General features: G+C 34.6%; 2 protein-coding genes and 1 pseudogene across 2 annotated transcripts; all 3 read left to right on the forward strand.

Moving 5' to 3' along the window:
* The first annotated feature begins 4,863 nt into the window (after nt 1-4,863).
* LOC131044780 (alcohol dehydrogenase 3) lies at nt 4,864-9,702 on the forward strand. The gene is made up of 10 exons (XM_057978214.2): nt 4,864-5,078; nt 5,336-5,472; nt 5,557-5,603; nt 7,442-7,767; nt 7,853-7,935; nt 8,175-8,250; nt 8,500-8,561; nt 8,813-8,908; nt 9,121-9,282; nt 9,409-9,702. Exons 1-10 carry the CDS (start codon nt 5,039-5,041, stop codon nt 9,523-9,525), a joined length of 1,146 nt encoding a protein of 381 aa, XP_057834197.1. The 5' UTR covers nt 4,864-5,038; the 3' UTR covers nt 9,526-9,702.
* Nucleotides 9,703-13,955: 4,253 nt separating this feature from the next.
* Nucleotides 13,956-21,470, forward strand: LOC131044768 (alcohol dehydrogenase-like; annotated as a pseudogene).
* A 24,919-nt stretch (nt 21,471-46,389) lies between these two features.
* On the forward strand, nt 46,390-49,531 carry LOC131047188 (alcohol dehydrogenase). The gene is made up of 10 exons (XM_057981046.2): nt 46,390-46,630; nt 46,773-46,909; nt 47,001-47,047; nt 47,228-47,553; nt 47,640-47,722; nt 47,939-48,014; nt 48,372-48,433; nt 48,681-48,776; nt 48,932-49,093; nt 49,218-49,531. Exons 1-10 carry the CDS (start codon nt 46,591-46,593, stop codon nt 49,332-49,334), a joined length of 1,146 nt encoding a protein of 381 aa, XP_057837029.1. The 5' UTR covers nt 46,390-46,590; the 3' UTR covers nt 49,335-49,531.
* Nucleotides 49,532-72,089: the final 22,558 nt, after the last annotated feature.

Consider the following 72,089-nt stretch of genomic DNA (forward strand, 5'->3'; position numbering starts at 1 on the left):
AAATCAAACCTCCAGATCTGGATAGAGCTCAGAAAGAGCTTTCCGACGATATAAGGTTTTTGAAAAAATGCCTTCGTATGGCCAAGTTGCAGCCAAAAGTAAAACAAACCTCTCTTGTAATGCATAAAGAGGGTTTTTTTTTTGACAAATTTTCTTTGACGCATTCGCAAGTACAACCATACAGATTTTCGTGCCTCAAAAAATGTGCCAATAAAAAATCATGGTCCAGATGCCCTTGTCACCGAAATAGGTCAAATTATGTATCAAAATTCATGGAATCGACCTCTTGAATCCAACAATGAGATCCTTTTGGCACCAAAATATACCAAAAAATAAGCTACCCCCATAAATGAAAAAAAAACAAAACAATTGCACAAACCCCCGAATACATAGATTTGAAGAACAAGGCCCAAAATCTCTCATGAAGAGAACATGGGCATGCAGATCTGGAGCTTTGATACCATATTGGACTTGAGGAAAAATCAACTCTACAACTCCCAAAGATCACCTGCATGCAAACCTGCCACAAAAGGAGAGAAGCAAAAAAACTATGGAGGCTAGAATTCAGAGATCCAGAAAAGAGGAGTCATATTGATTGTGGAACAAGAATGCAATTCACTAATTACAATTGTTATGAAAATACAAAGAGAGAATCCTTATAAAAGGATACTAGAAACCCTAAAAGTGAAAACCCTAAAGAATTATAAGATTCCTAAGTTTAGCTTAAGCATAGAGTATAATAGACTAATAATTAAATAAATAATCATCAGCTAATAAAAGACTATTCTAACAATACATAATCTCAAAATTTAAACAAACGTAGCGTGTACACACTTTTTATAGTAAAAATAGCACACACGCATTGTTTATAATTAAGAGAGAGCATACACGCTTTTTACACCATAATTACCCCGTACATGCTTTTTATACCATAGGTACCTCGTACGCGCTTTTGATTGTTTGGGCTTGGAAATAGGCCTAGATGACAAAGCTATGGTTTGGAAGTTTGATTTCCCTCCATTTCCCTCCTTTTTAACGTGTTTTATTTTATCAACTTGGTTTCTCGACTTTGTCATCATCAGGTTTACACTTCATCAAGTGGGTATTTCTAAAATTGCCACCATATTTTCACCCATCTTCCGAGCTTTCTAACCATATAATTTTTTTAAATTTTGAACAATAACATATTAATATTGAATTTCTTTTACCAGTGTCTCCATAGTTCTCACAAACATAGGTGCACCATTATTTTAATAACTTTTGATATGCTTATCCAAATTTTAAAAAATTTATATATTATTGTAGTGCATTTGATTATTTACAATTTTAAAAAATAATAATTATATTTTCAATTTTTTTAGTGCAACTTATGCTTCGCACACGAACAGGTTCCTAATTTTTCCGGATGTGCTCGATTGGAAAAATCATAAAAAAACAAAATACTCAACAAAAAATTATAAAAAAATACATATCTTCTAGTGCCCACTCTTAGCTATCTTTCTGCCAAAGGATTTGTCAAAATACTAAATCTAACTATGACTTTTTTGATGCACACGTCAAACACTATGTTATGTTTTCTAGAAAAAATCAGGGTTTGTTTTTCGTGCGTGAAGGATTTGACCCCCTTAATATTATCCAATTTTGAAAAACTTTAGTAGTTTGGAAAAAAAGTAGATTCAGAGTACTACAATATTTTTTCTTTGATTATCTTCATATCTTGAGTGGATGACTTTCAAATTTTGCCTCCAAGTTCAGGGTCACTTGATTTCAGGAAAAAAGTGTCCACTTATACCCCCATTTTTGACCACCATCTTTGTGCACTTACCCTACCATGAAATTGTAATCTAGAGCTATTTATAAACATGCTCAATTTAAGAAAGTGGACTATATAATTAATGCCAAACAAAATGGTTGTTAGAGAAATGATTTAACCTAGTGCTTCTCTTGGGTTTTCTTTTCCAGAAATTAGTAGTTCTGTTACCATGAAATTGCAATCCAAAGCTATTTATAAACATGCTCAATTTAAGAAAGTGGGCTATACAATTGACGCCAAATGAAAGTTAGGGTAACATTGCACTCTATACTACATCCAAGCTAATCTATTAGCATACATGAACTCCTAATGCAACAAAAAAACTTACATTCCTCTTTACATGTTGTTTTCTAGAAGTCATAGTATTGTTTGAGCAAGGAGGCGTGTAGATGCTGTACGGATCCATTTGTCCCATTTTTGCATCACCTAATTCTAATGCCTTCTCACAAAGATGTGATGGGTGCACAAGAGATGAAAAGTCACATAAAAGATTAAGCTTTCGATAGGTGTTGTTAGATATCATCCCATGTGACCATATATACTCATAAATCCTTACATTTTAATGGAAATCGCACGTAAGTGCATTCCCAATTTGTAACAGTTAGAGGAAAAATGCAATTCTACTATCCCACAAACCTTTTTCTATTATATGATTGCTCTATAAATGTCAGTCGTCTATTCCAAAAGGCTATTTTCTTTTCATAAAAATGCACATATATTTGATGACTTAACTTGGGACCTTACCATGTACCCCTTTTAGGTTAATAACTGGGTTTTCTAGGATCTTGTTGCGTTTGTAGATAACATGAGCTAGTTGAGGAACATAATGCCCTAAAGAAAATATCATTACAAGACTATGTGAGGTCTTATTTACTTCTCTGTTTATAAAAATATGCACAATATCGCTTCCAATGAAGGACGTCTCTTCTAAATTCCATATTCAAGTCTAGACTCCAGAGAAACTTCACATTCTTAAGTGAATATATCCTTCCACTAAATCTCAGGATAGAAGGATCAAAGGTTGTGCCATTTATGGGTGGAAATCAGCTCAACCATATCAAATTAACATAAATTCTACAGCTAAAGTCAGAACATGCCCTAATATCTTGGAATGCAACACAAATGAGAAAAAAAGTATTAGTACCGAAACTTTCCATGTGTAGTTAAAAAGGGACCCCAAAAAAACAATCTTGTTCTTGTCTAGTTCTTTCCATATGATGCAAATCTGGACAAAGATTGTGCCTTCATACATCTATGCTCACAAATATTGAGCTCTCTCTCAAAAATATTCATATAGGCATATTCATGTTGCTATATACAACCCTACTTTTCAAAGAGATTTATGCCACCTTACAAGTGTGTATGTGCTAGAAAGATAAAATGTTTTAAGATACAACCAAGTTATTTTTAAGTTGTATGGGAGTACCTGTATGGGAATGATCAACTAATTTTTTTTTTCAATAGTAATTGATGGCAAACCTTGAATCCGAATGAAATCAAACCACACCTCACCGATTATATAAAAAATTATATCATTGGAAAATAACAATGTTGAAAGTATCAAATGATTGAGGCATACATATCTGAAACGTATCGATTGATCTTGATCTTGTGACCACTTTCTTGCTCCTCACATAGATTCCAAATAGAAAATAGGAGAAAATAGTCGACACCTATGATAAGGGAAAAATCACCCTGAAGCCCTAGTTACAAATAAACATGTGACACACAAAATCACAAGAGATTGTGCATAACACTAGAAAACACAACATCAAAAGATATTGTAGTCAAACCAAAAAGACATCTTACCTACAAAAGTTAAAACCATAGGTGCAAATAGCAGGAAACCTTTGAATATTGTTTTGTTCTCCAAAAACTAAACATAGTCGGTCCTCCGATAACACAAAGTAGTTAAAGACTCAAGTGCAGACAACATGAAACCTCTTAACAACCTTTTCTTCTTCGAATACTAAACACAATTCAAATATACCCAACACTTGAAAACCCAACTCCAGATAGCAGACCAACCAACGAAACCCAAATGTAGATAGAAAAAAGCCTTTGAAAACCTTCTTTGCAGAGCCATCAATGTTCAAGGCAAGTCAAGATGTTTACCATGTGCACAACCATCAATGTTCAACTCAAATGAATTAACTTCGCTGACAAATACGTAGAAGATGTACTACATACATCTTGCCAAAAATTAATACAATGTTAAATGAAAACCTTGCCAATTGAAAATTTTGTCGTCAACCAGAAACTACTTTTTTCCGATGGACTGCCAGAATTATCCGGGCTAAAAAGCCCGCATTGAAGCCTATTGACTTAAATATTGAAACCCCATACCTTACCTATCTCAATATTTGTCAATGCTATAAAAATTAAAAAACTTATATTTCAATCTTAACTATAACATTGAAGCACATGCCTTACCAACCAGAGCCAGAGTGTCTCTCTTTACATGTATTCCATTAGCCATACAAAACAAAACTTTTTAACAATCTAAACTATTTTACCCAAATATAGTTTACTCAAAATACAAGATGTGGTTACCAACTACCATAATAATTTTAATGGAGAGCATGTTAAACATAATTCTCTATCTCATCATATCAATTGAAATTAAATTCTTTATTAAATATAATAAAGATACAAACACTTCAAATTTGAAAATCAGCCTTACCCATCAACCAAATAATTTTCTATTCAAAGTTGTCCTTAAATACTACCTAATATAAAAGATATTAATATTTTAGTGCATCCTAAGAGCTAGATAGTGACCGCGTTAATCATCTTAGCGCTCAATTGCTTCAAAATCTATTTTACGGACGCCCCTTTCCACGGAATGCAAGTGGAAAATATCTATTGCCTGGAAAATATCTATTTCCTTTACAGCCGTCAATCAACTTAACCGCGCAAATTGGACACGGAACATTGAATGTAAGCACTATTCAGTGGGTTTAAACTGCCCATGGTTTCATGTCAAAACCGGAGCAAGCCAACGCATTTCCTGTAATAAACTGCTTCTACGGTTATTGTTTTATGTGTAGGTCATCGCATCCTGTCGGCGTTTCTCTTCGTGGCATCTCATTGTTTTTCTTCTCTCGACTTTGGGTACGGGCCCACCTACAAATCTCTGGCTTTTTAAGGAAACCCCTCTTCTCCCAAATCCAGTAACATTCCATTTGTGCACCCGAAAGCAATCGAAATCTAACGATCGCAAAAATGTCAATTCCTCTTCCAGGACAGATCCTCACATGCAAAGGTAAGTTTGGCCTTTCTTATGTAATCTTTTCTGTAGTTTTCCATTCTACAGCAGAGGTAAATTGGAATGTGGGTTGTTTTCATTGCTCTTATTTGCAGAGCAGTCTTTTCTGTAGTGTTTCATTCTACAGCAGAGGGAAATTGGAATGTGGGTGTCCTCATTTCATTGCTTTTCAGAGGCTGATCATGTTTGAAAAGTTGTTTTAAGGATTTTTCTGTTTAGAATAAGGCGATTTTGTCATCTGGGTTTGTGAACAGCTGCTGTGGCATGGAAGGCAGGGGAGCCCCTGAAGATTGAACAAATACAAGTGGCGCCGCCACAGGCATTGGAAGTCAGGATCAAAATCGCTTACACTTCCCTGTGTCGCACAGACCTTACTTTCTGGCAATCAAAGGTGTGTATAACTGGTACTATCAATACCAACAGAATGACATTTGTCTTTAATCGGACTCTCAATGCTGTTCCTTTTCTATTGCAGGGCCAAAATCCTCTTTTCCCGCGCATCTTTGGACATGAGGCAGCCGGGTATGTTCCCTTGCCTTTATATCTCGTATCGCTCAAAAATGTGAGAACTGAGGTCTCATTACCGTTTCGATACAATGTGTCTGGTAGTTGAATCTAGGATTCTAATATTTAATTAGAAATAGTGTAAATTAAGATCAGATTAATCCAGGTTATTTATTAAATAGACAGGATTAAAAAATGAAGGAAGAATGTCTGAGTAGAACTTGTAAGAAATAAGGTTTAACAAAAGTTTTACATCAAATTAGATAGAATGTAAAGATGACGGAGAATCCAATATCTGAGTAGAACTTGTAAGAAGAACCCAACATCTGAATATAACTTGTAAGAAATAAGGTCTAACAAAAGAGTACTCATTAATTAGATTGAGTGTGTAAATAAAATTTCTAATGAACCCAAATACCTAATACCCAAGCTCTGATTAATCAAGTTGTTCATTAAATTGTGAGAATGCATAAATGATACTGCTAATGAAGCTTAAGCCAAATACCTAATGAAGCTTAAGTCAAAGACCTAATACCCTCGAGAGTTGAGGCTGAAACCCTCGAGAGTTGAGGTCTGAACAATTTAATTTGTTCATTAATCTGATTGTATACATGAGGTTGCTAATGAAACTTAAGTACCTAATATCTTATTAGAAATTGTGAGAATTAAGATCAGATCTAAATCTATATTTTCAAATTAAATAGATTGTGCAAATGACTTTTCAAAGAATCCAGTATCTGATTAGAAAATGTGTATATATATATATATATTTTTAATTCTGTAAAAATTATAATATTATATTAATTTATATAAAAAATATCTAAAAATAATTTTTTTTAATAAATTTTAAATTATAAAAAATTTATCTAAACTAAATATTTATTTTAATTTTACATATTTTTAAATATAAATTATTGAATTAATTTCTTTAAATATTAAAAAACTATTTAAACTAATTATATATTTTAGTTTTAAAAATATTTACAGTTAATTATATTTCATTTAATAATTTTGAATTGAAAAAAAATAGATGAATTTTTTAATAACATAATTTGAAAAATTAGAAGGAAATTAATTTTTTAAATATGAAAAATCACTTAGAAAATTTGATTTTTAAAAAAAAATACAATAGGAAATTAATGAGAAAAATAGAATCTTAAAATAGTGATTTTTTATAAGTCTTGTTGTACGCAGATTTAATATTTTATTTTTATGAAGATGTCTTAGGAGATTACAAAAGATTTTTATAAGATAAATTGAAATCTTATTTTTGAAATAGGAGACTCTACTTTTTAGTTTTCAAATATGTTACCTTTTTTTTATGAAATGTAGAAGGTTTATAAGAAATTATTATTTGCTTCTCTAACTCTTAATTTGATGTTAAAAAAAATACAAAATCAAATTCAGAAACTCAAATCACACTGTAGGTAAAATATAGAAACCTAATGTCTAAAATTAAAACTATTATTTGGTTCAACATATTTTGTCCAAAAAAAAATGCATTTCACCCATATCAATGGGAAAACCTGTAATTCCATCACGTTTCGGGTAGCATAGAGGTTCAGCTTAGTACCTAATACTCAAGTACTCAATAACCAATTATAAAATTGGCAAATGAAGCTAATCTAACCCAAGTACCTAATACCCCATCCAAAATTGCGATACTTGAGGTCTGATCAATTTAGTTCCTCATCAAATTAAATATACTGTGCAAATGAAGCTAATCAAGCCCAATTACTAAAAACCCAATTTCACTTAAGTCTGGCCCAAATTGAGTAGTTCTAGTTCGATGAATCTGGATCAGTTAAACCGATTGAAAACTATTACTTACTGAATTTACCGATTGGCAATGGCAGAGTGGTGGAAAGTGTGGGAGAAGGAGTAACCGATCTGAAGCCGGGGGACCATGTTCTGCCTGTGTTTACAGGAGAGTGCGGAGAATGCAGGCACTGCAAATCAGAAGAGAGCAATATGTGTGATTTGTTAAGGATTAACACGGACAGAGGAGTTATGCTCAATGACGGGAAATCGAGATTCTCAATCGGTGGAGAACCGATTTATCACTTTGTGGGTACATCCTCATTCAGTCAATACACTGTAGCACACGTCGGCTCTGTAGCCAAAATAGACCCTGCAGCTCCCCTAAACAAAGTGTGCATTCTGAGTTGCGGTGTCTCGACAGGTACTATTGACATTAACTGGTCCGTCAGATTTGCTAAGGTTTTCAATCTTACTGTAGATGTACTGACAGTTTTGTGTTCAATCAGGGATGGGCGCTACATTAAATGTGGCCAAACCAAAGAAGGGTTCGACTGTGGCAGTATTTGGTCTCGGAGGAGTTGGACTTGCGGTGAGAATGACATTGATTTTGTATATTTTATTTTCTTTTGCTGTTATACAAAATACGGTTTTGGGAAAACTGTGTATAGATTTATATCATAGCTGTTGATCCTACTCTATGGCCCATCTCACCAAGAGTGACTCGAAACGGCTATGCTAAAAGATCTTTACACTTGTTTTCCCTAAGTTTTAGTTTTGATTAGGAACGATTGTGGAAGTCTGAAATTTAAAATTTGAGTGAATTTTCAGGCTGCTGAAGGAGCGAGAATTGCTGGAGCTTCCAGGATTATAGGCATTGATTTTAACTCTGCAAGATATGAGAAAGGTATTGAAGGGTACTTGACGCAGTTCTACTTGACCAATATGTTTGCAATTTATTATGAATCCCAAAAATATTGTTCTCAAATCTGCACAATTGATAACCTTCTCTGAAAGTTCCTTTTAGATTTTTAAGGTTTTGAAGCTTTCTACTCATCTTTTTGAACAGGTTATTGTTAGAGACATACAAGTTTCCACAATCCATCGTTGCTAATGGGTTCTTATTGTTAATTTTTTCTTTCTTGCTTCTTTGCAGCAAAAGAATTTGGAGTAACGGAATTTATAAACCCAAAAGATTATCAGAAACCTGTTCAACAGGTTTGTTAAACTTCCTTTTTCATGCTGTTTCTGTAACATAAAATTTGAGCTGTTTCGGCTTGTGGGGCTTAATTGATGAATACTTTTTTCTGTGTATCCTATTTCTTTTTTCAAAACTAGTTATTTTGAGAAAGAGATTTCTTCATTTGTAGGGTGTTATTGTCTGATACTTTTGCTTTTCCGGGGAGTTCATCCTTCTGTTATATTCAAACATCTAAAAGAAAGACTATTTTCTTGTTTTGTTTTTGCAGGTAATTGCAGACATAACTGATGGAGGAGTAGACTACAGTATCGAGTGCACAGGGAATATTAATGCAATGATTCAGGCATTCGAAGCTTGTCATGATGTATATGCCCGAACCTTCATTGTAGAAAACTATTTTTCATTTTGATAATTAATTTTTGGTATCATGTTATACAACCTACTGGTAACCTTGATGCACATAACCTACTTCCACTTAGATTTAAACTAAAAAGTTTTAGGTGTCTTCCACTTGAAAGAGGAGATTATATGTGCTAATGAAACTAACTGTGTCTTCATCTTTGTTTTGATTTGAAGGGGTGGGGTGTTGCTGTTTTAGTAGGAGTGCCTTATTCAGATGCAGTTTTCTCTACCAATCCTGTGAATTTTCTGAACGAGAAAACATTAAAAGGAACATTCTTTGGGAACTATAAGCCCAGGACAGATTTACCACGTCTGGTGCAGAAATATATGAAAAAGGTAAAAAAGCCTAATGGTTGTTTCTATGTGATTCTATAAATTTCTTCATTATTATGCCACAGACATCCTTTCATGTATTTCAAATTTCAAGTTACTGATACTAAATTAGTTTATATCCTTATGCAGGAGATCGAACTAGAGAAGTTCATTACTCACGAAATCCCTCTGTCTGATATCAACAAGGCATTTGATTACATGATGGAAGGAGAGGGCCTACGATGTATTATTAATATGGAAGATTAGACAGTGAGGAAAGTCTGAGCAGTGTGGAAGGTTTTGGTGCTGTATACTTCCAAAGTAGATTCTTGGAATTTATAGAACTGTGGATTGAAAAAAGTTCCGCTAGTGATCAGTACTTGCGAACGTTTAGCTTAGGCTTTATAATTATTCAATAAAAGATTCAGTTGTGTTACTCTGTTACATTCTCTCTTAATGTTTAGCCTAACTACTCATAAAGTAAATACTAAATAGGCTTGAGATGGGTTTTTTGGGATTATATTTCAGTTGTTACCAGCTGATAGTTTAGATCAAGTGAAGGGAATCTTGTTCTCACCATTTGTTAAAAGTAGTGCCGTATACTAAGAAATATTTAAATTAAGAATCATTTATTTTAAATTAAGTATTCTTCATTATGTCATGATTTATATCTTCATAAAATATTATCTGCTTCCAATAGATAGATTTACTTTTAAGAGCGTTATATTGTGGGTCCAGATTACAACAAAGAAAAGATCATTGTTAAAGCTCACATTGGAAGTGATCTAGAGCTATCTATGGCATCATGATGAACATTTCATAATTGAAGATCATTCATGGTCCCTAGACTTTCAAGGAACTCAATTGAACATTAAGAGCTACCAAAGGGCAAAATAAAACTAAGATCCCCAAAAGAAGATACCTATCATGATTTCCAAGAAGATACTACACGTGACCCAAAGTACTCTGACATGATTGTCACGAGCATAGTAAAATGCTGCAACATGAGTCATAGGGACACCATCCAACCATATTATTGTCTCACTACTACATTACTAATGCATCAAGAATGATTGGAAGACCATTAACATCAAGGTTTGTAAATTCAAGTCATCTAGTATTGGAAACCTTTGTACAACAAGACACTATAACACAGAAGATTTGTGAGTATAGTCACCTCACATCTAAGTCTTTTATGCAACATGTGGGTATAGGCAAATTGGAGATGATCATAGTTTAGGAATCCGTCAAGAACCATCATAGACATACTAATCTACAACTATCTTGGATAATTAAACAAAAATAGATCATAAGAATCATAATCTAAGAAGTAGCCTTCTTGCAAATCTACAAAACTATAGGTTTTGGTTAAATACACAAAAATATCAATGTTAGACAGGTTTTGGTTAAATATGTCAATGTTAGAGATATGCAAACCCATAAGTCTATAAACATTAAAACAATTAAACCAAAACAATGAACATAGCACATAAGAAAAAGGGATAAATCTTGAATAGAAAATTTTCAAAACTCATAGATCCAAAATATCATGAATTGGTACAATGTTAATGCAACCATTTATAAGGACCAAGAGGTTGTCCAAGAATTCTAGGCCACCAAAAGATTAATCACAAAACCATCACCATGCATATGCATACAAAAGAACTACGCTATTACAAGAGCTTCATGCTTTGTAATGGTGGTGGCCAAAAGCACATCAAAACATAGTTTAAATAAAAATCTCCTTTTTTTCTTTCATAACTAACCACATTTTATGTATTTAACAAAACATTGATATATTTCGTTTTATTAAATGATATTTTAAATTCTTATTTTTTTTCTCTCTAGGAGATTGATTTTAATTTTGAAATCTTACTTGAATGTGACCAAATTATGTAATCCAACATTAATACTCTTGAATTAGGTTGAATAAAAATTTAAACCATACATAACCATACTTTCACTCTTTTAGTTTATCAACAAAATAAATTAATTATTATTTTTGATAGAGGTAAACTTTGAAGCCTATTCAAGAATAAATAAGTGGATTGGAAGGGAAAACATGTAAAACTAAAAATATTTTTATCAACATCTAGATTTGATGATCATCAAATAAGACATTAAATAGTTGAAATCTAAATTTAAACCAAGCCATTATTAATAAATAAAATTCATTGCACAGTTAAGACAAACTTTAAGTTTAATTTTCATGTTTGGTTAGTAATGGATTATCTAGAAAGAAAAATACAAATGAAGGTGAGAAGGCTTTCAATTGACACACACATGTGACTAAAATATACTATCTTGCCAAAGAATTTTGAAATATACGTTTTGCATTTAAATCTTTAATACTAAAACAAAAATCAATTAAGACCCACTAATCAGGTGATCAACATATAACACGAAATAATACAAATTGATATAAGTTTTTATCTATAAGGAACCAATGTCAATCAAATATTAGAAGTAATTAAGAGAAGCTTGAAGTTCATTTTATTACAAAACACATATCAAATCAAGAAAAAAAAATCGAAAAAAGAGCTTTAGTGCCCAATAAAATTATAGAGGGACTAAAAGGCCAAGAAAATCTATAGATACCTTGGTTTTGATAATAAGGTACATTGTAGTCTAACACATTTGACAACCCTCCCATGCTTATGCACTATCATATTAGCTTGTATACTTCTCAAGTCACAAAGGAAACAATATAGGTTTAATTCTAACTTCTCCTTTTATTGATAGTAAAAATGCAATACTTACTTTTCTATACTTGTAAAAAAAACTTAGTCAATTAGAATTATTTGGTTTATATCATCTTAAAATTTAGTCAATTAGAATTATTTGGTTTATATCATCTTAAAATTTAGTCAATAGAATTACTTGGTTTATGTTTTAACCCTCCAACTTAAAATATTCAAAACTTACAAATCTCAATAATTAACTCTTTTTACATATATTCCACTATTACATAAGTTCATTTTGATTGAAATACAAATCTAAACTTTTATACAACACAAATCATTTGACCCAAACCAATTGTACTCAATATAAAATGTGCTTATCTACTTGCAATAACAACTTACACATTGACAAAACATAATTTTCACTTATGCTTCATCATATCAATTGCGAGTGGGAAAAGCCTAAATTTTTCCTCATCAATCAATTTTTTTATAATAGTTTTCTATTCAAGATTGTGTACAAATACTACAATAGAAAAAGACACCTCTCATAGTATCAATTAAAAGTGATGAAAACTTAAATAAATTCAATGATCGAGCTTACATATCTTATTGATGTAAATTTGTCTGTGATGTTGGAGCGACGCCTTTTTCCTCGAAATGCAAGGGGGAAAATAGTTAATTTGGTCTCCTTGGAGCGATCTATCGAACTTTCCCCTGTAACTTGGATACAAAACAGAGAATCTAAATTACCACTATTTCAATCATTTTATTGGAATCAAAACTGCTCAGGGATTCATATCAAAACCGGAGCAAGCCAACTCGTTTACTCTAATAAACTGTTTCTACAGTTATTATTTAATGTGCAGCGCATACATGCTGTCGGCCATTGTCGCTTTGGCATGTAATTGTTTTTCTTCTTTCTACTTTGAGTGGGAATCCACCTGCAAACCAGCGTCTTCTTAAGGAATCCTCTCTTTTCTCAAATTCATAACAATCTATTTGGTGCATTTGAGAGCAAAGGAAATCTAACGATTACAAAAATGTTAATTCCTCAGTCAGCAGCAGGACAGATCCTCACTAGCAAAGGTATGTTTGGCCTTTCTTGCTCTCATCTGTAGTTTTCCATGTGGGTGTCGTCATTTATTTTTCCCAGAGGCTGATCATGTTTGAAAGTTGTTTAAAGATTCATCTGTTTAAGTCGAGCAATTTTGCACTTGGGGTTTTGTGAGCAGCCGCTTTGGCATGGAAGGCAGGGGAGCCCCTGAAGATTGAACAAATACAAGTGGCGCCGCCACAGGCAAATGAAGTTAGGATCAAAATCGCTTACACTTCCTTGTGTCGCACAGACCTTACTTTCTGGCAATCCAAGGTATAACTGGTACTATCAATACCAACAAAGTGACATTTATCTTGAATCGAAATCTCAATGCTGTTCCTTTTCTATTGCAGGGCCAAAATCCTATTTTTCCGCGCATCTTTGGACATGAAGCAGCCGGGTGGGTTCCCTTTGCCTCTGTATCTCTCGTCTCTAAAATAACATATTTATTCACAAAATTAGATGCAATATGCAAATGAGGCTGGTGATCGAATTTTATAAGTAAGATCAGATTAATGCAGGTTACTTGTCTAATATCTGAATAGAAGTTGTAAGAAATAAGGTGTAAATTTTAAAAAATCATTTATACGGTATCTAATTGTGAAAAACATTTATAAATTTTAACATTTAATTGTTTCTACAAGTACATGAAACCGCCAGTTTCTTAAAATATTGGAAACTTTAATTTGAACATCGCATTCTGCTAAAACTCTTAAATCTTCAAATAGTACCTTCTGAGAAAATTTAGAAGTTTATATTATTGATTGCAACACTGTGTTAACATAAAAATACTGCTGAAAACAGAACAGCATTTCATCCATTTCAATGGGAAAAACTGCCATTCCATCACGTTTCGGTTAACACAGAGATTCAGCTAAGTACTCAATAATCAATTATAGAAGGTGCAAATGAGGCTAATGGAGCCCAAGTACTCAATACCCCATTACAACATTTGCAAATGAGGCTAATCTAACCCGAGTACACCCAATTCAAAATTGTGAGAGTTGAGGTCTGATCAATTTAGTTACTCATCAAATTGGATCGAATGTGCAAATGAAGCTAATCAAGCCCAATTACTGAATACCCAATTTCATCTGAAGTCTAATCCAGATAATGTAGGGATCAGTTAGGCCCATTCAAAACTATTACTTACTCAATTTACCAATCAACAATGGCAGAGTGGTGGAAAGTGTGGGAGAAGGAGTAACCGATCTGAAGCCGGGCGACCATGATCTGCCCGTGTTTACAGGGGAGTGTGGAGAATGCAGGCACTGCAAATCAGAAGAGAGCAATATGTGTGATTTGTTAAGGATTAAAACGGACAGAGGAGTTATGCTTAATGACGGCAAATCGAGGTTCTCTATCGGGGAGAACCGATTTATCACTTCCTGGGCACATCCTCATTCAGTCAATACACTGTGGCACACGTCGGCTCTGTTGCCAAAATAGACCCTGCAGCTCCTCTCAACAAAGTGTGCATTCTGAGTTGTGGTGTCTCCACAGGTACTATTGACATTAACTGAATCACCAGAATTGCCAAGTTTTTCAATCTTACTGTAGATATACTTACAGTTCTGTGTGAAATCAGGGATGGGTGCTACATTAAATGTGGCCAAACCAAAGAAGGGTTCGACTGTGGCAGTATTTGGTCTCGGAGGAGTTGGACTTGCGGTAAGAATAATATTGATTTGGGCAGTTTATTTTCTTTTGCTGTGATCCAAAATACAATTTTGGGAAAACTGTGTATAGATTTATAATAGCTGTTAATCCCACTCTATGGTCCATCTCACCAAGACTGACTTGAAACGGCTATGCTAAAAGATCTTTACACCTATTTTCCCCAAGTTTTGGTTTTTGATTAGTAAGGATTGTGGAAGCATGAAACTTAAAATTTGAGTGAATTTTCAGGCTGCTGAAGGAGCGAGAATTGCTGGAGCTTCCAGAATCATAGGCATTGATTTTAACTCTGCAAGATATGAGAAAGGTATTGAAGGGTACTTTGATGCAGCTCAACTTGACCAATATGTTTGCAATTTGTTATGAATGCAAAGAATATTGTTCTCAAATCTGCACAAGATAGCCTTCCCCTTTAGTGCAAGGTTGATCTGAAAGTTCCTTTTAGATTTTTAAAGTTTTGGAGCTTTCTTAGTCTCTAGTCATCTTCTGAACAGGTTATTATTAGAGACATACAAGTTTCCACAATCCATCATTGCTAATGGTTTCTTACTGTTAATTTTCGCTTTGTTACTTCTTTTTGTTGGAAGTTGAAGTCCAATGGACTCCTTCCCTGTTTGCCACCAAAACTCTTAGCTATTCACATTCTCTTTGCAAGCTCTTTAAGAGCTGATTGTAATTCATTTCTAAAGGTTATTTGCTGGAGCTGATTGCAGCTGTGTATGTGTAAACCTGATTGGTGAATAATAGAGTGATTCCCCTGCTTCAAGTGTGGATGTAGGCAATTGCCGAACCACGATAAATTTGTGTCTCATTGTTTGTGTTGTGTATTGTTAATTTTGTTTATCTGTTGTTTTCAATTCGATTTCTTCATCCTAACAATTGGTATCATAGCGAGGTTAGATCACTATTTAGATTTTGGTGTTTGAATTTCCAGAATCATGGAAGAATCGAAGATAGAGAAGTTCTCCGGTCAGAGCTTCGAATTATGGAAAGTGCAGATGGAGTCTTTGCTGATAAAGCAAGACCTTTCAATCGCGCTTGAAGGGAAATCAAAGAAACCAGCTGGGATGGGTGATGAAGATTTTGAAAAATTGGACAAGAAGGCGAGAGCGACAATCTTTCTCTCGTTGTCCAATAATGTTCTCTTCAATGTCACGGGTGATGCAACAACAAAAGATGTATGGGATAGACTCTCAGCCATGTATGAAATGGCTTCAACTGCAAATAAAGTTTTTATTATGAAGCGCTTGTACAAACTGAAAATGAAGGAAGGTTGTGCTATGGCAAACCACATCAATGAATTCAATACATTGATTAGTCAAGCGACTTCGGTGGGGATGACACAAGATGATGAAAGCAAGGCTGTTTTGTTATTATGTTCTTTACCAAGCAGCTGGGATGGTGTTGTAACAGCAGTTAGCACATCCATATCTGGTAAAAATAAGTTGGTTTTTAATGATGTAGCAGTTACTCTTCTCAGCGAGGATTTCAGAAGAAAGAATGATGAACCTTCATCCGGTGAAGCCTTAACGGTGGTCAGCACCGATAATAGAGGTAGAAGTCATAATAGAGGCATAAATAATTACCATAGACGTTCGAAATCAGCAAAGAGATCGAAGTCTAGAAACAGAAACGGTGAATGTTGGTTTTGTGGCAAAGCTGGTCATGTGAAAAAGGATTGCAGAAATTTCAAAAGAGCACAAGAGAGAGTGCAGGACAACGAAGCAAATACAGTTTATGATAAAGATGATAGTGTCTTAATCCTTTCAACAACCGACACTACTCTGGATTCATGGGTGCTTGATTCCGATGCCTCCTATCATGCTACCTCATGTCTTGAAGCGTTTATTAACTACCATGAAGGTCATTTTGGCAATGTTTTTTTACGAGATAACAAAGCTTGTGAAATTACAGGCAAAGGGGATATATTGCTGCCATTAGAAGGTGGTAAAACATGGCTGCTCAAAGATGTTTGCCATGTCCCAAAATTGAAGTGGAATTTGATATCCGTTGGACAACTCTTTGGTCAAGGTCTTAATGTTAATTTTCTCTCGGATACATGGAAAGTAACACATGGTACCATGCTGATTGCAAATGGTAACAAAGTGGGAAGCCTATACATATTTAAGACTCATGGTGAAGTGGGAGCTGCAATGGTGATTGAGGACATCAAAGTGGATCTTTGGCATCAAAGACTTGCGCACATTAGCAAGAAAGGTCTCCATGTTATGCATACAAGAAATCAGCTATCGGGCCTAAAGCTTGTTGACTTACCTTTTGTGAACATTGCCTCTATGGCAAGCAAAAGAGAGTCAGTTTTTTGAAAGGTGGGCGTGACACAAAGACAACACCGCTGGAGCTTGTATACTCGGATGTTTTTGGACCAACCGAGGTAACCTCCATTGGAGGAGCTAACTATTTTGTAACATTTCTTGATGATTGTACAAGAAAAGTATGGATTTATATGCTTTCTAGGAAATTTGAAGTGTTTTCAAAATTTAAAATTTTCAAGGCATTAGTTGAAAATCAGATTGGGCATAAGATTAAATGTTTACAAATGGATAATGGTGGGGAATTTTGTTCACATGAATTTGATGATTTTTGTGCTGATAATGGGATTAGAAGAATCAAGGTTGTTCCATTCACTCCTCAAGAAAATGGTGCACCTGAGAGGATGAATAGAACAATTCTTGAAAAGGAACGATGTATGTTGTCTAATGCAAGTTTAGGCAAAGAATTTTGGGCAGAAGCGTGTAACACAACAATGTATTTAATCAACCGAAGTCCATCATCTAAATTGGATTTTGGTATTCGGGAAGAGGAATGGCAAGGGAAGAGGATTTCATACTCGCATCTTCATGTGTTTGGATGCGAAGCCTTCTCGCATATACCCAAGGAAAAGTGAACGAAATTGGATCCAAAGTCGCTGAAATGTATCTTCTTGGGGTATGGAGAAGAGCAGTTTGGTTTCAGATTATGAGATCCAGTTCACAAAAAGATTGTTCGTAGCAGGGATGTAGTTTTCCATGAAACCTCCTTTCCCACATTATAAGATGCAAATAAATCAGAGACAGATTATGTCCCTATGTCTCTATTTCAGAATTCGACTACCAGCGCTTTGCCTTCGGTCTCTCATTCAGTGGGAGCTCCTATGACATCTACATCGGTTGAATACAATTCTCAGACAGAGAATGATGAAGAAAGTGTTGATAATGTTTGGTCTTCATTTAATTCAGAATTTGGGGGTCTGTTAAATAGAACAAATCCTCCCCAACATAGCACTGATGTTGGAAGAAACTTGGAAGATCACCCTTATGGTGAGCAACCTGGCTCACGTTATTTCATTTTGGTTGGGCATCCTCCACGATGCCTTGCACCTCCACCACATTCTGCAAATCATAATGTATTCTCCCCAAGGCATGATGCATTGTCTTCACGTGCAACACACCCCCTCCCGCAGTCCTCACACTCTGTAGCCTGTTGTTCTCCTCGCGAGCTCCCTGCTGGCCCTCTTTCCACGGGCTCCCCACCCCACGGGCCCTCCCTGCAGACTCCCCGCGACCCCCCAGCAGCTCCCTCTCCTTCTCCGCAGGCCCACTCCCGTGCGCTCCCCTCCTGCAGACCACTCCACAGGGCCCCTGCAGACTTCTCCTCTACAGTCCCACCGTGGAGTCATCCTCCAACGCAGACCATGGAGGATACCACCACGGCTCCCCACTCCCTGCACATTCGAAAACCCCCTGCAGTGGGAGATGCTGCCACCGCACCCAGCCCTCTTCACACGCTCAGAACGTAGGCAGAGCAAGGTCCACATTCCCGCGACTTGTCTGTAGCCAATGTGGACAAATTTCCACAGGTCAGTAAAACTACCAGGCAAATTAAAAATGGGAGAAATATGAGTGTGCATAAACAGGGATCACAAAAATTGAATGACTCTACTACTGAAACAGAGAGTCAATTGAGGAAATCAACCAGACAGAGGCGATCTCCTGCAAAATTTTCTGATTATGACTTATTGTTTTGTGAAGAGGTTGAACCTTCTTTGCTCATCTCTGATCAAACAGAGCCTACAACATACAAAGAGGCTTGTAAAAATGCAGACCATGATAACTGGCATGCTGCAATGTGCGAAGAAATGGACGCACTAGTGAGAAATCAGACATGGGATTTGGTGCCACTTCCGCCTGACAGAAAGGCATTAAGAAATAGATGGGTATATAAACTAAAAGATGAAGCCGATGGTCACAAAAGATTTTGAGCAAGACTAGTTGTAAAGGGATATCCTCAGCAACAAGACCTCGACTTCAAAGAAATTTTCTCGCCAGTAGTTAAAATGACTACCATCCGAGCATTATTGGGATTAGTTGCAACGTGGGATCTTGAACTTGAACAGCTGGATGTGAAGACAACATTTCTCCATGGTGATCTTGATGAGGAACTATTTATGCATCAGCCGAAGGGTTTATTAAAAAGGGGCAGGAACACTTTTATTGCAAATTGAAACGCAGTTTGTATAGGCTTAAGTAAGCCCCCCGGCAGTGGTATTTTAAATTTGACAAGTTCATGATTGATCACAAGTTTACTCGCAGCGAGTCTGATCCTTGTATCTATTACAAGAAGCTTCCTAATGGCGAATTTGTAATTCTTCTCCTTTATGTGGATGATATGCTAGTGGCCGGCACAAGCATGAGGATTGTGAGTGAACTTAAGACTCATTTAGCAAAGGAATTTGCCATGAAAGATTTAGGGGCAGCAAAGAAGATCCTAGGAATGACTATTTTTCGGGATAGAAAAAAGAGAGAACTCAAACTATCTCAGCAAGACTGCATTAAAAAAGTCTTGGACAGATTTGGTATGGCCGATGCTAAGTCTGTTTGTGTACCTTTAGCCTCTCATTTTCAGTTGTCTTCTCAATTGTGTCCTAAAACACAAGAAGATAAGGAGTTTATAGATAAAATTCCATCCAAATCTGTAGTTGGAAGCCTCATGTATGCTATGGTGTCTACTCGACCGGACATTGCTCATGTCATGGGTTTGGTGAGCAGATTTATGGCTAATCTGAGCAAATCACATTGGGAGGCGGTTAAGTATATCTTGAGGTATCTCAAAGGTACTTCTGATTTTTGTTTATGGTTTGGAAAGGACAAGGCAGTTTTGCAAGGGTTTATCGATTCTGATTTTGTCAGTGACTTAGACAAAAGAAAGTCTACTTCTGGTTATGCTTTCACATTTGTCAGGGCAGCGATTAGTTGGGCTTTAAAATTGCAACATACAGTTGCTCAATCAACCGTGGAAGCAGAATACATAGCTCTTTCTGAGGGAGCAAAAGAGATGGTATAGCTGCAACTCTTGTTCAGCGAGTTGGGTTTGAAGCAATCAGATTTTGCTTTGTTTTGTGATAACAGTAGTGCAATTTTTATGACTAAACATCAGACATCTCAGCCACGGTCAAAACATGTTGATGTTCGTTGTCATTATGTTCGCCATATGGTCGAAGAAGGCAAGTTTCATGTAGATAAGATTCATACCGACCTGAATCCAGCTGATGTGCTCACTAAAGTGGTTAAGTGGGAGAAGTTCGATTTCTGTCGAGCTGCTCTCAGCCTTTCCAATAACTGATAGCAGAACTGAGTGGGGGAATCTACTTGTTGCAGCAGTTCATTGGCCTTCAGTGGGAGATTGTTGGAAGTTGAAGTCCAACAGACTCCTTCCCTGTTTGCCACCAAAACTCTTGGCTATTCACATTCTCTTTGCAAGCTCTTTAAGATCTGATTGTAATTCATTTCTAAAGATTAATTGCTGGAGTTGATTGCATCTGTGTATATGTAAACCAGATTGGTGAATAATAGAGTGATTCCCCTGCTTCAAGTGTGGATGTAGGCAATTGTTGAACCACGATAAATCTGTGTGTCTCATTGTTTGTGTTGTGTATTGTTAATTCTATTTATCTGCTGTTTTCAATTCGATTTCTTCATCCTAACACTTTTCAGCAAAACAATTTGAAGTAACGAAATTTATCAACCCAAAAGATTATCAAAAACCTATTCAACAGGTTTGTTAAACTTCCTTTTTCATGTTGGTTCTGTAACATATAATGTAAGCTGCTTTGTCTTGTGGGGATTAATTGGTGAATACTTTTTTATGTATATCCTATTTCTTTTTTCAAACCTAGTTATTTACTTATTTTGAGAAAATGATTTCTCCATTTGTAGAGTGTTATTGCCTAATACTTTTGCTTCACGGAGTTCATCCTTCTTTTATATTCAAACATAAAAAGAATGACCATTTTCATGTTTTGTTTTTATAGGTAATTGCAGACATAACTGGTGGAGGAGTAGACTATAGTATTGAGTGCACAGGGAATATTAATGCAATGATTCAGGCATTCGAAGCTTGTCATGATGTATATGCCCCAACCCTCATTGTAGAGAACTATTTTTCATTTTGGCAATTAATTTTGGTATCATGTAACCTATTGGTAACCTTGATGTACATAATCTACCTCCACTTAGATTGGAACTAAAACATTTTAGAGTATTCCACTTGAAAGAGGAGATTCTATGTGGTAATTAAACTAATTTTGTCTTCATCTTTGTTTTAATTTGAAGGGGTGGGGTGTTGCTGTTTTAGTAGGAGTGCCTTGTTCAGATGCAGTTTTTTCTACCAATCCTGTGAATTTTCTGAACGAGAAAACACTAAAAGGAACATTTTTTGGGAACTATAAGCCCACGACAGATCTACCACGTCTGGTGTAGAAATATATGAGCAAGGTAAAAAAAACTATGGTGCAATAATTTTCTACATTATTAGGCCACAAGCATGCTTCCATATATTTCAAATTTCAAGTTAGTAGTACTAAATTAGTTTACATCCTTATGCAGGAGATTGAACTAGAGAAGTTCATTACTCACGAAATTCCTCTGTCTGATATCAACAAGGCGTTTGATTACACGATGGAAGGAGAGGACCTAAGATGCATAATTAATATGGAAGATTAGACATCTGAGCAGTTTGGAAGGTTTTGGTGCTGCATCCTTCCAAAATAGATTTTTGGAATTTATATGACTGTGTGTTGACGTGTTTTTTATGACAACGTCGAACATAGAATAAAGTTGCCTAACAATCACTTCACTCTCTCTTGATCAAAGTGCGATTGCATGCTAAGATTGCAAGAAGTTCAAACAATCGACTCCAAGGTTCCTTTATGCTACGAACGTGACTCAGTCGGCTGATGGCTTTGTTGGTAATCCAAGGGGCCTTACGTTTGCATCATTCTTTCACTTCTATGTTGTGGTTGGAACTCCATCATCAAATATGGCAATTCTGTGATGCTTCTGCTTCGAATGGACTAAAATGAATTGAAAGTAAAAGGGAAAGGGTTAGAAGGATTTAAATCTACTCCTAAGGGCAATGATAACAATGAATAGTGCTTTGGTGGACAAATTCCAAATAAACCAAGCTCCGCTTCGCCAAGATAAACTACAACTCCACAGGAACTGGTGCAATCTTCTGAGGACGTTGAAGGATTTTCAAATTGAGAAAGTGCATTTGAATACCCAAAACGACGCAATCCAAACGACTTTCCACAACCGAACGTAGCACAAGTTTAGTGGCTCAGGCTTACTTTACACTGCAATTAGAATCAACAAGATGCAAAAAGTATGAATCATGGAAATTCATCAGACACCATTACATTCTCCATTGAAATCAAAGCACTTTACTATTTCTAATCTAAGTAAGGAAGGTGAAATCATGCAAGTCTTGAAAAAATAACTTAAGTGGACACCATCAGAGAACAATGTTTCACTGTTAGTATCTCGAAACTTATCGCAACAATTTCATACAAAGCTCCCTCCTTTTACAAATGAGGGGGGTCACCCCTTTATATAGGCTTCAAGCCCTGGCTAGATGCAAAACCCTAATTAGGGTTTGCCCAAAAGATTCTCCACTCAAGATGCACCAAGGTGGGAATCAAGAATAAATACCCCATAAAACCCATATACAATTAATTACAATCCTGTCGAAAATGGCACCCATAAAGCATTAATTAACCATTACATTTAAAAAGTGCCCACTATGCAATGAATGTACCCTCATGCAAAAATCACCCATGATGCCATAAATGCACCATCATCTCCTGAACGTGACGACTGCATGTAGAAGGAATCTACCATAAATTCAACATGCAATGACCGGGTCGCCATTTAGTCAAATATTCCGATAATGAATGCGCCACTCTACTGCCACGTGTTCAATAGATCCTCGCCATGCAAGTGGACCCCATCGTCGTATATCTGCTCCTGCATATCTGGAATTGTTGGAGAGGGAAAATTTGATTCAGGAAGAATTTCATTGAAGTCTCCTCAACTTTCCTTGCTTGAAGAAGGTTTTCCATCAATTTTCACCATCTCCTATTTTTTAGGAATTTTGCACAAATTAGGGTTTCAAGTCCAGGAGGAAGAGAATTCTCCTATGAATCCAAATCTGTAAAAATTTTGAAATTTGGATGTGATTTGATGCCCGAGAATGGATTTTTCAAATTTTTCCCTTGGGGGGGGGGAATTTCTTGTTCAGTTCATCCCTGATTCCTTCCTTGCCTTAGAAATTTTATTTTCAATTCATCCTTGGGTGTGATTTCTTATTGTGAAGGAATTCTCTTTTGGAAATAAATTTGTTCCTTACCTTGAGGAAGGAAATTCTTCATGCCTTGGCCAATTTTCATGATTTCCAAGAACTGTCCTGAAGGGAAGAAATTTCAAACACTTAGTCAATTTTTCACCTTTCCTGGAATTCTGTTCTGAAGGAAGGAGTTTCCGACACTTGGCCAAATTTTCACCTTTCCTGGAATTTCTTCTTCTTGGGCGCAATTCTTCCTTGAGGAAGGAATTTTTGTGCTCTTGGAATTCATCATGTTTGCAGGGAGCTTTTTGACCAATTTTCACATCTCCTAATTTTTAGGAAATTTCCTAAAATTTAGGACCCAGGTCCAGGAGAGAGAGAATTCTCCCACGAGTCCAAATATGCAAAAAATTTCAGATTTTGATAAGATTTGGTGTCTAAAAATGGAAATTTCAAAAAATTTCTCGAGGGGATTCTTGCTTTTCATTCTTCCTTGACCCTTGGATTTTCATGCCTTAGAAGATTTTCTGAGTTTTCAATCCTAGGTGTGGATTTTAGCTGGAGAGGGAATTTCATCAATTTTGTGAATTCTCTATGACTTCTTGATTTTGGCACCCGGTTGGAGAGTGGTGCGGAATTTTGACTTGGTGGAGGATTCAGTGAATTTTGTGAATCCTCCATGCCTCCTTGGTTTTGGCGCTTCTCATCACCTCTCCTGGGCGCTAAAATGCCTTGGCCATGGATTCTTACACTTTCCAAGCTATCCCTGGATACTTGGATTTAGCGCCCAACTACATATTTGGGCAAAATTTTCACTCTGGCATGGATTCTTGGAATTCATCATTCAATCTTCTAGACTTAGAAAATTTTGACCTCCTTGTGATTTTGAAGTGTCTTCCTGAACTTGGGTGAATTTCCAAGCTTTTTATTTCAGGCATGGGCTTCCAACACTTAACCATTTTTGGCTTTCTTTGTCTGCTTTCAAACTTTCCGCAATTGGAGATATCTGCAAATGTCTGATCTTTGTCACCTTGTCCGACTGATCCTGTGAGTACTGACTTTCCAAAAATAGAAACCTTCAAAGTGTCAGCATTAGACCCCTAGACAAAGTACAAGAATGACTCACTATAATTAGAAACTTACTAAAAATAGTAAGTTTGATTTTTGGCGAAATGATGACATTCCGAGACTCAGAAAAATCCCTAAAAAATAAGAACTTTCTAAAAATAGAAAGTTACTCCGTTTTGGCTCAAATTTTACTAGGAGGCTCCTTGAAGGATCACGATTCCAGTCGTATCTTCAGTTTTTCCAAAACCATAACAGAATCTCCTAAAATCTAGGACTGAAGGCAGAAACCCTAAAATTAACAAAACGAGTCCTAGACTTAACCAAATTTTCTCAAACGAAAAGCAAACTTGACCAATATGACCCCCAAACACTTGCAAAGCAGAGACTAACAAGACTGTTGCAAAAAGACCCAAAAATAGAGCCAAAAGACCGGAAGGGCCTAAAAAGTAGGGGGTCTCCATTTGCAATGGGGCAATGTGTGAAAACGTCACAACACTGTGGAGTGACAAAAGATCCGCTAGTGACAGTTGTCGTGCCTGTGAAGTGTATACCTGTGCCTGCAACACAAAACACTCAATAGATCATTACAAGCATGGTTAATGAATTTAAAACAAAGAAAGATAAGCCATAGCTAATCGGTCTATCACCTCCTAGTAAATGCGAGTATGAATTTTGCTCTCACATCTGGTCATTGAAATTCCAGTTACTTGACTACACTTAAATGGAGGATTTAAATGATAAAATATGCATGAGCTAGCAATGATAATGATTAAGCTACATGATTCCACGATTATGCTAGAAAATAAGCTAGAGAAATTGAACACGATAACAATGCTAAAATGATTTTGCTAAGAGCTATATGACTATATTAACAATGCTTGAATGCAAATGAGATGGGATGCTTCGAACTCCAAAATGGGGTCTATTTATAGGATTTCCAAGGCCAGGGGTGAGGTGGCAGGAATCAACGGTCAAGATTAAGTCTGAAGATATCAATGGTTAAATTGGAGGAGGTTGAAGAAGAGGTTGGATGAAAGGGAACATTGTCATCTCTATGGTGACAAGTGTCAAGAGACTTCTAGAAGAGGTTGGATGAAAGGGAACATTTGGAGGTTGGTAGGAGAAGAGGTTGGATGTAAGGGAACATTGTCATCTCCATGGTGACAAGTGTCAAGAGGCTTTACTCATGAGAGCAAAGTGTCCAAGGAAAGGGGACATGGTGGTTAGGATGTGCAAGCTAGGATGGGGTTAATTAAACTCAGGGTTAGATTGAATGGGTTAGTTTTAGAAGGGGTAGGTGGTTAGAAGTTAGGAGAATTTGAATTTAAAAATTCAAATAATAGGAAAAGACTAATTAATCTCAACAAATCATTATTGATTTGTTTTAATTAATTAGGGTATTTAGAAGAAATGAATTTGATGGGGGGAATTAATTAATTTAAGGGGATTATTGAAATGAACCTAAATAAATCCTTAGATTTATTAATAAGTAGATGAAAGGGAGAATTTAATCAAATTGTTTAGTGAATTCAATTAAATTGGGAAGGGGGATTAATTAAATAATTGCTTATTTAATTAATTATCTTCAGACCCTTTTTAGTTGTATACATTTTGCCCCTCTTTGAAGCGAGGTGTGATGACGCGTTGATTCAAAGAAGAATCTCATTTTGATGATGATATTGGTTTGATAGGATGCCCCAGCTATTGATTGCGATACGATGATGCCCCCTCGAGAGATCAATTGAGATAATTGATCTTTGGAGTTTTTGGATGATTGCAAAATTGACGTCCCAATGAGAAATGATTTGATGTCTACAACTGTAATTGATGAAAATGCGAGTTCTAGGATCACGGTGATGTGGTTCTTGATGATTGATAAAGCTTGATTGATTTGATTGATAAGATTGAGATTCAGTCTGGTTTTAGGAATGACACCTCCTGTATAAGACAAATATGATCAAAGCGTCTGGTTTCAGGAGCGATATATCCTGTATAAGACAAAGATTAGAACGTCTAGTTTCAGGAAAGATACATCCTGTGTAAGACATGAGAGAATTGATTTAGATGTGATTGATTGATAGAATTGATAAGATTGATTGAATAAAGAACTGGCAATTTGTTGATATCAAGTTGCTGAAAGAATTAGATATGCTGATGTGGGTTCTGATGAGAGGGTAGCATAAGATTTTTGCTGGGTCGACAATATCTGGATATATATGAGTCATCAGTCTGATTGAGTATATACTTGTGATGATACCTTGATTATTCCTGCGATAGATTTAACCTTGGATAAAAGGAGCATACGGGATCCCATACAAGAATGAAATGCAAGCTAAAATGCAAATGCAAAGCTACAATTGAACCAGTCACTAGATTATTGCATTTTTGTCATCATTGAGCTTTTAAAATGTGGGAAGTGAGTGCAAACATCGATGGTATAATTAAACCATGATGACCTGAGCACTACTTTCCTAGATTTTGATATGGCAAGTTAGCACAAGCATCGAGGTATAATTGAACCGAGATGACTTGAGTGTTGCTTGCGTAAAACAGGCAGTATTAATCATTTCAATACGCAAATTAGAAATGTCTTCAATGATACTTTGATGATCATGTCCTGAGACAAATTTACACATATTAATGATTAATTTTCAGACAGTAGACAAGTAAAATATCATGTTTCTTCCTTGTTCCTCTAGTCACTTAGAAATCATGATAGTGAAAATCAATATAGAAAAGCTGAACAATCATGTTAAAATCATTATCCAAAAGATATCATCCATGCGTTTAGACTGACTTTGTGATAGTTTGATGGTTGATAATTTGATCTTGTGTTCTATGTTGGATATGTCTCAGTTTTCGCTTGTGAAGAGTTGTCTAACTGTTGTTCTACCTATTTTATTAAGCTCAAAATGATCAAGAAGTTTGCCCCCAACTAAGTGCAGGATTTTGCCCCAAGCCTAGAAACAAATTCAGTATGATATACCCAATGATCCAAACCATGGTGAGAGAGCAGCTGCGATGCCTGTGTATGTACAAAGGCTTTTGATAGATATGAATAACGCTAATGGAAAATGAATGCAAGCGAAAATATGCATGAACTAATAGATGGAAGAGCTAGCTGACAGATAGCACCTATTTGCCAGGTTTTCACCGTCTGTTTTTATTGCTTTTTTTCTCATTTGATTTTTTCTTAGATTTTCTTCTTTTTCACTTTTTATTTTTTATTTTTCTGTTTTTCACTGTTTTTGGATTGTTTTGCTTTTTCACTGTTTTTGGATTGTTTTGCTTTTTCACTGTTTTTGGATTTTTCTGCTTTTTCAGACATAAAACTTCTTCAGATGCATGCTATTGATGGGTTCCTCGAGTTGATCTCCGTCCTGTGTTGATAGCTGATATGCTTCTGATCCAAATACTGTTGTAATCACAAATGGACCTAACCAGTTTGGTTCAAATTTTCCTTTCTTTTCTCGATCTGCCTGGTTGCGTGGATTTTCTTTTAGTACTAGTTCCCCTACTTGAAAGATTCATGGTTTAACCCTGTGATTATAGTTTTGGCACATTCTTTGCTGATATACCTTTAAATGATCAAAGGCATTTTGTCTTCGTTCATGGATTAGTTCTAACTCTTGTAGTCTTGAAACTCATTGTTATTCATCTGGGATGAAACCTTTTAATGATACTCGGAGAGAAGGTATCTCTACTTCTATTGGCAGTATTGCTTCTGATCCATAAACAAGAGAAAAAGGTGTGGCACCTATTAGTGTGCAGATATTGGTACGGTAGGTCTATAGAGAAGAGTTCAATTGGATATGCCAATCTCTTCCAACATCATTCACTGTCTTTTTGAGGATTTTCAGAATAGTTTTGTTTGATGCTTCTTCTTGCCCATTCCCTTGTGGATAGTAGGGTGTGGAGAATCTGTGTTGGATCTTGAATTTATCACATAGCTCTTGTACATCTTGATTCTTGAACGGTCGCCCATTATCAGTGATAATGGTCATTGGTATTCCATAGCGACAGATGATATAATTCAAAATAAATGCAACAATTTGTTTTCCTGTGATATTTATGAGAGGTACTGCCTCAATCCATTTTGTGAAATATTTTGTAGCTACAAGGATGAATTTGTGACAATTAGATGAAGAACGATTTATTTTTCCTACTAGATCAAGACCCCATTGGCAGAAAGGCCAAGATGTTGCCAAAGCATGAAGTTCTTGTGCTGATGCATGAATCAAATTCCCATGAATCTAACATTGTTTGCATGTTCTAGCTATCTGAAAAGAATCTCGTTCCATAGTCGGCCAATAATAGCCCAAGCGTATGAGTTTTTTCGAAAGGGTAAGACCACTTGAATGAGTGCCACAAATGTCGTTATGGACTTCATGTAAGGCCTTCTCAGATTCTTCTTGTTCGAGACATCTTAAAAGAGTACTGTCTAGACCTCGTTTAAATAGGGTATCCGCGACGAGAGTAAAATGGGAGGATTGGCGAATAAAGTTTCTCTTTTGGTCCTTTGATAAGTCAGGAGGTAAGGTGTTATCTTTCAGGTATGTGTAAGTTTGGCCATAGCGAGAGGAATCATGCCCCACAAGGTGACAGATAGTTTGGGAATCAGGACAATTATATGCGGGGTAAAACAACTCTTCCACTAGGAATTCATAACGCTGTTGATTTTCCTGTGTCTGAAGTAGAGAAGCAAGTGTAGCCATGGTGTCTGCTGCTTTGTTGTCATTTCTTGGAATCTATTAGAAAGTTATTTCTACAAAGTATTTCTTGATATCATCAACCATCTTTTTATAAGGCATTAATTTTTCATCCTTTGTTTGATAATCATCATTAAATTGATTGATGACGAGCTGAGAGTCTCCAAAGACTTGAAGTTGTGTAATATTCCATAGCAACATTAGGAGCTCCCAAAAGGAAAAGTAAAACTAAGATCTTGAACAGAAGATAACTACTACACATTCCAAGAAGATACAGTTGTAGGTGACCCAAAGTACTCTTACATGATTTTCATGAGCATCCTAAAGTGTTGCAATATGAATCACAAGGACTCCATCCATCAATCTTTCTATCTCACTACTACACAACACTAATGCATCAAGATGATTGAAAGACCAATAACACCAAGATTTTTAAATCCAAGGCATCTTAATAGTTTATTGGAAATCTTGCTACAAGAAGACACAATATAGCACATTCAAGATTTGTGATTATAGTCACCTCACATCTAAGTCTTATATGCAACATGTGGGTATATAGACAGTTTACACAACTAGCCAAATGACACCTAGGGGTGATATGAAACGTGGCCAATGCTCAACTATAACCAAGGAAAATTTAAAATTTGCATAACTCAAAATAACTCACAAAATGGATCCTTGAGATAATATAAACCCAAAGCCAAGTATAATCATATTAAACAATTGGATCCAAAATGTTGAAAAAGCCTCTATCAGAATCCATCAAGAACCATCATAGAAATGCTAAGTGACTAATTATGTACCAACACTTCCACATAAAAAAGCTACAACCAACCTCCTCAAACCATGCAAATTTGCAACTCTCTTGGATAAAAAACAAAACAAAATCATAGAAATCATAATATTAAAAGTAGGCTTTCTACAAATCTACAAAACCATAGGTTTTGGTTAAACATGCAAAACTATCAATGTCAAGACATGCAAACCCATAAGTATACAAACAATGAAACAAACCAAAGTAATAAGTCTACAAACATTAAAACAAGTCAAAGAAATAAGTGTACAAACATTAAAATAATTAAACCAAAACAGTGGATTTAACTCATAAGAAAAAAAACATAAATCTTGAGTGGAAATTTTTTGAAACTCATTCTATCCAAAATCTCATGAATTTGTACAATGTTAATTCAACCATTTATAAGGACCAAAAGGTTGTCTAAGAACCCTAGGCCACCAAAAAAATTAATCACACAACCATCATCATGCATATGCACACAAAAGAACTAGGCTATTACAAAGGCTTTCAAGTCCTCAAACAATGAACTCCACAACCCACATACAGTTGGGGGATACTAAACCAATGCTTTGTAATGTTAGGTAATAAAAAAACACACCAAACAAAAGCACATCAAACTATAATAAGTCAATCCAAGTTTTCCCATGTGAGTAGGGAGTGAAAAGCAAATACCCTACATGAATAATCTGCTACACTTAACCACAAAATAAAAGAACATAGCCACCATAGTAAAGAGTAGTTTCATACTATCAAATAGGAGCTCCAAGTCAACCCCATGCAACATGAAATCACATGAACAACTTTGAAATGTTCCATCTTATCCATGCTTCAAGTGTCTACAATACTATATCATAGAAAGCAAAAACAAATACAAAGCTTCCACTCAAACAAGGATTAATAGCCCAAACAGACAAATCCTACAACCAACACATGAATTTGATATCAAATCTTAGGAGATTATTCATGTATGCACCTCCAATTGCAGAAGATCTTTTAAATAAGAACTTGATACACGTGTAAGCAATTTGCCCATAAAGAAAAAATAGGACACAAATTCATTTTTCATATTAATCATTAAAGAAAATAAATGCATTTTTTGGAAAAGGCTTCTCAACCTTGCATCCTAAAACTTCAATGTATTATTTAATTAAAAGTTGGGAAAATGTTTACTTTTGATACCCCATCTTAATGGGGTCATATCGCCTAGCTCGCTTATTGGAAATCAAAATTATTGGATGCATTGAAAAGAATGCCAAGAGAACTAAGTAGATATGCAATGATGCATTATTAAAAATGGTACACCACCTAACCCATCCAAGGGGAAATAAATGCTCTACAGGCCCCCATTTTTTTTTAAAGTATTGAAATGTAGAAAATATAATTTTTTTTAGATTTTTGATATTTCCACAATTTGACCATGCAAAACTATCCAAATTCTCGAGATCTTATATTGGATCATAGGGCATCTTTGAATGGTTTTGAATATGTTGGCAGTGGGCCAACGTCCCTCGTGGGGATTCACGACATGGTTTAACAACCTCCTGTGGATTCTATAAGTCTAGTGGTTGTATCGGGCATTGATAGGTTGATTTTTTGGTGCAACGACAACCCTAGCTTGTAACAAGTGGTATCAGAGCTTGGTCATAGGTTCGAATCACGCAGGCCACAATGAGTGACGCTGGGAGGGGGATTGTTGGAAGTGGGCTAGCATCTCTCGTGGGGATTCACGACATGGTTTAACAAGCTCCTGTGGATTCTATAAGTCTAGTGGTTGTATCACGCATTGACAAATCGATCTTTTGGTGCAACGACAACCCTAGCTTGCAACAGAATCTACTAATGGAGAGAACTAAAATTAAGGAGTCATTATGACACATTATGATAATTGTAAGAACATCTTTTATTTTTAGTAGAGGAGACCATGATCAACTTGGGCATTCAAATCTGGACTAACTTGTTGGTATGTAGTGACTAATCATGTTGTCGAGCTTAATTTTTGGTGACTTTGACAACTGTGTTTTCACCCTAAATAATTTAATGGGGAATGCAGTGGACAAAGTCCCTCATGTGGGGTCCGTGAGTGAAGCTCGTGGTAGGAGGTTGGGGCAACACCCCTAGCATAAATTATTGGGGGTGACACCCCCAACTAGAGACTCGAGGGTAGTGCCTTTGAAGCAAAAAAATTTCATTGCTTAATAAAGGAGTTAGTTGTTAGTTTTGTATGTGAGCCAATCTTTGTAAATTGCTAGAAAGGTTTGACAAATAAGTGGTTATGGAATGTGAAAAGTCAAAAAATGTGAAGCAGTGTGAGTGCTTTTATATATCACATAGCAACGATTTTGTTGCAAGATTATAATTTGTTCTTTGTTGGATAATAAAAAAAGTGGATGAATGTTTCTCTATGGATGTAGCCCACATTGGATGAACCACATTAAATTTGTGTTATGAAATGTTATTTTTGCTTTTCATTCTGCATCATAATTGATATTGTTTAATTCTTTTGTCGTCTTGAATCCTAACACAATTATGATACCATTTTGGATCATTGTTTTGACTCATGGTTTTAGTATACCACTTGTGGTTTGTGGTTTCAACCTTGGCTATTTATTGCTTCTTAAGGATTGAGAGTTATACGATTGAGTTGTATCTATTACTATATACTAAAATTATTTTAGAACTTGAATACTGGTGATACTCTTGTAAAGGCATAGCCTAAGATTTGTATTGCAATAGCTTGGTTGTTAATAATATAATTCATTTTCCTTAAATTGTGAGGTTTTCTCTCCAAAGAGTTTTCCTCACATAAATCTATAGAAAACTATATAAAACCCACTAGAAAATACATTTGCAACACCAAAATTCAATCTTGGAAACTCTAGAAACTACACAATCAACCTTACAAACCAAAATAATCAAAACTACTAAAACCCCAAATTCATTCTACATAATAGTAACCTCCAGATGAGTTTACCCTATAATCAAAGGCCTCCCATCCTAAAACCATCTAAAACTCATGGGAATCTCATCCATAAGCTTTGATTCCCTAATGGGTTTCTATCCACTAAAGAGGCCACAAGCGTATAACTCTATGAGATATAATGATCAAAATGCAATAATTGAAAACAAACAATTCCCACCTTTTATATGTACAAGGCCCAAATTGGGCATCCAAATTCTAATGCCCCTTTTGAGCTGGCATCATTAAAATATTTATTTCAATTTAATATCTATTTTCTCAAAAGATGTAAATTAAATTAGGATATTATAAATGTTAAATAAATAGCATTTCCCAATTTGTTCAATTACCTCTAACATACAATTTTTTAATAGTGAGAAATTACTAATTTTAGTAAGTTCGATTTTGGAAAAGGAGACATGATAGGTATCTTCAACAAGTTTCACGACAAACCATGGATGTACAACGCACCATTGATCTTGATTTCTTGTCTATGTAAAGGATTCAAATTAAACTCTAACACATCCAATTATGATCAAATAAGAATCATCATTACGATACAATGTCCCACCATTTTTTTTTCATTATTTGAAAACTAACTTGAATGGGATGTCATATGGAAGAAATCCCCAAAGTTTATCAACTATGTACCTTTTGATGCATAAGTTATCGAGGTTAGAATAGAGACATTTATATCAAAGTGAGAAGAAATTTCAAGGTCAACATCTAAATCATTTTTCTCCTCTTTGTAGTTTTTAGGAAGTGCTCAATCTTATTATAATTCTAAAACTTTTAACCTTGGAATTCTTAGGAGGTTTGGATCTCCTACATGATTTGGATTTAGAATTTTTTTCCTCATCCTTATTCTTACCTTTCATCTTCAGTTTTCCATAAATATCAAACCTTTCATCTTCAACCTTATTATAGTAGATTCAAAAGCTTTATGCCACATCTCCTTTGAGAGTAGAGTAGTCACTATCTCATTCATTTTGAGTTTATGTAGCGCTCTTGGTTGCTAAAATGATCTCATAAATTTTGAAAGAACACAATAGTGTCATGCAATGACCCCTCCTCTAATTTCATTCCAATAAAGTGTAATTGGGTCACAATCATATTAAACACATTCAAACGCTCAATTACATAACAATCATCATCCATTCTTAAGGTATACAATTTTTTTCTCAAGATAAGTTTGTTAATAAGTGGTTTAGCTTGAAATTAGCTATCAAATTATCCCAAAGATCTTATGTGGTGGATTTTACATGTATATTTAATGAAATAGAATTTGTAAAATAAATTTAGGTGAGACCTTTTGATTTTTGATAAATCCCAATTAGCTTGTGACATAGTAGTGAGTTTGAATCTAGATACAGTAACCCATGGATTTTTATCTATAAGCATATCATCCATCTTGAGCTTCCACTACTCAAAGTTAGTGTCAGTGAACTTCTCCATCTCTATATTTGATGTTTCTTCCATTTTGTTCCAACAATATCTCCTTTAATGCGAGGTCTCACTTAAACCAAAATAGAACAATAAATCTTGTCACTAACATCTAGGACATAAGGTGATCAAGCTTTGATACAAAAAATAAGAAATAAAAAAAATAGATGTGTAAAATACACTTCCTATACATTATATGAAAAATAAGTATGTGCAAAAATTAAATTAATCATATAGTCACAAGGAAATAACCACAAAAATAATATACTATAACACAACAATTTATATAAGGCACACTTTAAAGAGAAAAATCCCACACACCAAAGCAACTCAATGTATTATTCACTAATAAAATAGTTAGAATACACTTGTTAGGTCTAGGCTTTTAAAAGAGCTTCACTAACAAGATATTGAGCTATTTTAAAAGTGTAATAGTACCTAAAACGCTCACTACGAGAGTTCCATGTTTTAAGCACCCAATAGATAAGAGAACCGATGCATGAAACCATTAGATGATAATTAGGAAATCACAAGTTAAAATCACTCAAAATGTGATGCTAAAATCCTTAATCAAAATTCAACACTCATATCTCAAGATTCCATAGACTACAATAAGTTTTTTCTTACACTTATCATAAGTTTGTTATAATCCACTCACTAGCTTGGGTGCTCTATTTTGGCCCTATTATCTCTTTTCAAATATGTCATACGATGTATCATAACATGTATCATAAGTTGATCAACAAGTGTAACATCGTCTTCTAACTCTTTTAACATACTATATATGTTTTGATATTTAATGTGGGAGACCTAAATTCTAGAGGTCATAGCTTTTGAAATGGAAAGTTGATTGAGCTTTTTTTTCAATCTGAAGATTTCAACAAGATCCATATTGCCATGACTAGCTTGTTATGGTAAAGACCCCTTTTACTATTTTTAAGACCAAAATTAGCCTTTAAAAATCACATTATCATAATCTATACTTTAAAAATAATATATTTTTTTCAATTTTTAAAATTAAGATGTTTTAACACAAATCATACAAGAAAAAGAAATTGAAATAAAATAGGTAATTATCAATAATAAATAAAAAACAATAAACCTTAAGCTAACAAACCATAACATTCGCTTACCAACCATTTTGTTTGTATTTACATATATGACACTAACAACATATATTTCTCTCTCTATATATCAATAAATAGACATTAACTTTAAATGTAAGATGTGGATGCCAACTTGTCCTAACAACTTGTACCCTATAAAGGAAAACATGGACCAATCTTTTCAAGTTGAATGGTAAATAAAGCATAATTACTTTTGGGATTCCACAATATTGCCAAGGTCCCTCAAAAAGCATAATCTTTGGACATTCCCTTGTGGCAATACTTATCTTGATGTTTAAGTGCTTGTAAAAAGCTTTTTTCCACACAAATTAATGTGGAAACCTAATCATAGCGTGAGCCATCACCATCCTAGATTTTAGCTAGTCCTCATACATAATGACATGTAGTGGTAGAAAATTTCTACCTTTTTGTTTTTAGCCCATTTTGAAGGCAATGGCTACGCAGGGGACAAAATGGCCCGCTGTCATGCCTTCTCCATCGGATGCCGCATGCCATGCCATCCCATCACGTCCGTCTATGGCCGTCCAATCAAACACAAATGGTCCCATCAACCCGTTACATCCGCCAGTTACATCCGCCAGTTATAAATAATAAATTATATATTTAATTTTTCTATGATAATTTATATGTTTAAATTTTTAATTTATTTTAATAGAAAGTATATTACAATATATAATTAATTGTAAGATATATATTATATGTAAATTTTAAATAGTGATTTTAAATAGTTATTTTAATTTAAAAAGTAAATATATTTAGAAAATATAATTTTAATATAAGAAATAAATACCTAATTTAAAAAAATAAAATAATTAAATGATTTTAACATAAAAAATAATTATATGATTTTAACCTAACAAATAATAAGTGATTTTACTAATATAAGTATAGTTATTTCTTATGTTAAAATCATTTAATTATTTTTTATTTTAAAATTACTTATTGATTAGCTTAGGTTAAAATCGTATAGTTATTTCTTATGTTAAAATCATTTAATTATTATTTATTTTAAAATTACTTATTGATTAGGTTAGGTTAAAATCGTATAGTTATTTCTTATGTTAAAATCATTTAATTATTTTTTATTTTAAAATTACTTATTGATTAGGTTAGGTTAAAATCGTATAGTTATTTCTTATGTTAAAATCATTTAATTATTTTTATTTTTAATTTTAAAATTACTTATCGATTAGGTTAGGTTAAAATCGTATAGTTATTTCTTATGTTAAAATCATTTAATTATTTTTTATTTTAATTAAATGATTTTAACATAAGAAATAACTATATGATTTTAACCTAACAAATAACTAAGTGATTTTAACCTAACAAATAACTAAGTGAGTGATTTTAATTAAGTGATTTTAACCTAACAAATAACTAAGTGAGTGATTTTAATTAAGTGATTTTAACCTAACAAATAACGTAACAAATAACTCATATAATTATTTCTTATGTTAAAATCATTGAATTATTTTTTATTTTAAATCTACTTATTTATGATTTTAACATAACAAATAACTAAGTGATTTCAACCTAACTAATTTGATACTTACTATTGATTTCAATGGCAATATATATCAAACACCATATAATTATTTCTTATGTTAAAATCATTGAATTATTTTTTATTTTAAATTTACTTATTTATGATTTTAACATAACAAATAACTAAGTGATTTCAACCTAACAAATAACGTAACAAATAACTAATTTGATACTTACTATTGATTTCAATGGCAATATATATCAAACACCATATAATTATTTCTTATGTTAAAATCATTGAATTATTTTTTATTTTAAATCTACTTATTTATGATTTTAACATAACAAAAAACTAAGTGAGTGATTTTAACTAAGTGATTTCAACCTAACAAATAACGTAACAAATAACTAATTTGATACTTATCAAACACCATATAATTATTTCTTATGTTAAAATCATTTAATTATTTTTTATTTTAAATTTACTTATTTATGATTTTAACCTAACAAATAACTAAGTGAGTGATTTTAACCTAACAAATAATGTAACAAATAACTAATTTGATACTTACTATTGATTTCGATGGCAATATATATTAAACACCATATTGTAATATACTTTCTATTAAAATAAGCATGGCAGCGGGCCATTTTGTCCATTGCATAGCCATTGCCCATTTTGAAAAGGTAGTTTGATTTATATATATTTTATTTATTTAATATTTTGAAGTTGATTGTAAGTTTGAACATAATGTGTAATTTTTAAATAATATGATTAAAAAAATAATTTTTATATTTAGAAGTTATATTTAAATATAATATTAAATTATTTTTTAAAATTTAAAAAAATATTAAATAAAAATTTATATTATATTATAAATTTATATCAACATTTTAGACATAGATATATGTTTGTTCAAATTTTTTTAGAATTATTGACTTCATAATAAAGAGTTTGAGTAGATTTTTTAGGATCACATTCTCTGATCTATCATTAAGATGAAAGAGAGTGTAAGAGATGTAAAAATAAATTGCACACAAAAGCTCACTTAAAGGATAATTGAAGGGAGAGATTTTGGGAAGATACACAAAGAATGAGAAGGAAAGGATATAAAAACTTATACTTTTATATATATATATATATATATACACAAGTTATGAATATTAATACATATAGATTCAAAACACTGATTCTAAAAAATCAAATTTAATTTTTTTTTTAGAAAATCAAATTTAATATTAAACATTTTATTTATTTAAATATATTTTATATATCTTAGATTAAACAATTGTTTTAAGATATTTCTAGAAGATGCTTCTGATATTTCTAGAAGATATTTATAGTAAGTAATACATATCATATAATATTATAATTTATAATTTTAAAATATTTATTATAAAAATATAAATTTATTTAGAATCTTGAAATAGAAAGATATAGCTGTTTGTAATTTAATAATATTTTAATATAAATTTTTAAGATATTTCTATTTTTTAATAGAAATATAATTGAATAATAGAATATAATTGTTAAAATAGAATATAATTTTTAAGAATATATTCTATTTTCATAAATTTAGAAACTTAGTAAATTTAAGATTTTTAGTATTTTTATTTATTTTTAAAATTAAATAAAAATTGAAATATTTTATATATATAAAGCAAAGTATTTTCTTTTTTAATTTATTTTTAAAAGAATAAAGTACTTTTCTATATTTTGGGTAACTGTGAATGTGTAACTGTCAAAAATAACTCCTCTTGACAGGCAGATCGACAGTCAAATTTGGGCCGGTAGGGCACTGAGAACAAACCGTACACAGTTTCAAACTCCTCTACGAAACTATTTCTTCAGATGCTGGTTTCTGTGTAGGGTTTGCATACACTCGGCACTACATTCATGGCTGCAAATTTTCTCTTCCTTGGACTTTGGGTGGAAACCCATTTGCAATCCAGTGCCTTCTTAAGGAAACCAGGCTTCTCCCAAATTCTCATTTGTAAATCCGAAAGCAAAGGAAATTTAACAGCGAAAATGTCGATTTCTCTTCTAGGCCAGATCCTCACTTGTAAAGGTATGTTTGTCCTTTCTTGTTTTCTTCTGAATTTTTCCTTTCCATGAGAACAGAGAGAGCCTGAATGTGGGTGTTGATAGCTTTTTAAAAGATTTTTCTTCTCGCAGTAAAGCAATTTTGCAATTTGGGTTTGTGCTCAGCCGCTATGGCATGGAAGACAGGGGATCCCCTCAAGATTTGAACACGTTAGTGTCATGCAATGACCCTTCTCTAATTTTATTCCGGTTACATTGTCACAATCATATTATTGTCATTATGGGAACACTTTGAAATGCGTACTTTTTGACCTTTGTGCACATAAGTGATCTATGGGTGCACTAAGTTAACTATGACGACTACTTGTGCTTTTTATTCCAGATAAATTTATAATAAGTTGTTTCTGAATTTGATTGTGTATATCTTTGATGCAAAAAAGATATACACAATCAAATCCACAAACAACTTAGGATTTAGTTATGGATTGTGAAAATTTGATCAAATCAAGATAAGTTTGTTAATCAAATTCTTACAATGATCTTATTTGGTGGATTTTATATGTATATTGAATGAAATGGAATTTGTTAAATAAATTTAAGTGAGATCCTTTGCTTTTTGTCTAATAATAATTTATGACATGATAGCAAATTTGAATCTAAATACAATAATCCATATATTTCTATCTACAAGTGTATCATCCATCTTGAACTTCCACAACTCAAAGTTAGTGTTGGTAATGTAAGGTTACACTTAAGCTAAGATAGAATAAAAAACCTTGTCCCTAATATCTAGGGCATAAGGTGATCAAGCTTTGATGAGAAATAAAAAAAATAGAGGTGTAAAATACACTTCCTACACTAATATATGAAAATAAGTATGTGCAAAAATTAAATTAATCATATTATAGCTCAACAATTTACATAAGAAAAATTTTCAAAAAGAAATCCCACACACCAAATCAACTCAATTTATTATTCAATAATAAATTAGTTAGAATATACTTGTTTGGTCTAAGATTTTACAAGAATTTCACTAACAAGAGATTTGGAGCTATTTTAATAACATAATAATACCTACAAAGCTCACTATGAGACCTCCATGTCTTAAGCACCCAATAGATAAGAGAAGAGAATCAATATATGAAACCATTAGATGGCAGTTAGAAAATCTCAATTTAAATTGCTTATAATATGATGCCAAAATCTTTAATCAAAATTCAATGCTTAAATCTCAAATCATATTAAAATAAGATGTTTCTTACGCTTACCATAAGCTTGTTATGATCTTAGTCACTAGCGAGGGGGCTCAATTTGACCCTATTATCTCTACTCAAACATGCTTATGACATATCATAATATGTAGCATCAATTGATCAACAAGTGTACCTACCTCTTATAACTCTTTAACATATTATGTATGCTTTGACATTTTCAATATGAGAGATCCAACTTCTAGAAGTCATAACTTTTGATATAATAAATTGGTTGAGCTCCCTTCTTTCAAATGGAAGATTTTGATGAGATCCATATTGTCATTAATATTTTGTTTTGGTTAAAACAAATTTAAATATTTTTAGGACCAAAATCAACTTCTAAAACCTTATTAAATTATATGATCATGTTATATAATTTGAAATTTACATTTTTTATTTTATTTTTAAATTAAAATACAAAATTAAAACATCTTCTTTAACATAATTTGTAAATTAACACTAGAAAAAAATTGAAATAAAACCAATAAATATTTATAATAAAAAATAATAAAATTTATATTTCAATCTTACATACATAACATTGAAAATTATAGCTTACCAATCATTTTATTTGTATTTACATATATCACACTAGGCAACATATTAATCTTGAATACTGTTTTTGCTTAATCAAAAACATATTAATCTTGAATAATAAGAAAATCTAAATTTGTTATTAACAATTTTTTTTTTTTTTAAATATTAAATCAATATAAAAAAACATACATAATTACATTTAACTATAGATACAAGATGTGGATTCCAACTTGCACTAACATCTTGTACGCTATAAAGAAAAACATGCATCAATCTTTTTAAGTTGAATGGTAAATAAAGCATAATTACTTTAGGGATTTGGTTCCACAATATAGTCAAGGTCCCCCAAGTGCTTGTAAATCATTCGAGGGCAAGCTTTTTTTTTCACACAATTTAATGTGAAAACCTACCCATAGCGTGAACCATCACCATCATATATTTTAACTAGTCCTCATACATGATAACATGCGGTAGAAAATGTCTACCATTTTTTTTTCCCCATTTTTATAAGGTTCCTTTTGGTGCATAAAAATAATTAGCTGATCATTTTGTCATTTTTTGTACTTTTTTGTCATAATTGGTCCATTTGTGCATCACTGTTGGAACATTTGTGCAAAAATATTGGGACATTTGTCCACAAGTACTGGCAGTTTTGAGTGGACGGTTACTGGACATCTTTAGTTAGGTATCATGCAACACTTTGAAATGTGTACTTTTTGAACTTTATGTGCATAAGTGATGTACTGTTTAGGATATGTGGGTGCACAAAGTTAGCTATGACGACTACTCGTGCTCTTCCCCTAAACAAATTCAAATGATCAATTACATAACAACCATCATCCATTCTTAAAAGCGCAGAAATTTTTATTCAAGATAAGTTTATAGTAAGTAGTTTCTGAATTTGATTGTGTATACTTTGATGCAAAAAAGATATACACAATCAAATCCAGAAACAACTTAGGATTTAGTTATGGATTGTGGAAATTTGATCAAATCAAGATAAGTTTGTTAATCAACTTCTTACAAAGATCTTATTTGGTGGATTTTATATGTATATTGAATGAAATGGAATTTGTTAAATAAATTTAAGTGAGATCCTTTGCTTTTTGTCTAATAATAATTTATGACATGATAGCAAGTTTGAATCTAAATACAATAATCCATATATTTCTATAATCCATCTTGAACTTCCACAACTCAAAGTTAGTGTTGGTAATGCAAGGTTCCACTTAAGCTAAGATAGAATAAAAAAACCTGTCCCTAATATCTAGGGCATAAGGTGATCAAGCTTTGATGATAAATAAACAAATAGAGGTGTAAAATACACTTCCTACACTAATATATGAAAATAAGTATGTGCAAAAATTAAATTAATCATAATATGTAGCATCAATTGATCAACAAGTGTACTTGCCTGTTAATTTTGTGGATCAGAATTAAAATTTATCTTGTTCTATGTATTATCTATCACTGAATTGTTGTATAAATCTGATTGTCTTCTTTTATGTTGCAGGAGAGGAGGAGCATTTTTATTTCAATGTCCATTCTCACACATTTCATTTGGTATATGTAGTGGGCTGGGTACGATCAAGCGATGCCTTGACTGGCCATGTCTTTTGGACATGGCCGATCAAGACATCACTTGATCATGCCCCCTCACGATAATAAATGTTTGAATGAGAGACTTCATTTATCTTACCGAGGCTATCATGCATTAACACTCCCTCTTAGCTAGGTAAGATAAATGTAAAAGGTATTGGGAGCAATATTCATAAATTGTATGATGCTTATCTTGGGACCATAGTTTCAAGATGTGAATTGCCTCTGTCGGTGATTCTATTCACAAACTCTTGAGTGGATTGCCTCCATCGACAATTCTATCCATAAGCTCTTGTGTGGATTGCCTCAGTCGACGATTCTATCCACAAGCTCTTGTGTGGATTGCCTCAGTTGGCGATTCTATCCATGAGCTCTCACATGGATTGCCTCAGTCAGTGAATCTATCCATGAGCTCTTACGTGGATTGCCTCAATCGGTGATTCTATTCATGACCTCTTGTGTGGATTGCCTCAGTCGGCGATTCTATCCACAAGCTCTTACATGGATTGCCTCAGTCGATGATTCTATCCACAAGCTCTTACGTGGATTGCCTCAGTCGACGATTCTATTCATGAGCTCTTGTGTGGATTGCCTCAGTTGACGATTCTATCCACAAGCTCTTCCGTGGATTGCCTCAGTCGGTGATTCTATTCACAAGCTCTTACGTGGATTGCCTCAGTCGACGATTCTATCCATGAGCTCTTGTGTGGATTGCCTCTGTCGGCGATTCTATCCACAAGCTTTTATGTGGATTGCCTCAGTCGATGATTCTATCCACAATCTTGAGTTATTGTAAGATTGTCACCTTCCAATAACCTCAAAAATACAAGTGGAAATCATTTGGAAGTCATCACTTCCTTATGATTTACACAGGGCCCATAAAATAATTATTAGTATTAATAATAATAATCAATATTTACAATTTTTACCTCAGAAGTGCTCAATCTTGATTAGTAAGCTCCCTCTCAATCACAAGGTATCTTGAGTTTCTTCTAGAGAACATATTTTTTTGAACATACGTCTGAATTTCTGACTTCAGCAAGGGACGCTAGTAGTTTAAGTTTGAGAGGACAAGTTCTTGCAATGTGGCCATATTCGAGACTTTCAAGGAGATATCAATCTGATCTTAATCAAATCTTCCTTCAGGCGGTTAGGCTTTATAGAAGGAAACCTGGCTCTGATACCATGTTAATTTTGTGGATCAGAATTAAAATTTATCTTGTTCTATGTATTATCTATCACTGAATTGTTGAATAAATCTGATTGTCTTCTTTTATGTTGCAGGATAGGAGGAGCATTTTTATTTCAATGTCCATTCTCACACATTTCATTTGGTATATGTAGTGGGCTGGGTACGGTCAAGCGATGCCTTGACCGACCATGTCTTTTGGACATGGCCGATCAAGACATCACTTGATTGTGCCCCCTCACGATAATAAATGTTTGAATGAGAGACTTCATTTATCTCTCATTCAATCATTTATCTTACCGAGGCTATCATGCATTAACACTGCCTCTTATAACTCTTTAACATATTATATATGCTTTGACATTTCAATATGACAGATCCAACTTCTAGAAGTCATAACTTTTGATATGATAAATTGGTTGAGCTCCCTTCTTTCAAATGGAAGATTTTGATGAGATCTATATTGCCATAAATAATTTGTTTTGGTTAAAACAAACTTAAATATTTTTAGGACCAAAATCAACTTCTAAAACCTTAATAAATTATATGATCATGTTCTATAATTTGAAATTTACATTTTTTATTTTATTTTTAAATTAAAATACAAAATTAAAACATCTTCTTTAACATAATTTGTAAATTAACACTAGAAAAAAATTGAAATAAAACCAATAAATATTTATAATAAAAATTAATAAAATTTATATTTCAATCTTACATACATATCATTGAAAATTATAGCTTACCAATCATTTTATTTGTATTTACATATATCACACTAGACAACATATTAATCTTGAATACTGTTTTTGCTAAATAAAAAACATATTAATCTTGAATAATAAGAAAATCTAAATTTGTTATTAACATTTTTGATTTTTTTTTTAATATTAAATCAATATTAAAAACCATACATAATTACATTTAACTATAGATACAAGATGTGGATTCCAACTTGCACTAACATCTTGTACGCTATAAAGAAAAACATGGATCAATCTTTTTAAGTTGAATGGTATATAAAGCATAATTACTTTAGGGATTTGGCTCCACAATATAGGGGAAAGGACCCAGTAGTTGTGCACCCTAACTTCGCACTTCTCAAAATCCTACTTGGAAATTTCAAATCACTCCAATTTTTTTACAGCAGCTTACTTGGCAAGTCCCCTGCTTATAACTAAGGTTTCAGGGCCACATCATCAAATATGATGCCACATCAACATGCTTTTTGCCAAGGTGTCCAAAACAGCCCCCCAAAAAAGTGAGACCAATAGGCGTGCAGAAGAGACCCCAATAGTTGTGCAGCTGACATGGCATCACCTGATTGGTTACTTTTTACAATATTAGTACATTTCTTAACAACTATTGGTACATTTCCTAACAACTATTGGTACATTTCCTAACAAAAATATATATTTTTTGTTTCAAACAATAGGTTTTATTTGTTCAATTTTTGGAACAAAAGGTATCAACAACCCTCACAACAATTGGTACATGCTCAACTACTGAGTCCTTTCCCCTAGTCAAGGTCCCCAAGAAGCATATCTTGAACATTCCATAATGTGGTGATACTTATCTTGATGTTCAAGTGCTTGTAAATCATTCGAGGGCAAGCTTTTTTTCAAACAAATTAATGTGAAAACCTAACCATAGCGTGAGCCATCACCATCATATATTTTAACTAGTCCTCATATGATACTTATCTTGATGTTCAAGTGCTTGTAAATCATTCGAGGGCAAGCTTTTTTTCAAACAAATTAATGTGAAAACCTAACCATAGCGTGAGCCATCACCATCATATATTTTAACTAGTCCTCATACATGATAACATGCGGTAGAAAATGTCTACCATTTTTTTTCCCCCCATTTTGATAAGGTTGCTTTTGGTGCATAAAAATAAGTAGTTTGATTTATATTTTTTTATTTATTTAATATTTTGAAGTTGATTTATAAGTTTGCAAATAATTTGGAAATTTTAAATAATATAAATTTTGTTATAATATTGATATTAGTTTTTAATTTTATAGGTTTTAGAGTCAAATTTATTGATCTAATGGTTTAGAAGAATTCATCTTTCATAAAAATAAATAATACACTTAACATTCATTAAATTTTTTTTTTAATGAATTGATATTTTTTTTATATATTTAAAAATAAATATAAATTTTTAATTAAATTTTTAAAATTTAAATATATATATTAAAATATTTGTGCTATATTGTTAATTCATGAAAATAGGTTATACACACTGCTGTATATTTGTTCAATATTTTAAAATACTTTTTTAAAAATTATTAATTTCATAATAATAAAGAGAGTTTGACAATAAGAGAAGAGTTCTAACAGCTCAAACTCTCTCTAGATAACCATTTTCAAATACAAGTAGTGAACATTCATACAAACAAATTTAGAACACTAATTAAAAATTAAATAGTTTTATTTTTTAAAATAAATTTTATATATCTTAAATTAAACTGTGGTTTTAAGATATTTTTAGGAATCTTACGCCCTTCTCCCCGTAAAGCGAGTGGAAAAATATCCACGATCAATCAACTTCAGAGTGCCAATTTTACTAAAAAACACAAGGACATAATTACCACTATTAGGAAACTCCCTCCTAAATATCATGTTCATATGACCGTATTTGGGCATTCTAACTTTAAAATAATTATTATTTTAGAGGATTGTTTATAGATAGATAATAAAGTATTTTTTTATATATCTTGGGTAACTATCAATGTGTCTGTCAAAAAAACAACTTAGTTTGACAGGCAGATCGACAGTCAAATTTGGGGCAACTGAGCATTGTACAACAGAAACATAAACCGCACACGGTTTCAAAATCCTCTACGAAACTATTTCTTCAGATGCTGGTTTCTGTGTAGGGTATGCGTATACTCGTCACTATAGTCGTGGCAGCAAATTTTTTCTTCCTTTGACTTTGGGTGGGAACCTATCTTCAGACCAGTGTCTTCTTAAGGATACCCCGCTTCTGAGTTCTTCAACATTTCATTTGTGAATCCGAAAGTAAAGGATATTTAACAGCGAAGATGTCGATTTCTCTTCCAGGCCAGATCCTCACTTGTAAAGGTATGTTTGTTCTTTCTTGTTTTCTTCTGAATTTTTCCATTCGACAAGAACAGGGAGAACCTGGAATGTTGGTGTTAGAAGGTTTTTTAAAAGATTTATGTTCTTTAAGTAAAGCAATTTTGCAATTTGGGTTTGTGAGCAGCCGCTGTAGCATGGAAGGCAGGGGAGCCCCTGAAGATTGAAAAAGTGCAAGTAGCACCTCCACAGACCAATGAAGTCAGAATCAAAATCGCTTACACTTCCTTGTGTCGTACAGACCTTATTTTCTGGCAAGCAAAGGTGAATTCCTCTAAATGACTAGTACTGCCGATACCAACAGGCTGAAAATTTCTTTAATCTAAATCTCAGCGCCGTACCTTTTGTATTGCAGGGCCAAACACCTGTTTTCCCGCGCATCTTTGGGCATGAAGCAGCCGGGTATAGATTTCCTTGCCTTCGTAGCATAATTATTTAAAATTGTGAGATCTGAGGTCTGATCAACCCTAGTTACTCATCAAATTAGACGAAATTATAAGAATTGAGGTCTGATCACTGTAAGTTAACTCATCAAATTAGATACTTCAAAATAATACTTACTCTGGCGATTGTCAATGGCAGGGTTGTGGAAAGTGTGGGAGAAGGAGTAACTGATCTGAAGGTGGGCGATCATGTGCTGCCTGTATTTACAGGAGAGTGTGGACAATGCAGGCACTGCAAATCAGAAGAGAGCAATATGTGTGATTTGCTAAGGATTAACACGGACAGAGGAGTTATGCTTAATGACGGCAAATCGAGGTTCTCTATCGGGGGAGAACCCATCTATCACTTCCTGGGGACATCTACATTCAGTCAGTACACCGTGGCACATGTTGGCTCTGTTGCCAAAATAAACCCTGCAGCTCCTCTCAACAAAGTTTGCATTCTAAGTTGCGGTGTATCCACAGGTACCTTTAACACTTAACGAAACATCAAAATTGCCAAGTATTGTTCAATCTTTGTGAGATGCAGTTACAGTGTTGTGTTAAATCAGGAATGGGCGCTACATTAAATGTGGCCAAACCCAAGAAGGGTTCGACTGTTGCCGTATTTGGTCTTGGAGGTGTTGGACTTGCGGTAAGAACAACGTTGATTTGCAGAGTGTATTTAATTGCTATGATAAAAATACACATTTGAAAAGCTTTCTATAGATTTATATCATATATGATCCATCTCACCAAGAATCACTCTAAGAGGTTTTGGGAAAATATCTTTACACCCATTTTCCAAAGTTTTAGTATTGATTACCAAGGATTCTGAATGCTTGAAACTCGAAATTTGAGTGATTTACAGGCTGCTGAAGGAGCGAGAATTGCTGGGGCTTCCAGAATTATAGGCATTGATTTTAACCCTGGAAAATATGAGAAAGGTAATACAGGGTATTTGATGCAGGTCAACTAACAATATGTTTGTAATTTGTTGAATTAAAAAACGAAACATCCTCTTGAATCAACTGCTAACCACTTTATTTTACTGCTAAAAGGTTATTAGCTATGCCACCCACCTGAGTTTTTTAATTTTTCTAACAAAACATTGGCAAATCAGTGTAATTGATGAGCCCCCTTAATGCAAAGCTTGGTCTGGAAGCCTTTAAGAGTTCTAAGGTTTAGGGGTTCTGGTGTTCCAGGGTTTAGGGGTTTTGGTGTTTTAGGGTTTTAAATTCGCTGTGTACTGAGCTTTTGAACAGGTCCTTACTGCTAATCTTTGCTTTGCTTCTTTTCTTCAGCAAAAGAGTTTGGAGTAACGGAATTTATAAACCCAAAAGATCATCAGAAACCTGTTCAACAGGTTTGTTGAACTCCCCTTTTCATTCTGTTCTCATAACATTTACTTAACCTGTTTCGGTTTATGGGGTTTAATGGGCGAATGCTCTTTTCTGTGTATGATATTTCTCTAGTCAAATTTAATTATTTAAGAAAAATTTCTCCATTTGTAGGGTATTATTGTCTAATTCCAGTGCTTTCCCAGGGATATCATCCTTCTGTCGTATTCAAACTGAAAAAGAAATGACGATTTTCTTGTTCTGTTTTTACAGGTAATTGCAGAAATGACTGATGGAGGAGTAGACTACAGTATCGAGTGTACAGGGAATATTAATGCAATGATTCAGGCATTCGAAGCTTGTCATGATGTATATCCCGAAACCCTTACTGTAAAAAAATACTCCTTATTTTGGTAATCAAATTTTGGTTCCTTGATCTACATAACTCACTATTAGACTTGAAAGAAAGGGTATCTATATGCTGCTGAAACTAACTTTGAGTTCATCTTTGTTTTGATTTGAAGGGGTGGGGCGTAGCAGTCTTAGTAGGGGTGCCTCATTCAGATGCAGTTTTCGCTACCAATCCTGTGAATTTCCTGAATGAGAAAACATTAAAAGGAACTTTCTTTGGGAACTATAAGCCCAAGACAGATCTACCAGGGCTGGTAGATAAATATATGAACAAGGTAAAAATGAATATGATTGTTTCTATGAGATTCTGTAAATTTCTACATCAATAGGGCCAGACACCCTTTCATGTATTTCAACTTTCAAATTACTAGTAGTAAATTAGCTCCCGTTCCTCTGCAGGAGATTCAACTAGAGAAGTTCATTACTCACGAAATACCACTTTCTGACATTAACGAGGCATTTGAGAACATGATGGAAGGAGAGGGCCTGCGATGCATAATTAATATGGAAGATTAGATGGTGAGGAAAATCAGACTAGGTGGAAGGTTTTTATTAAAAGCATTTCAACTGTTCACTTTTTATGTAGATTTTTGGAACTTCTGTGACTGTCGCTAGTGATCAGTTATATTAGCTTGTTACTCTGTTTATATATAATTTTATATGGTTAACTTAATTACATATACTAATATTATAGGGTCGAGATGGTTTCCTTATATCTATGTGGGTTTTTTCACCAGCTATGAGTTTATGTTTTAAATAGAAAAACATACAATATGTTTATGTATATCTCTTTTTTATTTATAGAGACATAGTGGTTGTGATGAATAACGTTTAGAGTTAGAACATTCAATCTTAATGTCCCTTTTGAAGGTAAAAAACTTTATTTCTACTCATATGCTTGATGAAGGCATGCACAAGCTGTTCATTTTTTGGTGTATAAACTAATTCAATTTCCTTGTTGATCATATGTTTATGAATAAAGTGATGATGCATTTTAATATGCTTCTTGTGAGCAGCATTTTGTTGGTGCATAAACTAGTTTAATTTCCTTATTAATGACATGTTTATGAATGAAGTGATAATGTATTACAATATGCTTTGTGTGAGCGTGGAACACTAGATTCTTGGACTTATTCAACACTTTGATTTTCACAATACATAGTCATGGGATTAGGTTGGGGGTGTTAAGATCCTCAAGAAGTTGTTTTAGTTATATTGCTTCACAAACCTTTTGCTTCAATTGATGACAATGCACCATTAGGTTCCTTATTTCAATTTATGAAATAATGGAAGATCTAATATTGAAACAATAATGAAAGGTTGATTTCTTGGAGTCTTTGCAACCTATCCAACTTGAATCTAAAACTTCAGCAAGTTTGAAATATTCATTCTTTGAATATTCCAATTTGAAGTTATTGTTTTCCTTGAAAATATCTCAAAACTCATTTTGCAACTAACCAATGACTACCTTGAAAAAGACAAGATGAGATTCCAACTACATGAGATATGTTTGCAAAAAGTAAATCAAATTTCTCATGAAACTCCTATAAAATGTATCATTGATTGCTTTACATCAAATTGGTACTCGTGAAGTTTTGCTATTTTGCATTCTAAATTATGTTAAAATTTCTTTGGTGTAGAGGAATGTGTTTTTAGGTGTTTGGCATACTTCAACTTTAAGAAAGTAAAGATACAATCCAAGATTGGACATCTCAAAAGTGGTCTCATTATCTTCTTTCACTTCATTGATTAGTGATTGATACTTTTAAGCGACAAATCAATCATCAACACACAAGACGATGAAGATTAACTTGTGATTAAAAGTCTTAATGTACCAATTTGGATCTATGTAAGATTTCTAAAATCTTCTTTGAAAAAAATACTTGTCAATTTTTTAATATTGGGCTCATGGAATAAGTTTAAACCATATAGTGCTTTTTCCATGCAACATGATATGCTCCTTTCATTTTCTACAAGACCAAGAAGTTGTCATTTATACCTCCTTTAGGATTTCTTCAATTCGGAATGCACTTTTGACATCCATTTGGTTGATTTGCCAAACATGTCGTGAAGAACATTTGGTTAACATTCTAATTTTGACAGTGTTGCAATTAGGGAAGAAGTTTGCTCATAATCAACACCTTTTGTTTGTTTATAGCCTTTAGCTATAATTTTTTTTTTTGGTGACAACTATCAATTTTGAACTTGGTTGTGAACACCCACTTGCAAAATCAATTGCTTCTTTAACAAGAAGTAAAAGATCAAAACTCATATGTGGTTCTAACAAATTGAATCTATCCCCTAATTCATAACACATAGCTACTTTTCTTCCTTTTCTACTTTCTAAAAAGTGCTTAGTTCATGAGCACTAGTCTTGCATTTTGACATGGGCACTCTTCTTGCTCTTTATAATCTCCCTAGAAGAGTATTGGATTGTGGAGTGAATATTGAGCTTGAATTTGCCTCATCATACCTTTTCTTTCTTTTGCTAATTCAATAGTGCCTTTTAGTTTTCAATCAATCTTTAGGGTGAATATGCTAATGCATCTTTATCATCTTACTCTTTTGGCAACTCAACATTGTGAGTAATTGGAAGTTGGCACTCTTATAAATGACATTTGTAGAGATGCACTTTGGTTCATCTTATGATCATACGATCGAAAGGATTTGCTAGTCATCATATCTAATAATGACGCATTTCTAACTCTTATCATCACATTTCCTTCTTTTCTCTTTTAGAATGTCTCTAGAGGAAATGCTTTTAAAGCTTCTCAAATACCTAAATGATTATTTCTTACCTAACTAGTCATCTTTTGGAGAGATGTTTTCCAAGCTTTTTTTCAAGCTTTACTTGATCAAATAAGTTGTATAAATTACTTCTCCTCATAAATTATCTCCAATATTACAAGCCTTGAGCATTGATTTAGCTTTCTCTTAAAGTGTCTTATTCATTCTTTTAGCCACTTCATATTTTGAGGAGTATATGGAATTGAGAGTCTCCATTTGATCCCCTTTTGTTTGCAAAATGACAAATGTATCTAAGGAATATTATCACCATTACTCGATCTTAGCATTTTAATTTTGTTATCATGGTCATTCTTAACTTGTAAAAGTTCATTGAAAGCATCAAATGCTTTGACTTTTTCTTTAAAAAGCAAACCCATACCTTTTGAGTGAAGTCATTGATGAATCCCTAAAATGTCAAGATTTCCCTATGGAAACTATCTTCATTGGTCCATACAGATCAAAGTGAACTAATTCTAGCTTCTTGAGGTTTTCTAGGATTTTCCAAAATCAAACTTGTCTCTATGTCACTTCGTCATCAGCTAGGACTCGAACCTAGGACCTTCCATACATTGCTGGAGTGCTCTACCACTGAGCTACTGGCCCCCCTCTTGGACCAGTCCATTGTCGGTCCGGGTGTGGCTTATTCCAACACCAACACCCCCCCTTAAGCCACACCTCTCGTGTGCTTGGGGCTCCTAGCATGGACTTGGCTCTGATACCATGTTGAGACATGGACCAGCTAGGACTCGAACCTAGGACCTTCCATACGTTGCTGGAGTGCTCTACCACTGAGCTACTGGCCCCTCTTGGACCAGTCCATCGTCGGTTCGGGTGTGGCTTATTCCAACACCAACAACCATAACATGTGATTCATAAAATTCTTCATTTTTAATGACGGGTGGAAGATCATATGCAATATTTTGATTAAACATATCCTTCAATGACTCAAGAATAATATGGCCAAACCCTCCATTCAATAATTAATTCCTTTAAGCAATGCTTGAAATCAAGGTTTTAGAGGAGTCTATCCTCAATTAAAATAGTCCTTTCACATGTTCATCAGATACCAATTCTCCCTTATTGTCAAACACCGTACAAATTTCTTGTTAAAAAATGACTTTCATGTCTTTGGCAATTATATGGTTAACCGAGATAAGATATATTTTATTCTACAAACAAGGAGAATGTTATCAACACCTATTTTACCTTGAGTTGGAACATTAAGACGAGCTTTGCCAACTCCTTAAACGTGTGTTTGCAAATCATCTCCAATGTAACAATGTCTCTTAATTTCTGTAGTACATTTCTCAAGTTGTCAATATTACTAATCATGCAGCAAGTAGCACCTAATTCGATAATCCATAATCACCATTTTTGACATTTTGCAAGTATATGCTAAAAGAAATATGTGACTTTGATCATCTTCAATTTTAGCATCAACTATCATACCTCCTTACATTTTTTTATATTTTTCTTCTTCTTGAAGAATTGTTGCTCCAAATGACTAGGATGATTATAACAATAGACAAACTTCCTTTCTCTTTCTCGATATTATCCACAAACATGACACCATTTCTATCAAGGATTATTGCACTTCAAAATAAAGGCAAAATATTTTTTTGAATCAAGCTTATCATCTATATTGAGCATTTCATCATATTGTAATAGTAGACACTCCAAGCACTGAACTTCAAGGTTGCTAATTTTGCATTCAAAGTGAGAATAGTGGGGAAATTCACAAACAACTTAAAAAAATTATTAAGAGATATGGAAGTGATATCTTTTGTACTAGATCCCTAGTCAGTTATTTTCGTAATATTCTAATCTTTATGTATTCTCTATGATTTTTAAGTTAGATTTCATAAACAGTGGACTATATATTAATTGCAAAACTAATCACACAAATATGTTATTGTGATTTCCTATATTTATTCATTTATTAATTTCCTGTATTAAGTTGTGGCCTTGCTTTATTTAGAAGAAAAATATTATTGCCTTTGATTACAAACTCATATTAATGGCTACTCCCTAAATACAAAACTTGCTATAAAAAAATCTCACAACTTTTTAGATTTAGCAAAAATCTTTGTGATGAATGCTACAAGCTTGCATTGACACCAATTGTTGAAATTGTGTCTATTTGAAAATTTGAACCTAGAGTTAGGTTATGTGAACCTCAAGACACCAAACTATGATACCTGTTTTAGAAAAGTCTCTATTTTCAGCAAGACGACAATAGGGCATAACAAGATTACAATTAGGCCTAGATAAGACAAGACAAGTTAGGACAATATTATAAAAGGGTTGATTAGTTTGGAATTGTAGTATAATCCTTGAGATAGACCACAATTTTGACAAATTTGGTTTATTATGTCTATTTTAGTTCTTAATTGGTGTATTTTTTATTTGAAAGGTATTGAAAGGTTTCTAGTTGGCTAGTGAATGTTCCCTTAGTGGATTTGTATGTTTGATTACCTTGATTTCAAAATCATTTGTATAATACCCTATTTTGACTACTTGCTAGAGAGCCATGGATAACGAAGTTGTTGGAACTGAATACTATGCTACAAGTATACTTAAGCACTTGTGAGTTCTAGAAACCTGTTTTCCTCATTCTAAACTATATAACTGGCCATCTCTCTAGATACCTTACATCAAATGACGATTTAGAGGACACATGTATTGATGCAATAGCCATAGCTTTACATTATTGCTTACATCTGTTAGAGTTATCATGCATTAGCTAATAATTATTTATTTAATTATTAGTCTATTATCCTCTACGTTTAAGTTAAATTTAGGCATTTAATAATAGGGTAGGCTAATTATTAAATACACTTTATCCCTTTAGGGTTTCTTTAGGGTTGCACACCTTTAGGGTTGCTATTCTCCTTTTATAAAGATTGTATTGTACTTTTTAATTTTTTTCCCTCTCTGAATGATAATCTTTTTCTTCAGAGCCATTATTGTTTTTTTGCCTCCATTCTTTTTTTGTGACAGGTATTTTGCTTGCAGGTGTTCTTAGGATCTCTGAAGTTGTATTTCTCAACTTCTTCATGGTATCAGAGCCTACATCTGTTGCTACTTGTTCTTGATTTTTCAGAAGATTTTTGGAGGCTAGGGTTTCAAGTTCTTTCAAAGCTTTTTATTTGGATCTGGGGTGCTTCTTTGTTTTGGGGCATTTTGGGCCTAAACGGACCTCACCATTGAGCTTAGAAACACCCAAAAACCCCCATTTTCTGTTGGCATTATAATAGACAAGAAGAATGTTGGCATTCCAATTACAGTGAGAGATTGTTGGCATTTCAATAAGGATATTGAGAAGGTTGTTGATGGCTATGGATATGACTAATTAAGGATGTTCACTGTCTTAATATTATTATTTTGTCATTGATGTCAAGAAATTGATTTTCTAATTCAGTATGATGTTGCCATATCTTAAGCAATATGATTTGATGAGTATAAAGATGTCGGTAAAAGACACAGAAAGAATATGATGAATAAGGGGATAAGTTAATCAATGGGCAACTATTACCGAGTTAAACAATGATGAGATCATGACGTTTAGATTGTTTTGATATCCTACATATGTTGTTAGTTGAAAGGTTAATACTATACTATGTTACCGAGCAAAGAACCTAGTCGGTAAACCCTAAGGAACCTAGTCGGTAAACCCTAAGGTTATCGCTATCGGTTAATGAAGGCAGAATGTCTACCGTGTGAAGTTTAGTATTTACCAAGTTGCAACTGAGTAATAACATAATGCATTGAATGAATAAAAGCATTATTTAATGAAGGAAGCTGATGAGCTGGAGTTGATTAAATGATTGGTAAGTCGTGTATGAAGATTGTTAAAGAATCTATGGCAAAGAAAGATCGGTAGGAAGATCTACAGCTCAGATTGAACCACAATACCCTAACACAAGTTCCAAGGAGAAAATGCAAGTTCCAAGGCAGGGTAAAACGTTTTTAGATCGAAAGATACATTGAACCTGGACAAGATTGAAGATCTGATGGCTATGATTGATCATGGGAAATGTGATCAAGGAGATTAAGCGGTTGGAAGATTGTTTATAAATAGGAAACTATTGATAAACAATGTACGCGGGCAAGTGTATGCACAAGGATGCTACATAGTGATTACCGAGCACAGAAGCTTGAAGACCTGTTTTGATAACAGAGTATAGAGCCCAACAGAAGGACAAGATAAGTCCTATGAATAGATTGTATTGAGCAAATAAGAATCTGCTTCAGCATTTTTAGATGTGAAGTTGCAGACATATTTTTATTACTGTTATTCTGTGAAGTAGCAGAAAATCTCTTAACCGAGTGGACTTAACAGTCTTATTTGTAAAATCCTCTAGCAAGGTGACATTCTTATTGAGTGTTTGAAATCCTCTAACAAGGTCACTTCTAACAAAGTGAAGATCCTAACAGATTTGAGGGAAATCCCTTAACCGGGTCACATCTAGCAATGTGTTTGTAATCTTTAACAAGATTTGCTTTTAACCGAGCATACTCTAGAAGAGTATATTTCTTAGTGGGTCCGAAATCCCACAGTGGTTTTTCCCTATTTGGGTTTTCACGTTAAATTTGGTGTTATATGTTTGTGATCTTATCTATTTATGGGTCTGCATGCATTACTATTTTTCTGATAAGGTTATCGAGGTTGAATCTGTTGTTTTTATTGAAGATTAAGTTTGAATGATTCACCCCCCCTCTCATATTGTTAGCTTGGCATATGTACTAATCATATTTAGTATCAGAACTATCAATTGGTATCAGAACTTTGGACTTTGGAAGAAAAGTTTAAAGGCACTTGAGGCAAAGATCCAAAGATGTATAAGAGGGATGCACCGAAGCTGAACAAGTCAAGTTTCTCTACATGGCAGAAAAGGATGAAGCTACACTTATCAAGAATTGGAGAATATGTTGTCTATTATCTGGAGAATGATTTCATCACACCGAGCACCTATCCATTGACAATGGAAGAGATTAAGGCAAAGCAAGAACATATCCAAGCAATGATTGAAATAACATCTGCATTGACTGACTCAGAGTTTAATGATCTAGAAGGCTGTATTGATGCTAAGGCAATGTGGAACAAGCTCATATATGTGTATGGTGGAGATGAACATGTTCAAAGAGCAAAAGTGGATAGTCTAAAAGGACAACTTGAATCTATGAGGATGAATGAAGGTGAGAACATAACCCAGTACAGTACAAGACTAAAGGAGATTGTTAATCAAATCAAAGGAGCAGGAGGAACCATTGAAGAAAAGGATGTAACAAGTAAGTTATTGAGAACCCTACTACCTACCTATGCCATCTGAGTCTCTGCAATCAATGAATTGAGGTCTGTACCCAATATGCCAGTTTCTTTAGATGCTACTATTGGTAAGCTACATGCATTTGAGTTAAGTAACTTTGATAACAGTGGGTCATCGGTAAATAAAGTTGAATATGCATTTAGCTCTTTTCATATTGATGAATTTGATGATTACAATGATAGAAAGTATAAGTACTCTGAAGGAAATCATAGTGGAGCAAGTGAAAGATTTCACAAAAACATGGAGGAGGTACACAAACTGTATGAGGAAATCAGAAAGCAAGAAGAGTTTGAAGCACTATTAGCCAGAAGGTTACCGAGAGGAAAAGGTAAGTATAAAGGAAAGCTACCTTTAAAATGTTTCAATTGTGATAAGATAGGACATATGGCTTCTAGCTGTCTTGACAAAGATTCTAGTGAAAAGAGAGATTACCGAGATGACAGACAGAAAGATAATCATTATAGAGGACACCGAGACTTCAGGAGAAGAGATAGGAAGACATGCTTAATAGCAGATGAGGAATCTAATGATGATAAATCAGATGAAACTGAAACAAAGGAAGTTGTTTATGTGGCTATCAAAGATGGATCAAATGAAGAAAGGTATGAAGAAAAAGCTTTAATATCTCATATAAATACTAATGATTCTTGGATCATAGATAGTGGATGCTCACATCACATGACAGGTGATAAACACAAGTTTGTTAAACTAGATGATTATGATGGAGGCTATGTAAGATTTGGTAATGATGCACCATGCCCGGTAAGAGGTAAAGGATCCATAACACTTCTTGACAATGCTAAATGTAATGATGTTTATTGGGTTGAAGGTTTGAAATACAATTTGTTGAGTGTAGCACAACTAAACAACATAGGTTACCGAATAGAGTTTGAAAAAGGAATTGTCAAAGTTCATGACAAGCATGGAAAGTTAGCTGCTACCGGGACACAAACAAGAGGTAATACTGTAAAGCGGAAAATCGCGATCGAACCCTAGTTGCTCTCCCCTCTTCCAACTCCAAGGAGAGAGAAGGGAGATTCACTAGGGTTGATGGTTTTCACTTAGGGGAGAGACTTTACATTCAAAAGAGGGGTTGAAACCCAATAGATCCAATCCCACACAATGCAAGATTGGATGCTAAATGTGTTTCAAGGGTTAAGAAAGCAAGGCTACCCTCTTTTGTAAAGAATGTGCATAGAAGAATTAAGCTAGGAATGCATAGAAAGTGACAAAGATTTGTTTATAAACTGAGATAGGGATATAGGATGAAGCTGCGGACCTGGAATTAGCAGTAAAATGTCGATACGGCGCTGTCCTTCAAATTTGAGCAAAAGTTGTCGAGACGATGGCGCCCGAGCGCCACGGTCCTCCGAAAAATCCGCGAAACGAAGGGGGATCTGTTCGTCTCTGCACAAGGATTCCAGATCTTCAATTTCAGCCGCGTACCTGCAACCTACACACAGAAAAGCGAAGACGATTGGGGGATTAGGGATTAGGGGTTTGCCTTTAGGTCAAACCCCGGTTTTGGAATTAACCAAGAAATGAGCAATGCTGTAAATGTAAATGTCTGTAATGTAAAACAAGTACTAATACCTTGTTGTAAGGATGTTTGTATCCTTATGTGCGAAGGTATAGATGTTGTATATTGTATGTTGTAGTAGTATGTTGTATGTAGCATGTAGTATGTGATCTCCTCTTCAATGGTTGAATCCTTGTCTTGAATGCAACACTTAGCCTTGAATGGAGACTTGAAATGATCAATTGCTTGAAGGAATGCTTGAATGCTTGAATGCTTGAGTATAGTTTCCACGCCTTTTCCATCATGTATGTGTCATCCCCAAATGAGAGAGGAAAATGTAGTTTATATACTTGCCAATTAGGGCTGATAGACTGATTTTCCCGACCTTAGGCCGACTAGGAAAGATAATTTTCCAATTTGCAAACATAAAGACCCGAAGTCCAAAAGAGACAGGGCCCAAAATAGGACCCAGGGACCAGGGCGCTGGGCGCTCTGGTCCCACCTCCCGGGACAGCAAGGTGCAAAGGAGGTTCAGGCCAGGGTGCAAGAAAATGCAGTTTTCAGTGTCATAATCAGGTTTCGGGGTCTCCATTCAGGTTGCGTGTTGCGTCACCATCGTGAAGACCGAAATGCAGTCGAAATTGCAAGTGTCGCAATTTTAGGACGCTACATTTAGCCCCCACTTTAGCAGGAGTATGTATGCTCATACTTCCGGTAAAGTACAAGGAAACAATATTGAAAGACTTTCACCACGTCAAGGAGGCAAGATACACCAAGCCCCCAGTGGACTAAGGATCTTACGACTTCGATTGACAAAGTAAAAGGGAAGATCACGAGGGAGAACCATGACTGTCAGTAGTAAGGTTCCCTCACTATGAGTCATGCAAGAGAGATATCGAAAATTTTCAAGGCAAAGCTAAATTTGCCAAGAAATTCTCAAGTATCTTGAAAAGATATGAACGGGATGTATGCCCCCCTACGTTAAAGCGATCGCACACGCCTCACCGGGGGTGATTGCTTTAAGGTAGTGATACATATAAGAAATGAGAAAGGAAAGGAGCACGTTATCACAAGGATTTAGCCCCCAAGTGTGAGATAAGCCCAAGGATAATAGACACAAAACATAAAGCACAAGGTGACTTCGCTTTCCTCGAGGTCAGTATGCTGTATGATAAGTCATGTATATATATCATATGTATGTATGCATAATTGTTCTTCATTCCCCAATCAAGGAAGGTCACTTAGAAGAAGGGAACACATGTGTCTTTTGAGTCAACATGAGAGAGACCAAAAGAGATCTCAATGCTTTGCATCGTCCTCAAGTAGACAACACTAAGGACAACAAATAGAAGAATGAGAATAACATATAGAAGAAGTAACACAAGAGAGGAGGAGAGAATCTGCTATGCTAATGTAACTAGTCTAGCACGTCATCTACCCCCCGATCTTGCTGATCAATGTTTCGGGAAGGCAGGGAACACGCTAGAGGAGGAACATTCAACACAGCAGATGGAGCTATCACAAGATCCAAACAAGGGCTATGTTCATGTTCCAAGCCACGCTGTTCTTGTCTAGGAGCTAGGATAAGTGCTTTAGAAAATTCATTAGATAAATGGTTATCAATATCAACAAGTTCATATTCACTATCAGAATGAACAGGAGAAGTAGCATTTTCATCATGAATAACATTTTCATCTATATCATCATCAAGATTTATAAAAATAGGATCTTTAATTCGCACAGGATCAAGACCATCATGCATCTTATGTTTTGGAGATTTTGGAGAAAATGGAATAATGCTTGTTGAAGGTGTTTTTGGAGATTGCAAAGTTTGAGAAGCAACTGCTTGAGCCCTAAGACGATGCTTTCGTTGGCATTCACGTGCAGAACGATTTCATCTAGTCTTAGTAGGAAGTGAAGAAGATTGAGGAGGAGGAATGTTCTCATCCTTATCACTTGGGTGTTTAGGTTGTGGTCTCTTAGGCTGGATAATAGGAGAAGAAGAAGGTCTCTTCTCTCTATAGAAGGAAGGAGGAGGAACTGCTCCATATAAAGGAGGAATTTTTGGTTTAGGAAGGAGACCAAGTCCATCATGACGAGGAGGTATAGGTCTACTTTTAGAAGGTTTATTAGGCATAGACATAGTCACATCCATAGGGATGGGTTGGGAATCTTCTTGAGGAAAGACATTAGTTTTATCTTTCAAAGGAAGAACTTCCTTCTCAAGAATGATTGGAATGTCAAGTTTAGGTGTTCTAGGTTCACTCAAAGAGAGGATCATATCTGTTTTCCACTTTTGATAAGATTTGAAAAGATGATCACTTCGCAGAGGAAGAGATTGAAATTGTTTAGGCCAAAAGTAATCAATAAGAACACTAGAGGTTCTTTCAGCTGGTTTAAAGAGACTATGATTGACAGTAACAACTTCACCATTATGGGGAAATTTCAAACACTTATGTATAGGAGAAGCAATAGCTTTCATGGAAGATAGCCAAGGATAGCCAAGCTTCACACGAAATTGTTCGGATGAAGGAATAATAGCAAAGTTCACATCAAGGGATTTGTTATGGACCTCAATAGGCAATGTAATAGAACCAATTGCAGGAGAAGAAAATGCATCAAATAGTTTCACAATCACATCTGTTTTGTCATAGATCACTTGATTCAATTGCAAAGTAAAAAGAAATTCTTTAGTAATAACATTAACCATGCACGAAGGATCAATAAGCACTCCACGGCAAGGTGTATTCTTGACTTTTGCAACTATGTATAAAGGACCATCAGGTGCCCTAATGGTTTCACTGGAATCAAATGTGATGGAAGGTTCTTTAGGGTTTTCTTGCTGCTCTACAAAGTTAATCACATTCAGAGTCATAGACACAAGACCATCAGATGAGAGAGAGGAATCATTAGCCTCAATTGCATTAGAGGTATGAGAAGGTAATGGATCAGTGAAAATCTGAAGATTTTGGTTAGGAGGAGCTACAGATGTGTTGCCTTTATCATTCACTCCAGAAACAGAGATAGTATTATTATCAATCAAATCTTGAATTTTACCCTTTAAAGAAAAACATTTTTCAGTATCATGCCCAGGCTGACGATGAAATTGACAAAAAGCTTTGTTATCAAAATAAGGTGAAGTAATCTTTGCAGGATCAATTTGCCTTATAGGAGGAAGAGTAAGCACATTTTGTTCCAATAACTTATTCATAATACTATGCAATGATTCATTCAAAGGAGTATACTTTCTTTCTTTCTTGAAAAATTTAGAAATAAGAGGCACACCTGATGCTGCATTCACATTGTTGTTGATGATGTTTTCATTGAATTTGATGGAATCTCTGTTCGGTTTAAACTTCCCAAATGGTTGTTGACTGCTATCACCCTTATCACTCGGAGCCATAGGATGTGATTGTTCCATTTGACTCACAGTCAGTTGATAATTGTGAAGAGTTGCACACAACTGTTGGAAAGAAGTAAACTCAGAAAACAGAAGTTTGTCTCGAATATCTTTTTGTAAATTAGAAATAAAGATTCTTTGAATATCATTGTCAGGCACTGGAAAAGAAATTTGAGCATACAAATGCTTATATCTACCAATGAAATCAGTCACTTTTTCTTTAACACCTTGTTTACAATGCATTAAATCAATCAAAGTAACTTTAGGACTTATATTGTTTTGAAATTGTTGAATGAAAGCATTTGCAAGTTGTTCGAAAGAAGTAATAGAATAAGAAGGCAACGAGCAATACCATTGTAGGGCTTTGTCTCTTAATGTTCTAGTGAACAGTTTTGCAAGCAACCTTTGGTCATAAGCAAAATCAGTACATATTGTTTGAAAGGTCTTAACATGTGTTAGAGGATCACCTTTACCATTATAAAGCTCCAAATGCGGGATTTCAACATGTTTAGGAGGGATAGCTCGAACAATGTCAAGAGAAAGTGGGCTCGCAACATCAAATGTGGGCACACTAAACTTAGATTGATTCATAGAGGCAATTTGTTGCTGTAAAGAAGAGACAGTTTGTGCAAGATTGTTAATGGTCGCTTCAGTCGAAGAATTCATATTAGATGTGTTAGATTGAGATGGAGGTGTTATGTTATTGAAAGAAGGTAGAGAGTAAGGTGGTGGGACCCTATGATAGTCAGTCATAGGAGATGATTGGACAAGAGGAACACTACAAGGAGGAATGGAATGGTTAAACGAATTGCCCCCTTGCGTCATGTTCATTTGTGAAGATGTAATAGGAACACTCATTGAAGGAATGAATGAAGAAGTCGGATGAAATGAAGGAATAGGGTTAATTGAAGAAGAGGGAGGATTGCCCCCATGACTAGTGATCACAGGGGGAATGTCTTGTATAGAAGTAGCCATTATGTTTGATGTAAAGGTAGGTATGCTAGCAATAGAAGTTGTTAAAGGAACAAAATGATTGACTTGAGTAGGAGGTTGTGTATAACCCAAATTTTCAGCACAACTCTTCATAGGCATCACATTCGAATCCACAATGTGTGCAATACCACGCAAAATATCAATTCCATTCTTATCACTTTGAAGCATACGTTTTAGACCCTCAATTAAAGGAAGAGCTTGACTATCGGGGTATTCTTGAGACATCCATTGTCGAAAATCATCAAATTGGTTATCCAATTTTGAAAGTTGTTCTTCAGAAACCTCATGGAGAACTTCTTCATCATTAGGAGGATTAGAGGAATTACCCATGTCCTCGTTAAAAAGGCTATTCAAATTAGGTTCCATCTCCTCGGTAATTAAACCTTGGAAAGACTTAATTCTATGGCTTCGTCTAACGGGAATAGTGTAAGTAGGGCTTATTGTTGTAAAACTCATGCACTAGAGAGAGAGAGAAAGTTTTGAATTTAGAGGTAGCAATTTTCAGTAAAATCAGCCAATCTTCTGGATTTAAGCTGTTAAATACAATCACGATAGTCTCCCGAAATTTCGGAAAAAATGTCCGGGACCGTGGCGCTCGGAGTGCAACACGGTCCTTGCAACTTTTTTCAAAATTTGCAGGGATGAAAGGTATGATGATTTTAAAGCTAATCTGAAAAAATTGAGTGATTTTACGATCTGTAGATAGGCCAAATTAAAGTTGCAATCTCAAAATTGAACCCTACCAAGATTGTCGAAAAATGCAAAGTTTGAATTTTGAAAAAGAGAGGGAAACTGAAATTTTGAATGTTATGATTTTAGAGGGAATGTCAAGAGCAATGCAAATTTTGAGATTTAAAAATTGACTCAATTTCACGCAAAATTCAATTTTGAAAGCGGAAATTAAAGTTGTTGTAATTAAGCACTTAATTTCAAAAGTCACAAATTGCAAGAATTTGAATAAAGCACTGAAATTTCGAATGAATGCAAACACACTTTTCAGATTTAGGACAGTAAGAACACAATTTTGACACAAAATTTCAATTTCGATGTTTTTTGAATGATTAGGAGCCATAAACCAAGCAAACACAAGACCAACTTTGACTGTAATTTTGAAAGTGTTATAATTGATAAAATCAGCCAAAATTCTGGATTTTAGCAGGAAAATACAGTAAGATCTCGCTCCCGAAATTTCGGAAAAAATGTCGGGGACGATGGCGCTCGGAGTGCACACGGTCCTCGCAACTTTTTTCCCAATTTTCAGGGATGAAAGATATTGTGATTTTATTGCGGAATCCAAAGTTATAGCTGATTTGGAGATGTTTTGATCAGTGAAATTGTCGGACAAAGGTTGAATCAAGAGGGTTTCAAAAATTAGGGTTTTGACACTTAACCACTTAATTTTCAAAATTAAATCACAGATATGAATTGATAATTTGTAATAGAAGGGTAGATCTGAAACAAGCATTAACATTTAGACATTTCATAAGCTTAATTACTAAAAAGAAAATTTAGGGTTTTTATGCAATTAACCTCTAAAATTTTGCAAAAGATCAAACATGGAAATGTAATCAATTTTTTCAGATCTAAGCATGAAAAATCAGAAAGGATGTTCACGTCGGGTTCACCAAAATGTAAAGCGGAAAATCGCGATCGAACCCTAGTTGCTCTCCCCTCTTCCAACTCCAAGGAGAGAGAAGGGAGATTCACTAGGGTTGATGGTTTTCACTTAGGGGAGAGACTTTACATTCAAAAGAGGGGTTGAAACCCACAAGATCCAATCCCACACAATGCAAGATTGGATGCTAAATGTGTTTCAAGGGTTAAGAAAGCAAGGCTACCCTCTTTTGTAAAGAATGTGCATAGAAGAATTAAGCTAGGAATGCATAAAAAGTGACAAAGATTCGTTTATAAACTGAGATAGGGATATAGGATGAAGCTGCGGACTTGGAATTAGCAGTAAAATGTCGATACGGCGCTGTCCTGCAAATTTGAGCAAAAGTTGTCGAGACGATGGCGCCCGAGCGCCACGGTCCTCCGATAAATTCGCAAAACGAAGGGGGATCTGTTCGTCTCTGCACAAGGATTCCAGATCTTCAATTTCAGCCGCGTACCTGCAACCTACACACAGAAAAGCGAAGACGATTGGGGGATTAGGGATTAGGGGTTTGCCTTTAGGTCAAACCCCGGTTTTGGAATTAACCAAGAAATGAGCAATGCTGTAAATGTAAATATCTGTAATGTAAAACAAGTACTAATACCTTGTTGTAAGGATGTTTGTATCCTTATGTGCGAAGGTATAGATGTTGTATATTGTATGTTGTAGTAGTATGTTGTATGTAGCATGTAGTATGTGATCTCCTCTTCAATGGTTGAATCCTTGTCTTGAATGCAACACTTAGCCTTGAATGGAGACTTGAAATGATCAATTGCTTGAAGGAATGCTTGAATGCTTGAATGCTTGAGTATAGTTTCCATGCCTTTTCCATCATGTATGTGTCATCCCCAAATGAGAGAGGAAAATGTAGTTTATATACTTGCCAATTAGGGCTGATAGACTGATTTTCCCGACCTTAGGCCGACCAGGAAAGATAATTTTCCAATTTGCAAACATAAAGACCCGAAGTCCAAAAGAGACCGGGCCCAAAATAGGACCCAAGGACCAGGGCGCTGGGCGCTCTGGTCCCACCTCCCGGGACAGCAAGGTGCAAAGGAGGTTTAGGCCAGGGTGCAAGAAAATGCAGTTTTCAGTGTCATAATCAGGTTTCGGGGTCTCCATTCAGGTTGTGTGTTGCGTCGCCATCGTGAAGACCGAAATGCAGTCGAAATTGCAAGTGTCGCAATTTTAGGACGCTACAAATACATTTCATCTTGACTCAACTCGGAATAAATGTCTATATGCAAACATAGATGATACCTGGTTATGGCATAAAAGGTTTTGTCATGTAAATTTTGATAATCTGATCAAAATAAGTAAGAAGCACCGAGTAAGAGGTCTACCGAGTCTTGAAAAACCTGAGAATGCTATGTGCTGAGGATGCCAGATGGGAAAGATGACAAGATCAAGCTTTACAAGTAAGTCCTACACTTCTAAGGGAATTTTAGGTTTTGTGCATACTGATCTTTGTGGTCCTATGAAAGTTCAGAGTTATTATGGTGATAAATATTTCATATTATTTGTGGATGATTACTCAAGGATGATGTCAGTAATGTTTTTAAAAGAAAAATCAGAAGCTTTTCAAATGTTTAAATGGTACAAGGCGAGAGTTGAAAATGAAACAGGAGGACAATTGAAATGTCTCAGATTAGATAGAAGAGGAGAGTTTACTTTTGATGAGTTCAACTTATTTTGCAATGATTATGGTATAAAAAGACAAGTCTCTGCACCGAGAACTCCACAACAGAATGGGATAGCTAAGAGGAGGAACAGATCTATTGTGGATTGTGCCAGAACCCTGATGATTGAAAAGAAAGTTCCACAAACATTTTGGAGAGAAGCAATAAGCACAACAGTTTACACCCTAAACCGAGTACAACTGAAGAAAGGAACTTTGAAGACACCTTATGAAATCTGGTATGATAAGAAACCTAATGTAAGTTATTTTAAAATCTTTGGAAGTAGATGCTATATTCACAAAGATGATAAAAATGGTAAGTTTGATCAGAAAAGTGAAGAAGGAACATTTCTAGGTTATTCTTCTAGAAGCAAAGCATTTAAATGTCTGATCAAATCATCTAACAAAATAGTAGAAAGTGCAAATGTGAAAATTGATGAATTTGCAGAAAGAAATGATGAAGGAAACTCCAAAGAACCAGAAGATTATGAAGGATTTGTGTATGTTCAACCAAGAAGTCCTACTGAGAAAACTGCTGAAGAAAATGAAGAGAATATCTAGTTACCGAGTGATGAAGAAGATCATACAGAGCCTACCGAGCCTGTATTAGCAAAGTATGTCAGAAGGAATCATGCACCAAGTCAGATTATAGGAGATAAGAATGATCCAGTGATGACAAGGAACAAACTGAGACATAACACATGTTAGATATCTGAATTTGAACCGAGAATAGTGAATGAAGCATTTAACAGTGAAGATTGGATAAATTCTATGACAGAAGAGATTGATCAAATTAAGAAGAATGACACATGGACACTGGTCCCAAGATCGAAGGATAAAAATGTAATCGGTACAAAGTGGATCTTCAGAAACAAGCTAAATGAAAAAGGCGAGGTCATTCGGAGCAAAGAAAGACTAGTTTGTAAAGGTTATGCCCAAGAAGAAGGAATAGATTATGGTGAGACTTTTGCCCCTGTGGCAAGATTTGAAGGAGTAAGAACATTGTTGGCATATGCTGCTTACAAAAATTTCAAGGTATATCAAATGGATGTCAAATTTGCATTTCTGAATGGTATATTAGAAGAAGAAGTTTTCATTGAACAACCTGAAGGATTTGTTGAAGGAGAAAATAGTGATCAGGTATGTAAATTGAACAAAGCTTTATATGGTTTGAAACAAGCACCTAGAGCATGGTATGAGAGATTGCACTCATATTTGATCAAGATTGGTTTTATAAGAACAAGTGAAAACAACAATATGTACATGAAGAATGATGAAAATGGAATACTGATCTTAGCCATATTTGTTGATGATATTATCTTTAGTGGAAATGACTCTCTATGCAAGAACTTTGGAAATGAAATGAGTAAAGAATTTGAGATGTCATTAATCGGTGAGATAAAGTATTTTATAGGTCTGCAGATACTGCAAATGAAAGATGAGATTTTCATTACCCAATCCAAGTACATAAAGGAAATCTTGAAGAAATTTGGAATGGAGGATTCAAAACCAGTAAGCACTCCTATGACTACCAACTGTAAACTATCAAGGAATGATGAATCTGCATATGTTGATGAGACACTTTACCGATCTATGATTGGAAAGTTGCAACATGTTGTTCACAGTAGGCCAAATATAGCACATGTAGTAGGTATAGTTGCAAGATTCTCTGCAGATCCTAAGGAAACACACATGACGACAATCAAAAGAATTTTCAGATACTTGAAATGCACTGAAGATTATGGCTTAGTATATCAGAAAGGAAATTTCTTTGATTTTAAAGTTTATACTGATGCTGATTGGGCATGCAACATTGATGAGAGGAAAAACACAAGTGGAGGAGCTTTCTTTTTAGGAGAAAGACTAGTGAGTTGGCTTAGCAAGAAACAAGGATGTGTTTCACAGTCAACAACAAAAGCTGAATATGTTGTTGCAGCACTGAATTGCACCAATATAGCATAGATCAAACAATTGTTGGAAGACATAAATGAGCAAGTTACCGAGCCAGTAACCATATTCTGTGATAATACCAGTGCCATAAATATTTCAAAGAATCCTATTATGCACTCTAAGACAAAGCACATCTCTATCAAATATCATTATCTTAGAGAAGAAGTTCAAAAGAAGAAAGTGGTGTTGGAGTATGTTAGCACAAAGGAACAAATAGTAGATATCTTCACCAAGCCACTGCCAAAGGACACTTTTGAGTATCTCAGAAGTCAGTTAGGGGTCCTACCCCTATCTTTTATTCACTGACCGAGTTCGGTGAAAGCATCAATTTGATGACTCTACAAAATATCTTTAGGAGTTGATGCTGATTTACACACTTTATGAGGTTTTATAAAGGTGTGCAAGAAATAATAAATAGGGAACAAGAATTGAAGACAAAATTTTCTGACCAAGACTGAGTTGATACATAACAACATGGAATTCACTTATGTTTTAAGTTGTTTTAAGAAATTATGTTTTAAGTTGTTTTCATTTTTGGCATTGTTGTCAAAGGGGGAGAAGACTAATGTATGGGGGAGAAGTCTGAAGGAGAAGTCTACTGATCGAAGGAGAAGACTAATGACAGAGAGAGCATTTCAGCATTTCAGCAATCAGAATCAATAAAGTCAAATCAATTGGTTTTGCCATCAATGCCAAAGGGGAAGATTGTTCGCATTATAACAGACAAGAAGAATGTTGGCATTTCAATTACAGTGAGAGATTGTTGGCATTTCAATAAGGATATTGAGAAGGTTGTTGATGACTATGGATATGACTGATTAAGGATGTTCATTGTCTTAATATTATTATTTTGTCATTGATGTCAAGAAATTGATTTTCTAATTCAGTATGATGTTGCCATATCTTAAGCAGTATGATTTGATGAGTATAAAGATGTCGGTAAAAGACACAGAAAGAATATGATGAATAAGGGGATAAGTTAATCAATGGGCAACTATTACTGAATTAGACAATGATGAGATCATGATGTTTAGATTGTTTTGATATCCTACATATGTTGTTAGTTGAAAGGTTAATACTATACTATGTTACCGAGCAAAGAACCTAGTCGGTAAACCCTAAGGTTATCGCTATCGGTTAATGAAGGCAGAATGTCTATCGAGTGAAGTTTAGTATTTACCGAGTTGTAACCGAGTAATGACAAAATGCATTGAATGAATAAAAACATTATTTAATGAAGGACGCTGATGAGCTGGAGTTGATTAAATGATTGGTAAGCCGTGTATGAAGATTGTTAAAGAATCTATGGCAAAGAAAGATCGACAAGAAGATCTACAGCTCAGATTGAACCGCAATACCCTAACACAAGTTCCAAGGAGAAAATGCAAGTTCCAAGGCGGGGTAAAACATTTTTAGATCGAAGGATACATTGAACCTGGACAAGATTGAAGATCTGATGGCTATGATTGATCATGGGAAATGTGATCAAGGAGATTAAGCGGTTGGAAGATTGTTTATAAATAGGAAACTGTTGATAAACAATGTATGCGGGAAAGTGTATACACAGGGATCCTACATAGTGATTACTGAGCATAGAAGCTTGAAGACCTATTTTGATAACAAAGTATAGAGCCCAACAGAAGGACAAGATAAGTCCTATGAATATATTGTATTGAGCAAATAAGAATCTGCTTCAGCATTTTTAGATGTGAAGTTGCAGACATATTTTTATTACTGTTATTCTGTGAAGTAGCAGAAAATCTCTTAACCGAGTGGACTTAACAGTCTTATTTGTAAAATCCTCTAGCAAGGTGACATTCTTATTGAGTGTTTGAAATCCTCTAACAAGGCCACTTCTAACAAAGTGAAGATCCTAACAGATCTGAGGGAAATCCCTTAACCGGGTCACATCTAGCAATGTGTTTGTAATCTTTAACAGGATTTGCTTTTAACCGAGCATACTCTAGAAGAGTATATTTCTTAGTGGGTTCGAAATCCCACAGTGGTTTTTCCCTATTTGGGTTTCCACGTTAAATCTGGTGTTATATGTTTGTGATCTTATCTATTTATGGGTCTGCATGCATTACTGTTTTTCTGATAAGGTTACCGAGGTTGAATCTGTTGTTTTTATTGAAGATTAAGTTTGAATGATTCACCCCCTCCTCTCATATTGTTAGCTTGGCATCTGTACTAATCATATTTAGTATCAGAACTATCATTTTCATATAAAATTTGTCCAATTTGGACAACATTGACCTCTGCATTTTTTTTTTGGGTTTTTGCCCTTTTTTTCAAAAAAAAAAATCAATATTTTTTTTTGCCAGTTTTACGGCATACCTAGACTTGAATAAAAAATAAATTGTGAATTTTTTTTTAACAAAAGTTTTTTGAAAAGCAAAAGTGTAAGGCCGACGACCTCTACAGGTCCGTACGACTTGCAATAGGTCGTGGACCCTGCTCATTGATGCCGACATACGGGCTCCTATCGCCTCCTACCCTCCAACCCCCATGTAGGTGTCGCCACCCTTCGGCCTCCTGCTCCATCCAGTTGCTTGCTGTCGTTCGACTGCTTGTCGCCGTCCGACTACTTGTCATCATTCGGCAATTCCGTGCACCCTGCAACCCGTCGCCGACAGCCTCCTCGCTCTTCCGTCTCCTGCCCTCCATGCTGGTGGCCCTTTCTTGGCACCGACGACCCTTTTCCGACACGAGTGGCCTTTTTGGCCCGGCTACCATTTTCTGGCAATTTTTTGTAGGAATTTTTTTTGTAGGTAGGGGAATATTCTAGGAACATTCTGTTGACGTCATGCTGATGTCAGCTGTACGAACAACATATTGGCCCCCTTTGAACCCTCTTTGTGCCCTAAAAGAGGTGTTTTTTTAATTTGGGCACACAATATTGTTTTTTGGCAAACAAGATATCGTCGAAAAGCTGGTTTCGTCTACTTTCTAGATTTGTGGGTTTCATCACCTGGTTTTTCTACTGGTACATTTTATAGCCATTTGAAGTCAAAGGTGTTGTTTTCACTCTTGAGCTCGTATCTTTTCACCAGTTTCTCCATTTTTTGCGATTCCGGTGGCGTTGGGACAGTGTTTTAGAGCTCTTCACATCTATCCATGTACTTTTTCTAGATTTTACTCCAAGTACATTTTATTTAGTTTTTTGTGTTTTCACACTCTGGTGAATTACTTGGACATATGAGATTGTGGAAGCTTCTCGTTTGCGTGGGATGACTTTTTTTTTGTTGTTCTTCATGTATTTCTATCCTTTTGTCTTCTTTGAGCATTGTATATATCATTTTGTAAGAATTTTCCTTTTTGCAAACACACTAAGATAAAGTGCCACTATGTCTTGCATGCTTGGGATCTTGCACATCTTGTGCCTTATTGTACTCACACTCCATTATAAAGTGCCATGGGGGGTTTGATGTTTGCCTTTGTTTGCCATCTACCTTTGTCACGTAAGTTTTCCTTCCATGACATTAGCCTCATGATGTGTGTCAAGTGAGTGTTCCTTCCATGACACTAGCCTTTGTACGTGTTTGTACTTTCTACTGCACTCTCGATGTTCCTAGTTCTTCGTCATGCAGTTTTTTTTGGCATTCAGTTTCAGTGTACTTGCCACCTCTCCCTTGTCAGCATTATGGGGGGGTTTCTCCCGTTGGTTGTTGGTTCTAATGCTTCCTTGGTTCATTGGACTGAGCTATGTATTCGATATTTGTTCCTATGTACTAGGAAGATGTAGTGGATGGTTACCTTTTCATTTCAGTGAGAGGGATCATTTACCATATGGACACTCTTTCATTCCTATTTTTGGAGGCAACCTTCCATCTTCAATTGATCAACTCTTCAGACTTTGGTATTTTTTTCCATCTGTATCTTCGAGTTCAGCTATTTAGCTTTGTTTGCCATCTGATTCGAGTAGTGTTATTCAAGGGAACTCATGCAGATTACAGTCTT

This window comes from Cryptomeria japonica, chromosome 7 (assembly GCF_030272615.1).
Source record: "Cryptomeria japonica chromosome 7, Sugi_1.0, whole genome shotgun sequence".
Classification (NCBI taxonomy): Eukaryota; Viridiplantae; Streptophyta; class Pinopsida; order Cupressales; family Cupressaceae; genus Cryptomeria; species Cryptomeria japonica.

Excerpts from the sequence above, each read along its gene's own strand:
- LOC131047188 (XM_057981046.2), top strand. The coding sequence starts at position 46,591 with ATGTCGATTTCTCTTCCAGGCCAGATCCTCACTTGTAAAG. Across the intron at positions 47,554-47,639 it reads AAGTTGCGGTGTATCCACAG|GAATGGGCGCTACATTAAAT; the intron begins GTACCTTTAACA and ends GTGTTAAATCAG. Across the intron at positions 47,723-47,938 it reads TTGGAGGTGTTGGACTTGCG|GCTGCTGAAGGAGCGAGAAT; the intron begins GTAAGAACAACG and ends AGTGATTTACAG.
- LOC131044780 (XM_057978214.2), top strand. The coding sequence starts at position 5,039 with ATGTCAATTCCTCTTCCAGGACAGATCCTCACATGCAAAG. Across the intron at positions 5,079-5,335 it reads ACAGATCCTCACATGCAAAG|CTGCTGTGGCATGGAAGGCA; the intron begins GTAAGTTTGGCC and ends GTTTGTGAACAG. Across the intron at positions 5,604-7,441 it reads TTTGGACATGAGGCAGCCGG|AGTGGTGGAAAGTGTGGGAG; the intron begins GTATGTTCCCTT and ends TGGCAATGGCAG.